The 72,089-nt window shown below is 38.4% G+C and overlaps 2 protein-coding genes across 2 annotated transcripts in view; one reads left to right on the top strand and one right to left on the bottom strand.

Annotated features, from left to right (window-relative positions):
- The first annotated feature begins 14,217 nt into the window (after positions 1-14,217).
- Positions 14,218-45,469, top strand: ERP44 (endoplasmic reticulum protein 44). Its single transcript, XM_054381673.1, has 10 exons — positions 14,218-14,257; positions 17,415-17,530; positions 27,352-27,536; positions 28,012-28,127; positions 33,786-33,843; positions 35,157-35,273; positions 38,539-38,650; positions 39,103-39,244; positions 42,205-42,307; positions 45,311-45,469. Exons 2-10 carry the CDS (start codon positions 17,431-17,433, stop codon positions 45,410-45,412), a joined length of 1,035 nt encoding a protein of 344 aa, XP_054237648.1. The 5' UTR covers positions 14,218-14,257; positions 17,415-17,430; the 3' UTR covers positions 45,413-45,469.
- Positions 45,470-50,860: 5,391 nt separating this feature from the next.
- STX17 (syntaxin 17) overlaps positions 50,861-72,089 on the bottom strand; it is a 23,618-nt gene continuing 2,389 nt past the window's right edge. Inside the window, exons 2-7 of the mRNA XM_054381841.1 lie at positions 67,024-67,089; positions 59,639-59,858; positions 54,123-54,241; positions 53,987-54,037; positions 52,022-52,108; positions 50,861-51,334 (exon numbers count right to left, since the gene is read on the bottom strand). Coding sequence (XP_054237816.1) covers positions 51,095-51,334; positions 52,022-52,108; positions 53,987-54,037; positions 54,123-54,241; positions 59,639-59,858; positions 67,024-67,089 — 783 coding nt within the window. The 3' untranslated portion in view covers positions 50,861-51,094. The remainder of the gene's footprint in view (positions 51,335-52,021; positions 52,109-53,986; positions 54,038-54,122; positions 54,242-59,638; positions 59,859-67,023; positions 67,090-72,089) is intronic.

The following is a 72,089-nucleotide window of genomic DNA, read 5'->3' as shown; positions in this document are numbered from 1 at the left end:
TTCTAACTAGGTCCTTTACTCATATGGGTAATGCTTCTCTTCCCTGATACTCTACTACTAGGCTCAGACCTCATCAGTAGAAAATGAAACAATTGACATGTCCTTTGTCACTAACCTGAGCAGCAGGCCTGCAATTCACAATTTCCTTACTTTTGTTGGCAACATACCTTTAGAAACTAGTTTCAACTCCACGTGAGATTGGGGTTTTCTAGTTTCATCCTGCCTGTTTAAGCAATGTTTCAGTACTCCTACCAAGTGTTTACTTTCTTACTCTACCTTCTGTACTCCCTGTCTTTTTTTCCCTTTTTTTTTTTTAATTAAAACATCCAGAAATTCTATGTTAACCCATGTAAGTCTTCTGCCATACCTACTTTCTGTGCAGTGGCATGGGTTGGTTTTGTGCTTTGAAAATGTTGCCCATAAGGTCAACAGGCTTTTACAGACCCTTTTGGTTTTCAGAGGCATGTTCTGTGAATGTACTGCATTGTTTTTAAGACCTGACTGTCTTCAGTTGTTGTCTTCACTTTTTGTCAAGGTTCTCTAAGCTACATTTTTCTATTAAAAATAAATATTGTAGTAGATAATAGATGGGAATTACTGTGAGACTGTGCCTTTAGTGAGCTGTATCTGAAAGTTTCAACAGCAGTGATGATCAATTGAAACACTGGAGATCCCAATGGTGTGTTTCCCAGAAGATGTAGATTACATTTTATGCAGTGGAGTCTCCCAGCAGCTTCTCTTTGGGACCAAAACCAAGGATATGCTAACCCACAGGGAGATTTCTGATAAAAGTTTGCGGCATTCAGTTTCAGATTAAGGTAACTTCTCTGTGGCATTGACTTTAATCACTGAAACTTTGCATCTTACGTGGCGTTCATGAAACAGGAACGTGAGCAGAAGGTAGAGTCCTAGAAATAGAATGAATTATCTGGTTCCTTTGCATACCTTTTGCAGCCAGCATGTCTTCTGTCTTGCCTGGCATCAGTGATTCTTGTCTGGTTTCTATGTGTTTCATTGAGGTGCGTTTCAGATAGGGGGGAAAAAAAAGTCAGGTTTTCTTTTTTTGTTTTGTTTTATTTTTATAGATCTGTGGAAAGAAATGATGAAAAGCAATCTAATCACTGTTGTAAGATAACTGGCAGTAAAGCTTAGGTTTTGTTTCCAAGTGGATTTGTGTGGCAATTGGGTGTAAACATGGTAAGAACTTGTTCATTAGGAGCTCTGCAAGGAAGTATTTTGAAAGGCAAGGAATAGGTGCCTGTTCCAATGGTCTCAAGAAGGAAAACAACAGCTGTGATAGTGTTTTGCTGTTTCCCATAGCTGTCATGATTATGAAGTGATGATATAATTAACTTTCTCAAAAGCTTCACAAAGGGAAAGCTTTTTAGTGATGTATCCACATTTGTAATCCCAAGAAGAGCTTTTTGTTCCTTTAGTCACTGTCTATCACTTCTGCTTCTTACAGTTTATTGAAATCCCCTTTCTTAAATCTTGCTGAAAACAATCTCTTGCCCCTGAATTCCTTGGCAGTCATAAAAATTGTGGATGTTCGTAAATGCATGTATGCTAATTTTTTTTTTTTTTTTTTTTTTTTTTTTTTTTTTGCTTCTCTCTGTTGAGTCAATTCCCTTGGGATTTTGGACTGAATGACAAAATTGGTTGCTTCACAAAGGTAATTAAGGCAGTATGTGGTGCAGGGGGTGAACAGTTAGGGGTTCTTTCCTACTAATGATCCGTTAATTAGTGGAGGGAGCTCAGCAAGTGTAGGGGCCTCTCAGGAATTAACTTTGAATGACATTTAAAACTGCTTTGGTTCAGAAGGTATCATTGCAGGGGGGAGAAGCTTTTTTCTCTTTTTTTTTAACTTTTTAAAAAGTATTTTTGCTATCAACATAGACCAGCAGAATGTGCTAAACTAGTGCAAGTGTGTACAAATTAGTGTTATATAGTATTAAACATTATTGTAAAATAAGTCAGTACTCAGCTGTGATATTTTGCCGAGGATTTTGGTAACAATTTTGGTTGCAACAGTCTTCAGTGTTGAGCACAGTAAGCTCGCTGCATGGAGCCGGTAAACTGCAGAGCCAGCACGTCTGATACTTGGTACCAATTCAAGCACTGCACCATGTGAATGTTTAATTATTTTTAGGACCAGTCTGGAATACTTGCTTGAATATTTTTGTAAGAGTCAGCCTGAAGCTGGTAAGGTTAATATTCCTTGGGGGAGGTAAACCAGCAATGAGGTACCTCTGTATCATGTTCTTTTATGCATTTCAAAATATTTGTGGCATGTGTCCTGTCTTCTCCAGAGTTATTCAGGATAAATTGACTGCATATGTGCAGGCCCTTAGCAGCTGTTTGGAGTAGAAAGAAAATAACTCTTATGCAGTCTGAAATTAACCACTCATTTTTCAAGCTACATGCAGCTGTGGTCCCAAAGGTGAATTTTTCTCTTCAGATTCAGGCAGCGTTGCTTTAATCAATGTTATTCTATAGAAGATAGCTGCTGGATTAATTATTAAATGTATTTTTCTATTTTTTCCACATTTAAATTGGGAGATTTTCCAGTGCCAACATGTCAATTAGAATGCAGCTGTGGAGTAATATTTCTGTTATTGCTTATTTGGAAAGATCTTATCCCTCATCCTCTCTTGTGTCATTTTAAAGTAGCAAATAATTAATGCTAACCTAAAAATTGAAGCAAAGCATTTGTTAGAGACAAGCTAATGGATTGCCAATGAGCTGTAATATACTGTGATTGGTAGTTTGCATGTGTAGAATGGAAGTTTGTTGAGTGTACATCACAAATTTGCCTGTAATGAATAAAAGAAAATAATCGATGTGACATAAATTTAGATGATGTTTAAATTGATTTATTATGAAGTTCAGAGTTCTGATATTAAGGGAATTAGAAGGCAAAGCAACAAAACTCATTGTGTTTTAGAAAGTTTGTAATTTTGAAGTTCTAAGGTGTTCTCATTTTGATTCCTCACAATAAGAGGGAGGAGCAGCAGCAAGCTTGTTTAGTTTTAATTATTGCCTTCAGCATCAAATAAGGATGAGCCAGATGAAGAGTTTAGTGCTTCCTGCTTTCAAACTGATTTTGTTACACAAATAGGCAGCAGCACTAGCAGGGATTGTACATTTGAAGAGGTGTTACCACAGACTGATTTGTCTGCTTGTTTTATGTTGTTGTCTTTGAAGTGGCAGTTAAACCACTATGTTTGGCTTACCTTTAGGTGGACTTAATGAGGAGAATGACCCTAGCTGTATTTTTCTTTTTAGTGTTTTGTTTGTCTAATTGTTACTTTTACTGTGGGTTTGGTTGGGTTTTTTAAACCAATGCCTCAGCTGCTGGAGCCTGCACCTCTGGAGCCACAGCACAGAATTGTGGTACTTCATCTTCAATTGCACATAAGAATATTTGAAGTGCAGATTTTATTCAAGGCTGTACTTTGTATTTTATCTAAACTACTTGTTAGGTATTTCTATCATGGAGAACTAGTTTATACATATTTATGATGGCCCTTATTTTTTCATTTGAGCAGTTGTTTTTTGTAATCCATACCTGCTTTTAAAACAAGTTCCAGCTTGAAAGGTAAAACTGAACAGGCTTGTTTCTGCTTAAAGTTCCTGCCTTTGATACCACAGAGAGAAATTTTGGAACAGAAAAGCAAAAATATATTCGGTATTGCAAATAGATTATATAGCTAATAAAAAGATAAGCAGCTAAAGGTGAGTAGGTATTGAAGCTGAGCATTTCGCTTGAAATAGGTTGATTTTTGACTTATTGAACAGTCATCTCAATATTGTATTAAAATCTACCAAAACAGAAATTGTGTGCTATTTTTGAAGTAGTAGAATGTATGTGGGCAGCATGTATGGAAAATTCATTTGTCACTACGGTTATAAATTGTGAATTTTTTTGTTGCTTGTTTTCAGTGTTTTCATTGACAAAAAGTTCTTCCATATTAATGTATGTATCTACACAAAGTATTCCTGTTGGACATTTAAAGTGGGGGTAGATGACAGGATATATAGAGGGAAAAGAATTGAGCAACATCTTTTGAATGCAGTGGTCTGTTGTAGCACTGTTTGGCTAAATCATTATAAACTGAACTATCAAAGCTAAAGAAATTAGTTTTGCAATATATGTGTATATATATGTATATAGTCTATATTACACCTTAATTAGATTTTATCTCTGATCTGAAGTTTTCTATTTTCCATAACTTCCTTTGAGAGTTTTAACTTTCCCTGATTGAATTTTAAGATACAGCTCTCGAGAAGAAAATAAAAGGAAAAGAATTTTTTAGTACCAATTTAAAATCTGCTCTGAAAACTTAAATATAGCTCAGAAGCGATTATTAATTAGTGTTTTGAACCAACGGTTTTGTTTCATAGTCTTACAATGAAAGTAGCTTACATTACTAATAAATTACCCTGCTTAATTAACAGAGATGGCAGTAGTTAGTATAAATGATGAGAATGTTCAACACAGTCTGGAATCAAGTGGTGGCAATTAAAAGCTCTGATCTGCTCTAACTGAGGGGATAAATTATGTTCTTTTTCTTACTTTTCCCCACTATTCTCTATTTATTATTATCTCTCTCTGCTCTGTACTTTGTGGTTCATTATAGGGCTTCTGGGAATGCTGCCAGTGAGATTGATGGTTCTGAGGCCAAACCACCTGATTGATGGTTCTGAGGCTAAACTTCAGGGGTGCTTTCAGTGTCTGTCAGCTTTGGCATTGCTGTGTCCCGGGGTTGCTTTCAGTTTGCACCATCTTACAGCAGGCTGTAAACCCGTCTGCTTCCTGGTGGACAGGAGTTTAATGCAGACCTCTGAGCAGCAGCAGATTAGTGGCATGCATAAAGTAAAAGGTACTTGGGGACTGAAAGCCATCCACAGAGTCGTGTGGGGCTAGGACTTCAGGTAGTAACTTCAGTATGTCAGTCTGGATTAGATGTGGACTTGAGCTGGTTGCCAAACATAAAATGGTGTTGTGGTAGAGGAGAAAGATGGTTTAGTCCTGTGCCTTTAGGATTTCCCATCAGGAGGAAAAGGTAAATGGAAAGTTTAGCAAGTGAAAATGAAGGCACTTCTTGGTGACTGCTTTGCAGGTGTAATACTAATTAGAAATCATAATGCTCCAAGAATAGATTTTCTGTATTCTTAAAGAATCCTAAGATAGTTTCAGTTGGAAAAGACCTTTAAGATCAGCAAGTCTAACCATTATCTGACTCTTTAGCCCCTCAGCACCACAGATTGCTTTGGAAAGGAGGACCTCTGTTTCACTATGTGAATTAAAAAATAAAGATGTGAAGAAGTAAACCATTTTGTTGGTGGTGTTTTTGTTTTGTGTTGTTTTTTTTCTTTGTAGTTTTAAAATTATGGACAGTTAAACTGTTAAATGATATGTGAAGTATGATAAACTTGGAAAAGAAATAGCACCGAATCATAGGCCTCTATCTTCCAGTTAGCAATTAAAGAACTAACAGCACTAACTGTAAGAGTAAAATGTTGATAAAAGCTTGACCTAAAGTCTCTGAATAATCAGTAGACTTCATTAACTAGATATGTGAAGTGGCCACTGAAAAGTAACCCTGTCAACAGGAGATGAGTTGAAATTGGGTGTGTTTTATTTCTCCTTTGGAAAAGTGATATGAAGTCTGGCAGAGGTCTGCTGTTGGGTGTGAATGGAATGGGTTTTCTTGAAGGCATTGTGCTTTGCATAAGGCTGCTTGTGTAGCCTTGTGCCACTTGTTAAGAGGAGAATGCTGTCTTTTGGACAGTGCTTTCAGATTTTTCATTATAAAATATGAGAGTTAATTTGCAGTTAGTCTTCAGAAGTGACTAGTACTAGCTCCTAGGAGGTGGCTACATCATTTGCTAGCTTCAAGTGAGGATTCCAACTGCATCAGAAGTACTAGGATTTTTGTACTAATAAAGCTTCCCAGTAAATACGTGAGCAGTGTTATTTTCAGAAAATTCCAGGAAGCTGAGTTGATATGTTCCTGCTTCATTTGACAGAGTTTCTGAGGACCAGAAGAGTAAAAATACATCTGCCATCTCCTTGTCTTCCCTTCCCACCATGGGAGCTAAATTTTCTCCATGAATTACCCTCATTTAGGTTTTTTTTCCTCCCCCTCAACAATACATTTGTATGTCTGTATTTCTGCATTTGTTTCAGTCATTTTTCTATAGTGTTAAATGATCATGAATAGATTATAAACATGCTTAACTAGTGCAGCTTCACACTAAACTATTTATTATTTTCGATATCTTTATTTTTTATTAATTGCAGAACTATGTAATAAATTTATATCAGATTTTAGTAATTTAATCACTTAAATACAAATATTAAAATATGGCTAATTTTATCCTATATAAAGGCAGCAACATGAGTTGTTTTCAGGTGAACTTACATAGCCAGTTTTCCTTTTCAATTATTTTTGCAAGTTGCTTTCTTCAGTGAGCTTGTAGCTGTCTTGTGAGGTCAGTTGGAAAATTTTTTTCTTCTCCAGTTATGAATATAAACAGTCATCCATGTGTCCTTATGATGTAGGCTGGTAGAATAGTTTATATTTAAAGGTAAAAAATTCTGAAGGCTTTTTTTTTAATTTTTAGCCAGTATGTTTTTCAGAAATATGTTCAATATGTTCTATGAAGTGACATTCAAAAAGTTATTTTCTCAAAAAAATGCTTTATTTTCTGCCCATGGGTATCAAATACAAACCTTATCAAAGATCAGGAAACATACTTTTAAAAGTCCAGCTTCTTAGCAATTAAAATAAGAGTTCATATTCCTTTATGCTAAACTTTAATAGTAATGTTATAACCCCTCTTGCATCTCATAGGACAGCAAGATTATTGGGTCAAAAGGATGTTTTGATCCTTACAGGCATTATATCTCAATGAAAGCTTCAGGTGAAGTAAGTCTTGCATATTTATCAACAGTTCTTCAAAGAATATTTTTTGTTGGTTTTTTTGGGTGTTTTTTACCCCCTAGGTGTTATCTACTTACTAGAAAGGTCTTGGCACCTGCAGCCATTTAGTAATATAAAATGTTTAAGAACATGATTTTGAGTATATTTTGATAAAATAGAAATCTTTGTGCTTCTAGAGGAAAAATTACTTCAGTTGTCTCAGGTTTTGGGTAAGTTTTTGGGGAAAGATGTTTTTAGTCTCAGTATTTTTCTACTACTGCTTAATATAAAGGGTCAGTAGGATATACAGCTTAAATTCATTTTAACTAGCAATATATGCAATATTTGGGGGTTTGTTTCAGTACATACAGCTTGTACCACATTGTTCCACAATAGAAGTTATGAAAGCAATCAAAAAACTTACTGATGCTGTAAAGAAGTATTCGTTACAATTTGCATTTTCTGCACATAGCACAATCTAGTACAGAATTTTGCTGATAAGCTCTGAGCTTTGATCTTGCAGTTAAATATTTGCATTTCAAGTTAAGGTGTATTCCAACAATCTACAAATGCAAGTGCAGTTCCTGATCTATTTTAAGTATATCTGCTGAATAGTGTAGACTATTTCCCAATTGCAAATGCTGTGCTTATCTATGTTATGTTTAATTTATGTGTAATACCACCTATTAGATAAGATTTGTGTTGCTTCTGTAAAATTGTATTTGAAAAAGCCATACATACCCATTCAGTATGTTTAAACAATACAATCTGCTGAGCTCCTGTGAAATGAGTTTCACCAGGAGCTACTGTGGAAATTCGGAGTATGACTGCAAAGCTGTATGCACCAGCTAGCAAATTCCTGCTTTGTAGAGGATTGTGTGGATTTTCTGTGTGAACAACCATTGTCCAAGATTATTTTTGACTACCTTGATCTCCTTCTATGACAAAGTGACCCACTTAGTGGATGAGAGGAAATCTGTGACTGTTGTCTACCTGGGTTTTAGTAGAGGCTTTGACATCGTATCTCACAATATTCTCCTGGAGAAACTGGCTGCTTATGGCTTTGCTGGATAAAAAACTGTGGCTGGACGACTGGGCCAAAAAAATGTTGTGAATGGATTTAAATCCAGTTGGTGGCCTGTCACAAGTGTTATTTCTCAGGGCCAGTTCTGCTTAGTATCTTTATCAACAGTTGAGACAAGGGAATTGAGTGCACCCTCTTAAGTTTGTGGATGACACCAAGCTGGGTGGTAGTGTTGGTCTGCTTGAGGATAGGAAGACTCTACAGAGGGACCTGTACAGGCTGGATCAATGGGCCAAGGCCAACCATATGAGTTAACAAGATTTAATGTTGGGTGCTGCACTTGGGTCACAACAGCCCCATGCAGCACTCAAGATCTGGGGCAGAGTGGCTGGAATGCTGCCTGGTGGAAAAGGACCTGGAGGTGTAGCTTGACAGACAGCTGAACATGAGCCAGCAGTGTGCTCGGGTGGCCAAGAATACTGATGGCATCCCAGCATATGTCAGAAGGACCAGTGAAGTGATTGTCCACCTGTAGTCAGCACTGGTGAGACCATATCTCAAATACTGTGTCTCATTTTGGGCCTGTCACTACAAGACAGACATTGAATTGCTGGAGCATGTCCAGAGAAGGGCACCAAAGCTGGTGAAGGGTGTAGAGATTAAGTCTTATGAGGAATGGCTGAGGGGAACTGTGTTGTTTAGTCTGGAGAAAAGGAGGCTGAGGGGGGACCTATTGCTCTGCAATTACCTGAAAGGAGGTTGTAATGAGGTGGGTGTTGGTCCGTTCTCATAAATACCAAGTGACAGAGCTAGAGGAAGTGGCATTAAGTTGCACCAGGGGACGTTTAGATTAGACATTAGGAAAAATTCCTTCACTGAGAGGGTTGTTAAGCATTGAAACAGGCTTCTCCAGAAAGACTTTGAGTCATCATCCCTGGAGGTATTTAAGACATGTTGACATGGTGCTTAGGAACATGATTTAGCAGCATACTTGGTAATGTTAGATTTATGGTTGGACCTGATGATTGTAAAGGTCTTTTCCAGCCTAAATTCTTAGATGATTATAAACCAATAACTTTGTGGTCCTCCAGTGGTACGACAGAGATTCTTGAGATGTTGCAGGGCGCAAGGAGCGTTGGAACTTTGATCAGTTTGTGAAGTCATCTGTGGTAGGGTTGGATGATGGCCAATCAAATTGATGTTGTTACACTGTCCTTTATTGCCTAGAGCAATATTCACTTGTATTGTTAATTATAGCTATTACTTCAGTTGTACACAAATTGTCTAACCTAATGCTTGCAATAAAACAGCATGTGCATACAAACAAAAACTCTGCCAGCTCATTCGTACACCCAACTGCTCATTCATACACAACAACTGCTGACCTATGACTACAAGCATTAACTACTACTACCAGTACCTCCTGATAGCAACAACATGGAAGTCATGTCATACCACCCACAGGGTGATGGGGAGATGTCTGTACTGATGGTTGCCATCAGTTGTCATGTATGTGAGAGCAATCTGACTGATGTGGGCTGGGGTCCATATATGTAGCTTCCCTCTGGAAAAACAGAAAGCAGAGTTCTCCCTTCTTGCTGCTGTCAGCAGGACCAGCATCTTCAAAGGGACTTCCTTGATACTGGACTACTGCAACTTGTGGGTTGCATAGCTTACTTTATCAGATATTCTTTGGCAGACCATGTCATTATGCTGTTAGTTTCTAAGTGTGGACATTACAGCTTAACTGCTAGTTTCATTTCCCTACAGTCTCCTTAAAGCCACAGCTCTGTGTCTGTGGGGTAGTTTCAGTGCCACAGGAAGGCTGGGCAAACCCTACTGACCTTGGACTTGCATACAAGGTTAAAGTCTTGTTGAATTACCCAGTGAGGAGTGCTGGTACATATTTTGTATCACAACAGCTGGTGTGGTTTTTCACCTGTAGCGTAAAATGGAGTGTATATGCTACCCAGCAGCCTCTCTTTGGGAAATGTGAAAGGATCAGTGTCTTCACTGAGAAGGAATTGAAAGTGATTGCTGCAAATCTCACTGGTGTGTCATTTACAGGGATTGGTTAAGAGCTATTTACAGAGTCTTGCTGCAGAAGTCTTCCACGGTTTTTGAAGCTGATCTTAATGAAAGCAACCATCCAGTTTGGCTATTTTTTTAATGCCAATATTTGATAACACTTGCAACAAATATTAGAAAACTTGATGTTTGACATGGAATTAATTTTTTGCTAAATTGTAAATGATGTCAAAGGCAAATGCATCCTGGAGGTTTGCTAGTTGTAGTCATGTGTCTAGCGTAAGTCTCAGGCCCTTCCATAAATACAGAGATCCTTGTGTTAACTACTTTTTGTGGCATTATTTGGATTCTCTTCATGCTTCCATCCAAGGTTTCACTTGGTGTCTTTTGTCAGCTCTCTCTAGCTATAAGCAGATTTCTCTGCAGCTGAAAGAATAAACATGGTCTCCAAGAACATTGATAGTCTGTATGCCATATGCCTCCGCATCTCAGTGTGAAGATCAGTTCTTCAGGTATGATTGTGAATGCTGGGTTTCTGCCTGGCTCCCTGACCTGTGTGTTACTGTCAGTTCTCTATGGAAAATCTTCTGTTTCCTTTCCTGCTATTTCTACCAGCCAAGTAACAATAGACTAATTGAAAACATGAGGTGGGAAGGCATCTCAGTAAAGGCATCATTCTGAGCTCTGGCCCTCTGTAGAGAAGTGCTGACCTTCTGACCAGGTTGCTTAGGATGGAAATGCTCACTAACTAGACCAGAATCTGTATTGTCCCTCTCAAATATCCATGCTAATCTCTTTCAAAGAAAAGCCAAGTTGTAACTCACCGATACCTCTCTCACCTCTGACAGAGCAGCAACTTTTTCCCCTGCCACATTTTGAGAATAAGGAACTGGGCCTCTTGTAGTGGATATGAGAAACTGCTTACTGCTGTGATGGTTTCATTAAGACTAATACAAGTGTTGCTTTGTAGTTCAGTGATCTGGCTGAAGTGGTGTCTTAGTTTTTATGGTCAGAAAAGCCAACTGCATCTGGAACTGAAGCAGTGTCAAAAAAAATGCAGGAGGTAAAAGATTGTAGCTACTTGCCTTAGATATACTGAACCTGTTTCCTGAAGCAGCGCTAAAACCTGAGGCAATGGCAAACTTTACCTAATGAGAAACTTCTTAGCCAGCTAAAGCCTGCAACTGACAGAATTGCCTGCCTCTTGGTAAAACCTCTGTGCCTACATGCTTGTGGGCTGTGTAAAATTGTTAGGTGGCTGAAACAGCATTTCATTTCTTTCTTCAGAGTGAAGTTATGAATATAAGTTATTCTCAAAGGTACAAAATTTGCTTGTAACGTTTCTGCCAACATTACAGTGAATCAATAATATGAAGAAATAGCCAATTTTGTTTTACATGTGAAAGTACATTATAGAAATGGTGTTTATTTGTCTGCTTTAGTACTGCTGTCATCTGAAATTACAGTTCTTTTTCTGTTCTTCTCTAGCTTTGGAACTACATTTAAAATCATAGATATGTTGCTACTCTATTGCGGCAACTTAACATACCTTACTGGTTTGCATTCTCTTTTTAGGTGTCTTGGCTTTTTAATCCAACAAGAAGTGAAATAACAAGTCTAGATAGTGGGAATATAGATGACATTTTAAGTGAGTACTTTGAATATTGTTTTTTTTCTTTGGATGTCTGCAGTCATCTGTGTGAATCTTGCAATGTTACTAAATGAACATGCATACTCTAGCTTTGAATATATGAATTGCAATCAGCATAGAAGTACTAAATGCCTATGATCAAAACTAGCAGTCTGAACTGATGTATCACCCAACATACTAAATTACTTAGCTGTAATCTCAGTAAGGATTTGAAGTGTCTTAAGAAAAATACTTGGTATCCTTTTTGCAGATGGGAATGCTTGATTATATAACCAAAACCTGTCAAAAGATCATTTTAAAAGTTCAAGGAAAAATAGCAGCATTTGAAACCCATGGTGATGGGTCTTAAGTATCTTGCTTGTTCATCATGGTCCTGATTCTGGTGGCTCGTAGAAAGGAGACACAAAATTAAACAGATGTTTATTCCTTGTCTGAAATATTTTCTTCTGAAAATTATGCAATACAATTTGCCTGTATATGCTTGGTTTTAGAAGAAAAAAGTTATTACATTGTTTAAAACAAATTGAGAAAAAAAATCTTTATACATCCAGAGGGACCTGGACAGGCTGGAGAGGTGAACTGAGAAGACTCTTACGGGGTTCAATAAGCCAAAGTGTAAGGTCCTGCACCTAGGTCAAGGCAATCCTGGGTATCCATACAGGCTGGGGGATGATCAAACTGAGAGCAGTCCTGCAGAAAAGGACTCAGGAGTGCTGGTGCATGAGAAGCTGGACATAAGCCAGCAGTGTGCACTTGCAGCCCAGAAGGTCAATCACATCCTGGGCTTCATAACAAAAGCATGGCCAGCAGATTGAGAGAGGTCATTCTGCCATTTTGCTCTGCTCTGGTAAGACCTCACCTGGAGTCTTACATCCAGCTCTGGAGCCCTCAACACAGGAAGGATATGGGCCTAATGGAGTGTGTCCAGAGGAGGGCCTCAAAAATGATCAGTGGGCTGGAGCACCTCTTTTGTGAGGACAGGCTGAGGGAGCTGGGGGTGTTCAGCCTGGGGAAGGGAAGGCTCTGGAGAGACCTGATAGCAACCTTCCAGTACCTGAAGGGGGCCTACAAGTAGACTGGAGGGGGGTTGCTTACAGCAGCCTTTAGTGATAGGATGAGGGGCAATGGTTTGAAATTAGTGAAGAGTAGGTTAAATTGGATGTTAGGAACAAGTTCTTTACCATGAGGGTAGTGGAACACTGGAGCACGTTGCCCAGAGAGGTAGTTGAGGCCCCATCCCTGGAGATATTCAAGGTCAGGCTCAATACGGCTCTGAGCAACTTTACCTAGTGGATGATGTCCCTGCTCACTGCAGGGGGTTGGACTAGATCTTTGAAGGTCCCTTTCAACCCAATCCATTTTATGATTTTTAAGTCTGTATTAGAATGTTCCTGCTACTGTAGGATTGCTTTGTGTAGTAAATGTATGATTAGCTGATAAGAGATCTCTTTATTTAAAAAAATCTCTTATACAGTAGAAATTATAAAATTCTTCAGTAAAATGTATTCATGAAAGGGAATATATGCCAAGTATAAGTACTTCTTAAATTTATCTGATTGTTTTCAATAAATATTTTATGCTTTGTAGGTTACCCTAAATTTCTCTGTGCTTGTTAATTTCCTGTTCACCACTTGTGTTCCTTGTTGATAATGAAAATCTTAACACCATAATTGTAATCATAACTGCAGATTTTCCCTTCTCAATAGCTGCCTTTCCAAGGTTTCCAATATCTTAATGTTCACTTATAACTGCTTTGTAACTTTGTCAGTATTGCAGACTTATCTATCAACATTTATGCTTTATAATACTGGGGCTGATGTTCTGTAGCTCCAGTATTACCTCAACTTTTTTTTCTTTTTATTAATCTAGTATGCTATTACTAATAAAAATAAATCTATAGCATGGTTGGTTTATGGTGTAAAGATAACACTATTTTTAGCAGGAAATTTATCCTTCCAATTATGTTCTTTTTTTTTTTTCTTTTTAATATCCCTATAGTATTGTATTTTTTCCAAGTGTTCCATAGCATTTTTCTTTTGGGGGACTAAAGATTTCTCTGCTAACTTTTGCCGTAGTATCCAGCTTTGTAGTAACTAAGGCAGATAAAGACTGACCAGAACAAGCTGCACAGGCAGGCTCCATTTTAGTCATTCTTCTAATCCAAGCAGTAGACATTTCAGCCTTTAGCTGTTTTTTAACACTTACAAATAATCTAGATAATGCTTCAAAGATATGCTAAAGTACAACTTCTGGCTTTGAGTGCTTTAATTTTAAATCCAGAATTACTTTGTTTTATGTCTCACTTAACTACTTTTGGTGTCTTAATACCTTAAGTACTGACATTTTAAATGCTGAATGTATGAAAAAAGTCAGTAAAATATTGAACTGAGGACCTCTTTCTCATTTGATATAGATTCTATTTCAGGTAGAATTTATCCTAGCAGTTTTCTAGCAATCAGACTAATCTGTACGATGAATAATCCAAATGTTTGCTTCTATAGTTTTTGTGCATATTTGTATAATCTCAGATAAAAGCACTAAGAAGTTCACCTCACAGTGTGACTTTCTTTTTGTTTTTCTTTCAGACAATGCAGATGTTGCTTTAGTTAATTTTTATGCTGATTGGTAAGTTATACAAGTTTGGGATTTTTTTTCTCTGTTTAAACTTCTATGTTTTGAAAGCTGTCGTGTTTGGCTATTGGATTCTAGTTGAAAATATTTGTGGTATTTTGCTTTCCTGTTTGGTTGTTTGTTGGTATTTGGGTTTTTTAATGTCCTAATTACTTCCCATTCTGCCATCTTTTGTTTCATTCAGGCCTTCTATCAGGACAAATTCTTCTATAGTTATATGGAATAACATGGAAGACAGAGTTTATTAACATTTTGTTCGTTAATGTAGGAGAGTCCAAAGTACTCCTTTTTTCAGGGTTTTGGGGGGTTTGTTGTGTTGGTCCCATGTGTGTGTGCTAGAAAGAAAAAGACTTAAAATTACACTAAAAATCAATTCCTTCTCTAATCTGGAAGGCCTTCCAAGTGGAGAAACGAAGAAATAATAATTGAGGCATGAAATCTGAGCCAAGGGAAAATAAAAGAAATTGGGGCTGGATTGGATAGGCATTGTGAAAGACATACATGGATGAAACTATTTGCTTGACATTATAATTTACAGGGAACAAGAAGTCTTGCATACAAAATTATTGTTAGAATTAATTTAGACACCATAACCCTTTTGGAAATAATTTTAAATATTCTCTTCTGCTCCACTGTTAATATTTTTCAGAGAATCCTTAGTGAGGAAGAAACCAGACAAGTACTCAGAGAAAGTAAAATTTAACATCCAAAGTAATATAGGAAATAAGGGTAGAAAAATAAATAGTTTTCTGTCTTCCTTGATTGAAGTAATCTTGGATGTAAATAATGTAAAAGAATATATAAACTGGAGTACAAAAAAACTTTTATGTATTCCTCCCTGCTGCTTTGCATTGTGAGCAGAAAACATTGGCTATCAGAATCAAAAGTTGTGGAGGTGATTAGACTTCTGATGCCTTTCACATCTCACTGCATGCCTCAGTCTGTAGGTTTATATGGCCTAAAAATAGCAAGCACACAGAGCTTGTACATGAAAAATTTACACTTTGCCTTTACTGATTATTCATTCAGATAGTGTCAGGCTGATTTTAATTGTTGTTTTGTTGGGTTTTTTCCAAAAGTGATTTTGAAAAATTCATATCTCGTCTTTTAATACAGAGTGAAGCTCTTAATAAAGATGTTTTTCATGCCTTGCTTAAACTTTGCATAAAGATAGACATAGCAGTCTAAATCAGTTTAATAGCCTTTGTATGTACCTCTGTCAGTTTGTAGACAATTTTTATGTTCAGGTAGCTTGCATCTGTTCATTTGCTATTAGAGATTAAATAGATTCTAGGCAATTTAAACCAACAGAATTTTTCTTGAGAGATTGCTCAAGTAAGTTGTTTGTTTGAAATGTCTGTCTGTATGACAGTACAACTAAATAACTAGTTAAGAAACTAGGTCTACTCTATTTCCTGTTCTGTATGGGCAATTATGCTGTAAGGGTTGTCTTTTAAAATAAGTGAATAAATGATGCTTTTGAGAGGTCCCTTTTAGTTAGTGATATGCAGATACCTGTTGGATCACAGACTACTTCTAAAGATTTTGTTTAAGATAACCAAGGAAGGCAGATCTATGGAGAGTAAATTTAATACATTGACATTTGGGGTCTGTGGTGCCATTGAACAATCTGGTTTGGGATTTTACGAAGGACAAACTACAGGAGGCTGAAAATCCTTGTTCTAATACTTCTGTGATAAAGAGAAGATGCTTACTTGATACAGCAAGCTAACAAGCTTTTATGAACAGAACTTGTTTACTAGCACAGCTCTTTCTGCAAATGCCCATTGTTAATCAAATCCTCTGTAGAATAGATTTGCTTTGAATTTTAAAGTTTGCCGTATGCTTGCAAGTTGATTCACATTATAGTAGGCCATAATTTTAAAGCATTACAGCCTTAATTATGATCATTACATGCAGGCACTCAGTAATAACCCCTCAACGTAACATACTGCAAGCCTATGATTCATGTGATCATCATATGATGATTAATAAGAACAGACCGGTTTCACTGATGTAGATCCTCTGCTGTAAGGGTGGAGAAGAATGAGGTACAAGGAAGCCATATGTAAGATACACATGCTACATAAATGTGTAGCATACAATTGTGCTGCCCAGAGTCAGGTTTGGGTTTGCTTTTTTTTGTTGTTGTTGTTTTTTTCCAGAAAATGGCCTTAAGCCCTGTTTTGAGAGCAAAACCTGCCTCTTCACTTGAATATTTGCTGTTGTAGACATAAGAGCATCCTCAGGCTATCACTGTTAAGATTAAGCAGGGCTGGTTTGTTTCAAGTCTGCTCTACGAAGTTGTTTTTTTTTCTGGCAACTTCTACACTGTCCTTATCTGTCTTCAATTTAAACTTCTGCCATATATTTAGAAGAACAGAATGTAAAATAATTTTACTGACACAGTAATAATGGGCTCGTGCACTAGTGTTAACCTAAACTCCCTGAAGTCACCAAAGTCTCTTTACCATCATACAGCCTTTTCTGTGGTCAGGAAGAGAAAGTTAACTTAAGAATCTGATGTGACTGGATGAAGGGACACAGGGGAATCTTAGTTTGCAGTGCTGTAATAGCAGTCTGTTCAAATTGTACCAAATGAGTAATAATTCTAGAATCATAGGATGTACTGGTTGGAAGGGGGGGTCCAATCCCCCTGCAGTAAACAGGGACAATAATACAGTAAGCAATACTTACGACTTCTATTGTTGACCCTTATAAAGTTATCTCTGTGATATTTCTTGAAGTTGTCAGTGAACATTTGAATCTCAACAAATGCAAATAACTTATTCTAGCATGTTTTTAAAATTACTTACTCAGAGATAATTCAGGTAGGAAAAAATGAGGAACAGACTTTCTGAATAGAATCTTTCCTAAAGGCTTGTAATTGGTGGTGTTTCTTAAGCAGATAAAGCGGGAGGAGCACAACTTGAACTACATATCCTTTTAGTGTGATTTTTTTTTTTTTCCCCACCTGAATTATTGAAGTTACTTGCACCTATTTTTATTCAGTCAGTTACTGAGATAATTGTAAACATATATGCTTTTCTAATAGTCTTTTTTTCCCCTAAGATTGAAACATTCCCTAATTCATCAGTTAAAATATTTCAAATTAATATTTTGAAGTTTTGCTTTTGTGCTCTATCCACAGGTGTCGCTTCAGTCAAATGCTGCATCCTATATTTGAGGAAGCTTCTAATGTGATTAAGGAGGAATATCCAGATAAGAACCAAGTGGTGTTTGCTAGAGTAGACTGTGATCAGCATTGTAAGTAAATCTTGACTTAAGCTTCTCTGTGCTATCCTGTCAGTAAGTTACTCATTGTATTAAAGAATATGCTTGACAGCTGTACCTGCCCCATCATTTAGCTCAGAGCTGCTTGCATGCGTCACTGAACCTCTTCCAATGGTTGCCTATTTAGGTTTTCCCCATACCTGACAATACATGAAAATGATATGCCAAAATTTTTAACTTACTTTATGCTGATATTGATTTCTAAAGTTGCTTTTTAATCCCAGAACAAGTAAAATATAAGGCGTATCTGCTGCACATTGAAAGACAGATAGAACTGAGTTTTTTATTATGGTGCTTTTTATAGTATAGGGTCATCTATATTGTTTTATGCTTCTGAAAGAACAGTATTTGCAGGCATAATTTCTTTACAGTAGCTTGTGATTTCCAAAGAGTATTCACAGCAAAAAGTCAGTTCCAGTCAGTATTTATTAAAATACTTGGGCTTTACTGTTAATTTGTTAGAAGAATCAGAGCTGGAAATGTGAGGAATCACTGTACGGAGTTACTAGTTTATATCTGCAGCATATTCCAGAGACTTATTGCTGATCTAATACTTGTGGCTTAGTGCTCTGTTAAAAAAAAATTCCTGACAGGGAAAGAAAGAGTCAATGCATACCTATGAAAAGTCAGTGATTTAATTCTTTCCCATTTTGGCAATCTATCTTTTCTGATGTTAGAGATGATTTTTTTTTTTCCCTATAATGAGAATTCATGACTTGAAATGTCTTGACTCTTACTTGCAGCTTTAAAAGTCAGTCCACTTGAGTATCTTCCACTGGTGTCATTTTGTGCTCTATTTAGCATGCATGCACATAGTTGCCCGACAAGAAGGGCATCTTGCAGTCTTGAGATAGTAAGCATTAAAAGCACACCAACTTTAAAGGGAGCAAATAATATCAACTCCATATCTGAAATGTAAAATAAGCTGATTCTTCAAAATATCAGGAGTGGCCAAGGAGAGATTCTCTTTTATCCCTTCCCAAAGATAAGTAAGACCAATTCATGACTACAGGAAACTTAAATGTCTCTAGGATTGAATCTGTGAATCATCAGGATATAGGATGCCTTGAGGCATGGCTATACTTAATGTGCTGCACACATATGCCCTAATCTCTGATTTGTAAGTTACATGGTATTTTATTTTCCTCACAACACTGTCTCTTAAGTGAATGTTTTCCTACCTCCTTCATGAACAGCATTTCCCCTGCAGTCATAGATTTGGGGGATCAGTGGGGAATTTTTTGTTTTGGGGAGGAGTTTAGTTTGGGGGTTAGTGGTTTTGTTGTTTTTTTTTCCGACCTGGAGTACTTTTCCAGATCTTAACTACATTTTCAGCTTCTTTCTTTTCCACACATGGTGTTCTTTTCTGCTTCTAGTGATCCATCTATATGATGTGTGCTTGGGAGTTCTTAACCAAAACCTTAGCATTAAGTATTTAAATTTGCTATTGCTAAAAGTCAGTTTTCAAGTAAGGCAATAAAGTCATTTGGAGGAGTATACTGAAGGTGAAGCCTGACAAGCAGTCTTTGCTGAAGTTTTCTTTCTGAGTTTTTTATCTTTCACTGTTCTGAGATTTTATGCAGGATCTACATAAATACACCACCCCTGACCTTTGCAATTATAGAAAATAAATGCAGTTGTAGCAAGCATTCTGACTGGCTTTCTATCAACTTATTAAATCAGTCACCCAACATACTTAAAATTACTTCTGCATATAGTTTGTTTACTCAATTTTGTGGCTGTCCTTAATAAATAGGACTTAGCTCAGTGTTTAATGGTCTGATTTCCTCATTGAGTCAAGATATTGACAATGACACTTTCTATAAAGTTCTCACAAAAATTGTAGTAAAATCATCCTGTAGTGTTGAGTTATGTTGTTAAATCTTTATGTTAACAACTAAAGACCATATTTTGTTTGTTGCAGCTTTAGTTGCTTGGGTAAATCAGAGAGTCTTTGGGCTACTGGATGTCTGGTTTTTAGCCATGAGATGGTCTTGTCTTAGTGGTTAAATGCCTAAGAAAACTTTTTTTAACCTCCCCAAGCATCTAAGCCATTAGAAACCTGCTGTTTAATCTTCTCATCATACGCTCATTGACTTGAGCTCATCAGATCTTGTTATGGAGAGTTAAATCCTCGATGGAGGAGGAGCTGCTACAGCAGATTGCCTTCCTTCCCCTGGGAGTAGGTGTAGTGAGCTAAGTAGTATGAGGCAGCCAGAAGTTTTAGTCTTTCTTTTTATTACTGGAATATATGAGTTCTCTGTATTTATTCTTTGTATCCTTAATTTAAGAAGTAGAAGAGCATAACTTACGCTGCAGAAGACACAAAATGTGAAAATTAAACATAAAATCTTGTAATGACAGACCAAGTCCTTTTCCCCAATTTGCTTTGTCTTTTTGAATTAAAATACTAAGTCTGTATGTGTCATTCCTGGTTTCTAGTGTTTATTTGCTGGATTGTAGGCAATGGTACGTTTTGTGGCACACAGTTACTGGGTATGTCCTAGAGTGTTAACTTCGATTTTAATGTATGTAATATCAGCTTTTTAGCAAGAGGTTGAATGTTACTGTATTATTCAGCTTGGGCCTACTGTAGTAACTTACTAAATGTTGGATTCAATATTCTTATTGTCTTTTTCCCCCTTTTTTATATTTTTGTATGGGTTTACCTATTTTAGCAATGCCAGAAGGCTTATGCCTGTGGATTTCATACGACTAGTAGTTCACTATTAGGATGATGTTCTAGAGATGGTGGATTATTTGCATTACAAATAATCTGTTTCTTTTTGAAGCCAAGGCTCTGTAGGGAATCCAAATAGCTGATTTCAGGCCACTCAAAAACAGCTTTCAGGATGGTTAGCCAGGCATAGATACTTTCCATTTAATGCACCATTATTGAAGCACACTGCAGGGCCCAGCAGCTCACACCAGCTTCTGAGGGTAAAGCAAATTACAGAGAATTATTGATGCACTGCCAAATGTTTGATGCTTAATGACAAAACCATCATTCTGTCTGCTCTTATAGCCAATATAAAAATGTCTTTCTGGAAAGTGTTCGGCTTCAGCGTGATTAAATACAAAATCTAAATATTAACAGTATATTAAGCCTCTGTGTGTGTAATGTTTTATAGCAGTTTATAATACAGTGAAAGATAATTAAAACTGAAATGTGTAAGTTAAGTCATCAGGCTGTTTTTAAGCTGGTGTGGGATGAAGCAAGTACTCCTTCATTTTCCAAGACATCCTTTTACAACTTAGAAATATCTAAGTTCTATTACATTGCTCCCTTTTGAAAGAGTCTTTGGGTGTGGTGTGTTCAATTTAGTCATTCACTTACCTTTCAAATTATGCACCTTCATTCTAAGTGTAATACCGAGTAAAAATGACCTTCCATATAAAATGATAGAAGAGCTTTCTGCATAGACACTATTGGGAAGGTTTTGTTTTGGTGGTGTCAGGTTTTTTTGTTTGTGGGACTTTTTGGTATGTTTTGGATTTTTTTTTTTTTTTTTTTGTTTGGTTGGGTGGTTTGGTTTTGTTGTTTGTGTGGTTTGGGGTTTTGGTTTGGTTTTTTTGCTTGTGGGTTTTCTTGTAGATTTTTACCCTGTGTTAAGCAGCAATGATGTAAACTCACTTGGTATGATGGATGCCATGAATTTCCTTTGTTTCTGATCTCCATGAGTGAATATTGCGATACAGAAGAACTCAGGTTTCTGAAGGAGAGTTTATTTTGAACAGTTTCTATGAATTCAATGTTAGGAGTTGTGTTACAGCATTATTATAAATTAAAAGTATATATTGGAGTTTTAACCCTACTGCACCCTTATTTCCTTTGGTTTCTGAGTTAAAACTCTAAAAAGTAGTAGCTGTTTTGAATCATCTTTGTGCTTCTGAGCAGGAAATAACTTCTCACCAGTGTGGTGTTGAGAGGTGTCTTGCTAGACAGACTGTTTAGGGAACTACTTTCTTTCAAAATATCCATGAACTCTTATTCACTGCTGAGAGCTGCTGATCTTTCTGCACCTGGCCACTCCTGTAGTGTGTGCTGATGTTCTTCTTTAGAGCATTACTTAGATTGTATTGCTACTGTGCCTTTGGTATAGCAAAAAACTAAGTAAGTAACAAATCTGGAGGTTCGTGATTTAAATATCAATGAAACTGTAAACAACTACGAGTATTTAATTGCATTTCTTCCACTTTACCTGGGAAAAAATACTGGTCTGAAAAAATTATCTTTGGATAAAATAAAATGTGGAAGAAGTGATTTGGAGACATTGTTGATGTCTCTCCTCAGGAGAGCCTTTTTGTTAGTCTGTCAGAAAAGGTTATGGGGATGCTGCCTACTGACAAGACCCTGCTAAGAGCAGGCATGACTCTTGTGAATGCTCCTTTGCAGCAGAAGGTGGTCTAGATTTGCTGTTATCCAGCTTCTTAGTAGCTGAGCTTGATGTAGAATATTGATTGCTTTTCTTCAAATCAGGAACAAGTTACCAATATCACAATCTTTGGGGTGGGATGCCTAGTTTAGATGGTCTTCCAGAGTTCATTTCTAATCTGCTTCCTATAAATATTCCTCGGTCTTACGATTGTGTGCAAGTGTCACGAGAGTAGTTTAACTGGGGAGAATTAATGCTGTGTTATGAAATACTTGACAATAAGGTGAATGTAGTGCAGTATGTAGGAAAGTAGTGGGCAAAAAGACCTTTATGTGTGAACTTGAGAGAAAAAAGCTTGCAGAATAATAAGTTAAAAGATACTTATCAAATACATTTTTTTTTTTTTTATCTGTAGTGTGCCCTGCTGGGTAGCCCAAGAGATTTCCAAAATATGTGATTGATCTCAAGTGAACAAGCAGAATACTCATTTGGTAATCCTGGCTTCAAATATGTGACTGAAGGCATTTGGTACTATTGAGATGGAGGATGAGGAAGAGTTAAAATAACGATCGGTATTATTCAGATTCTGTTGGACACCTTTTTTTTGTCATCCAAGACTTAAAATCTAAATATTTAATGGTATGAATTATGACCCTGGAAGTTAATGGTGGGATGATACCCTGACCATTTTAGATATTGCTGGCCCTTCAGTGGGAAGGACCTTCTACTACTACAATACAGTGTGTCTTGGTACAGGTTTTCAACGTCTTCTTCATAGTACATTTAATTCAGTGACAATGGACTTGAGATTCTTGGTGACATAATTTAATGTACTAGCTGAAATACTTGGACAGTGTGTTGTGGTGCTATCCTAGAACAATGAAGTCTGACACATTCTGGGAATCAAGTCACAGACTGTGTGCTTGCTTAAAGCTGTAGTTGGGGTAATGTGTGTACACACCGTGTGAAAAGCCTGACACCACCCCAAAAGATGGGGTTTGGCATTCCTTTGAGTAGAGGAACACACAATGCTCAGACAATAGAGAAATGGCTGGCAATGCGAGAGAGAAAAATTCGGATTAGAAATGGTAGTTGACAAAGCACGTTATCCTGGAGGACCTTGCAAAGAAGACGATGTGGGAGACCCTCGTAGAGAACATGGTGTAAATGTCAGGCTTCATATAAAAGTTTCTCTGAAAACAACAACAAAAGCTTCTGTCTCATCCCTGTTGTAAGAAGCAGCTTTGCTTTCTCGTTGGTAATTTGGGAGAAGTACCAATACAGTGCATCTGTGAAGAGGCATTCCTGTTGGAGCCTGTAGAAAGAACAGCAGAAAGTAGTCTAGACAGTTTAGAAATGGTTGTATGCCAACAGGCACACATAAAAAACAGGGAGGAGAGAAATATCTGAATTCAACAGTCTATAGTCTCCTTGAAATTTCTGATTTGTAGAACACAAGGAGATCAAGTATGTCAGTAGCTTCCTATCATAACTGTCGTGAAACTGTTCTGATATCATAAGCACTAGGCTTGTGATTTAATGATTAATTGGGCAAAATACAAAGTTCATTCCTTTATAGGTACCTTAGTACCCGAAGAAAATGTAAAGTCATAGCTGGGAGACCTTTTTTTTTTTTTTTTTTTTTTTTTTTTTTTTTTGCCCCTTTAGGTAGGTTACCCTTCTTTGTTTGAAATGCCTCTTTTTATCAGAAAATGGGTAGTGAGAATGTCTGGAAATATTTTAAAATTTAATTTAGGTTTTACTATAACTAATGTGATCTGTGAATGAGTTCAAACAATATTCCATGTATTTGCATTGCATATTTCCAATTTTAAAAGGAATATAATTTTGTAGTTGCTCTGCTTATGCTAACTCTACTGGTATCAAATGCCAGGGCTTAATGAAGCATTTAAGGTTTACTCTATTTGACTTTTGAATGAATTCAAACAATTTTTCATGTACTTGCATTTTATATTTTACAAAAAGATGCTTTTCAAATACTTACTTGTGTAGGACTGTCATCTCTCTCTGTGTTAGTTCAAATACCAGTATTCATGGAATCTCAATGTAATTTGTAAAGAGCATGCAAATTCTGACTTAGGAAATAATGTTTGAATCCAGTCTTCACAGTGGGCATTTTCTTACCATTAATTTTTTTACACAAATTCAGCGTTTGATGAAGATCCTCATCCCTAGGGACTGCAGTCTCCATCTTGGAGAATCTTCAAGACCCTCTGAATGCCCATTGTGCAACCTATGCATCCTATTGTAACTGTGGAAATAACCAGAAGGAAAAGTCCCAAGTTATGAGACAAAGTGTGGGTTTGGTGTTCTCTTGCTATGGTAAAAGTCTTTTGATCTCAAAGTGTTTCTGTGAAGCCTTGATATATAGTGTTTCTTGTCTCTTATCAGACCCTAGTCAAGTTTTGATAGATGATGTACTGTCAGACCAAAGGTCCCTTCTATCACCCAGAGAGAGGGACAGCAGATGCTTGGTTTGCTTGATGCTGTTTGTATTCCACTGAGCAAATACCAAGTGATTCCTCCCCTGCCATACTTGTCACCTTCTTGCCAGTAGCTCTGAGGTACTGTAACTAAAATATGATTGAATTTAAAGGAAGAAAACAGAATTGATCTCATACTTGTTAATGTTGAATACATTGGTATCTTCCCTTGGGAAATTTGTATTAATGTGAAATAAAAGTACACTGCATTGAGGATATAAAATGTCTTACCCTTAACTGGAACTGTAATTAGTGCATTAAGAAACTCTTCAGGATAATTAGGAAGCAGGTTAAGTCCTTTCTTAGTCAAAATTGATAGAATTTTGTGATATTTTACAGTGATGCAGGGTTTGTTAGGAACTGGGCTTAGCTGGTGAAGATTTGAAGCTTACTGGTTTGAGAGATGTTAACATTTTTGTGAAGTAGATTTAGTTCTTATTCCTTTGCTGTGTGTGTTTTGTTTTCACTTCTCAGACTCATAAATTGTGCAGCTGGTACAAAGTCTGTTTGCAGTAACTAAAGCTGCAAGAGATAAGTATTTTAACAGCAATTAAAACTACTGATGGTTTCACTGAGAGTTATCCAGGCAGCAGGGAATTAAAATCTTTTGGGTATCTCTTGGATGACCGAAAGAGGTGGAGAGCTTTATGTGCTGGAGGACAGTAAGAGGCACAGTACCACTGGGACATGGCTTATTCTTAGTTGCACAGGGGTTTAAATTTGGTTTGCAGGTGAGAGGTGTATGTTAGCTGTCCAATTACCAGCAGTTTGCTCAGGACAGCTGCCTCTAAATAAATAGTTTACCCAGGATTTCTGTCTCTGTGCTTCTCAAAAAAATCCTAAGTGTAAGATAAAAAGCAAATCTGCTTCATGGTAAATCTGTAATTGGGAAGAAAGGAAATTCTTGTGAGAAAGGATTAGTTATTATGTCATTCAGTGCTGTGCCAGATATGCTGATGGTTCCTTATTTGGTTGCCTTCCTGCTGGGGGCCAGTCCAGGTCACCTGAAGTATACTCTTTGACTTCTAAGGAGTCAGTGAAAAGTAACAGGACATGCATTCAGCTCACAATTTCAATGCCTTCCTCTCTCTATTGACTGAATAAAACTTTCCTGTCTCCAAAGAATAAATTGACCTGTTGAAGTTCGCTGCCTTATCTTGAGAGAGACAAGGAAGTGGGGTGGATGCGGTTGACTGGAATGAATCACCTCAAAAGATTAAACAGTTCTGGGAAGTGGGCAAAATTCTTGTATTTTGGGATTTAGTTGGATTTAGATACAAACATTATTGAAGGTTAGGGGAACTGCATCTCACTCTGCAGTAGAGGGCACTTGGTTTTCATAGGAGCTGTGAGTTTTGAGGGGGTTTTGTTTGGTTTCTTTCTAGATACATTTCCAGGAGAGGAGTCATCATGAGGGCATAATTAAAGCAAAAGCTTCACCTTATGTGCTTTGGCTCTATTGTTTGGATTTAGTCTCTTTTGGTTTTTTTCTGAAGAATCCAAGATGTAACTGTTTACCTTGTTTCTCCAGTCATTCCTCACAAAAGCTCCTTCAGGCTTTTTGCTCAACCTCAACCACAACTGAAGGAAGACCATTCAAATCTGTTAAGTACTTAAAAATTTGATTAAAGCAATTACTGGATATCGGAGATGCACAAAGCCAGTTTCTGCACTGTGGCAAAGGCTGCTGTGAAAACTCGAGGCTTGATGGACCCTGCTTCGTGTGCCGCTTGGTGATTGTGTATAAGTTTCCCCATCATGATGTAACTGGGAACTAGCTGCAACAACTCTTGCAACTTCCTGTGTCCCAGTGATTAAGCAAAACGGAAGAGGCACAAAGGGACACTTGAAATATTTAGGCATAGTGAAGAACTGGATTATTGGTAGCAGTTGAAGATAAGGAGCTCAGGACGTGTATTCATGGGAAACTGGGCTTTATTGCTACTGCTTAGCTTTCTTCGTCTCTAATTTTACTGTAATGCCTCTTTCCACTTTTTATCGTTCTTTTACATTTGTAAGTCTCATGAACTTGGTGTTAATAACTGACCTATTACATAAAGGTGAAAGTAGCTAGTGGTTTTATACTAGATGAACACAAATACATGAGGTGTTTAAGGCCAGGCTGCATGAGGCTCTGGCCAGCCTGATCTAGTGTGAGGTGTCCCTGCCTCTGGCAGGGGGGTTGGAACTAGATGATCCTTGTGGTCCCTTCCAACCCTGACTGATTCTATGATACTTTGCTGTTTGAAGCTCTGCATGGTCTAAGCCTAGAAGAAAGCTGGGCAGCATGTGTAGAGATGGATGAAGAACTGCCTTGAAGAGAATGCTGACAGTGGTTGATCAGACAGGTGTTTGTCTTAATTTAGAAAATGGAAATTTTGTGTTCATTCAAAACCTGAACAGCTCAGAACTGTAGCAGCAATCTTCTAGCCTTCATAGGCTTCAAGAAATATTTTATACAGACTTCATATTCTCTAAAATGTAAGGCATGACAGTTATATTTCCAGCACTGTAATTGAGATAAAAATCATAGTGAGTTTAAAGAAATATTAATTAAAAATTTCTTACGTGGATTAAGTGGGATTTGGCAAGCATTTAAGGTTCTCATGATCTTGTTAGGCTCTTAAATTGGCCTTCCTAGTAGTTCATAGGAAATACCCTAACTAAATGAGCATAGCTGACCAAGCTGAGTCTTTACTTACCCACATTAATGAAGATGTGAGAAATACTGTAGCTGCTATCTGTTCTCTCTTTTTTGCGGTGTTTAAGGTTTGTTTTTTTAGTTTGTTCTTGTTTAAAGATGTGTAACTCCTGGTTCAGAGATTCCACTGATGTGTAAATACATACGTGTAAGACACAGTCTTCAGTGTATTTCTGTATTTGCAGCATTTTGGTTTTATTAATCTCTTTTTAGCGGATATAGCTCAGAGATACAGGATAAGCAAATACCCAACTCTGAAACTCTTCCGGAATGGGATGATGATGAAGAGAGAATACAGGGGCCAGAGATCTGTGACAGCAATAGCAGATTACATCAGGCAGCAGAAGAGTAACCCTATTCGGGAGGTCCAGGATTTGGAAGAAATTAGTTCTCTTGATGTAAGTCTTTCACATTTATTCCTTCTAAATATTTATTTGTTTGTTTGTTTGTTGAATGTTGAACTGGTGAAACAATGTGTTTGAAGTACATATTTACTTCTTGGTTTTTTTTCCATTCAGAAACGTTGAGTGCTGTTTCTAAAACTGAGTGGGAAACTGCAGTGTTTCCAGTATTACAAATTATTCAAATATAGTCACTGTCAACTGTGTTCATTTTGTTACAGTAACTCCACTACCAAATTACTTATTTTATGTTTAATTTTAAAAGAATCATGTGTTGTATTTTGTCAAATATTCCTTGTTAGCAAAATAGTCCTAAGGATGTTTCTGAGCATTGAAAAAGTAGAAAAGAAAGAACTTGTGTACAGTTTGTGGCTGTTGAAAGAATAGCACCTCTGTTTTTAGTATCTTTAGGGAGTAGTGATTAGTTTCTGATAAATTGAGGTAAGTTATAATTTAACCTTTGTTTTTACAGCGCAGCAGAAGAAATATTGTTGGATACTTTGAGCAAAAGGACTCTGACAATTACAGAACCTTTGAAAGAGTAGCAAATATATTGCATGATGATTGTGTGTTCCTGTCTGCCTTTGGGTAAGTTTTAAAATTTGGGTTTTTTGCATGACTTCATTATTGAAATTATGTTAATGTGTTGTATTTAATTTCATTGAATGGACTTCTTTAGTATTTCCATTGCGGCATAACTGAAGAGACTAGACATTAACAGACAAATACACTGAGAGAAAGATAGAAAAATAAACTTCTCCTAGCCTTAATGTTTGCTGTAAAATAAGATTTTCATTTTTTGCATCCTTCTGGTTTTCTTTCTTTGTCAGTATAGTTTAATTGCAACTGGGGAGATTTTAGGGGTGATGCTAGGCAGTTGCGTCCTGCAATCCTGTGTCTTTGAAACGAGAAAGGAAAATGAAGGGAAGAGTTTGAAATATTTTTATGGGGGGAAAAAAGTCATCTTTGCAGACTGAACAACTCTTTTTTTTTTTTAATGTATTTCTTTAAAATACGACCTTTTTTTTTTTTTGTTAGGAGTTTCCTTCTTTTTGTGTGAGTTTGGGTGTTTTGGTTTGGGTTTTTTGTCTTCCTTTTTTTCTTGCAAGGAATAATTCAGTAGTTGCCTGCTCATTTTTTCTTAATGTCAGGGGAGAGGACCTTGTTCCAAAATGCTTCATTTCTGTATTTGGGTCTGTTTCATGTGAGTTCTGTGTCATGTGAGTTTAGAAACACATTTGCACTGATAAGCTACGTAGGTTGTTCTAGACTTACACTACAGAAATTCAAATTTCTCCTTGTAATACAGATTTACAGCAATATTTTAAAATATTAAAAGATCTTAATAACACAACAGTGATTCCTTTTTCATAATAAAATGCAATTATAGATTCTTTTACAGTGTTAAATTGGGTAGTGCTGGCACATTAGAAGTAAATAATGTGAACGCAGTGGTTTACAATCTACCTACAGCTGCAAGATCAGGAATTTGCATGGCTTACACTAGTAGCTTTTATACTGCATGCAGTTGCTCTTGGAGAGACTGAGAGGATATATCAAGGTAGAAAATCTTTTCTCTGTTTGAACAAGGTTTGTTGTCAGTCACTGATGCTTCTTCCAATATATTTTCAAAATAAAGTCTGGTGATGGGGAAGAGTCTTTGCAATGTGGCTCTCCTTCCGTTGCCACTTAGATACCCAATTAGGTATTCTGTGACTGTAAGTAAGCAGCCTTGGCTATAAGAAATAATCAAATCTTGTAAATTTCAGATCTGTAGGTGTATCCGTCTTATTCCCAAAGAATAGCCATTATCTCACATGCTTTCTGATGCTTCCATCCCTGTTTTTTCTCATATCAACCAGTCTGAATTTTAAATTATTTTTTGACCCCTCATGACTTTTCATTCTTTTCAAGAATGCAGTTTTAAAAAAATCCTTAGTAAGATAAACAGTACTTTCCAGATTCTCTCTCCTGTTGTTTGAGTCTGTTCATCTTTAGTGTCCTATTTGCCAGCTTCATGTAATGACAGATCATCTCCCACCACTCAGTGTTATCCTTTGCTTGTTGGAGATTCTTGAAGTAGTTACTATTGGGTTTTGGTTTTATTTCTTCAGATATAAGCAATACGCAGTCTAATTGGAACAGATTACAATTTAATTATTTCTGACTCATAGATACAGATTGCAGGGCAGGCTTTTCATTATTCTCCTCTCCACACTCCTATTCCCTGTCTAGTTTGGAGCTGTTAGTGTTTTAAAACTGCAACAATCTTGGAAACAGGGTTGTGTTTTTTTTTTTTGGTCTCTAACTAGCTGTGGCTCTCAAGCTTCTCAGGGAGATACTGGCTATATAACTGTTTCCTGTTCAGATTACATTTAGCAAAATGTTTAATGGGGTGTTGGCTCTGATCAGTTGAACTCTTCTGACCGAGCATCCTAACAGCTTCTGGGAAGGATTTTTGGTTTTGCTATGGAGAGTTCAGCAGTTACACAGTTTGGGAGGTATGTGGTAATGTGATCTGTCATGTTAAAACTTCTAGAAAGCTAAAATAAGCTTAAAACAATTTGATAGGAAAACTGGGCAAAACTCTTTTCTACTATTGAAAAATTATTCTGGCTTTAGGTAGTTGTAATAGCTTATTTTTTTTGAACTATTAATGATACTTTATGGCATTAATGGCAGATCATCTTGATGCTTAAAACTATTCTTAAATCAGCTGATCCTTACAGAAAGCAAAATCAGTGATAGAAGACTTGTAAGCAGAAGGAGATAGGAAAGATATTTATGAAGAGGTATTAGAGGTAGGTTTTAGAAGTAGAATTAGAGAGGGGTAAATCTGAAATGTTTGTAGGCATGGATGAGAATGGTTTTGTGCCACTGAGCATAGGAAGCCAAACGCAGAAAACCAAAACAAGCAGCCAAGAAATACTTTTTTCTTAAAAGGCTATGATGAACTGTAGGTAACTCATGGGAGAGTGGCAAATTTAGAAACTGTTTTATGTTAGCAAGCAAATATGTGGGGTGTGTGTGGTTCCAAGAGGTTCACCTTCTATGTTACTGCTTTGAGAAAAGACAAAATGCAAATTGAAGTGTTTCCATTTTTGGTAGTTGCTTTTAAAAGGTACATCTTCAGGCATTTGGGATTTTCAGATCGTGTCCCCACTTTGAGTTATCTGAAACATCAGTCGAAAACTGCAGCTACTGCAGTAGTAAGGTACCAAAGAGGACCTTTTGGGTTCCACCCCAGGCTTACCCTAGAGCATGTATTTCGTTGTAGATGATTATCATCTTACCAAGCAGTGATTGGGCAGCTGGCTTCTATGTCTTCACTTCCTTCTTACTCAGTGAAGGATTGTCTGAGATGTGAGTCGTCTACCTCTGTGATGACAGTCACAAAGAAGCTTCATTTCACATTATGGGAGCAGTCCTAGTGTCTAGAACACAAAGATGCTTTTTAAAATACATGTTTCTGAAATGGGAGCATACTGTGGAAGGTGTGTTTTCTATGTGTTAAGAAAAAAAAATTAATAAAGAGTAGGTACTTTGAGTTAGGCTTTATGATGGCTTGGTTTTTTCTTTGCCTTCTAAATTTTTCAGATCCCTGGAAGATTTTACCTTGTCTTGCAGTGATATATATATAGAGAGAGAGAGAGAGAGAGAGAGAGAGAGAGAGTGAGAGAGTTTTACTTCTCCCCCCCTCTCCTTTACATCTCTTAATCATAGAATGGCTTGAGTTGGATGAGTCCTTAAGAATCATCTAGTTCCAACACCCCTGCCCTGGGCAGGGACCCTTCCCACTAGATTAAATTGCTTGAAGCCTCATCCAGCCCGATCTTAAACGCTTTCAAGAATGAGTCCACAACTTCTCTGGGAAACCTGTTCTCACCACCCTCATAGTAAAGAACTTTTTCCTAATGTCCAATATAAATCTACCCTGCTTCAGTTTAAAACCAGTGCCCCTTTTCCTGTCACCACAAGCCTTTATAAATAGTCCCTCTCCAGCCTTCCTGTAGGCCCTCCTCAGATACTGAAAGGCTGCTATAAGGTCTACCGAGAGCCTTCTCTTCCACAGACCCAACTCCCTGAGCCTTTCCTTGTAGGAGAGGTGCTCCAGCCCTCTGATTGTCTTGTCGCCCTCTCCAACAGATCCGTGGCCACCTTGTGTTGGGGGCTTCAGAGCTGGACACAGTACTCCAGGTGGGGTCTGACAAGAGCAGAGCATAGGAGCAGAATCACTTCCCTTGGCCACACATCTTTTGAGGCAGTCCAGGATACAGTTGGCTTTTTGGGCTGCTGGTCCCTCTGGATGACATCCCCTCCCTCCAACGTGTTGGCTGCACCACACAGTTTGGTGTCATCAGCAAACTTGCTGAGGGTGCACTTGATCCCACTGTGGATTACTTACGGATTGCTCATAGATCCAGCTATCTCTTTTCCCACCTCCTTGATGCTGCACAGCCTTTTCACTGCCTCCTGCAGCTCAGACGCCTCCTGCAGGAGGTCCTCCATCTGGGCATACCTCATGAAAGAAGATTCACCATCTATCCCTGCCCCAAGGGAAATGCGCTTCCCACAACCTGTGCTCCACATAGCAGCCTCTCCCCTCAGCATCTCTGTGGAGGTGTGGGTGGAGGCATTGATCACCACCAGACAGGATGGTGCAGACGCCTCCCCAGCCAGAGGTGCAGCCTTTATTCTCTGAAGACTGCCCACTATTCTGCCTCAGGCGCTAGGTAGGATGTGCACTCTGGCCTTGTGCAGACAGGCACCTTCACCTGGTGCTCACAGGTGACACTCTGGGTGATGCCCACTCACCACTTGTTCGCTCCCAAGGGGCTTCTTTTATGAGGTGAGGGTGGTCTTGACGGTGACTGTTGGCACATCGACATCTTCTTTAGCTCTGCTGGCATGATGCTGGATCTGCTCCCAGTGCCTCAGCAGCCTGCCAACAAGTCACTGGCTGCCACCACAGGCGAGCCACTTTCCCAGCTTTAAAAAGCCCCCAGAGGAGCTCCATGTTAGCCCTTTGCACTGCTGATGCCATAAAATTTGGCTATCTAAGGAAACCCTCTAAGACTCCAGTTTTAAGTTTTAGAAGGCAAGCAATCTTTATTACAAGTTTTGGTGCAAGCAGACTTGTGTCCCAGATCTTCACCAATGCTTATACTGAGTTCACAGAAAAGAGATACCAGAACTGGAGAAGCTGCAACGCTTAGCTAATGTTTCCCAGAGGCCAACATGCTTTCTTTTTAGCTTTTGCTAAAAGGAAAAGAAACAGGTGGTTTGTTTGTTACGTGCAGCTAGTCAGTTCTGTCTGCCAGCATGAGTTACAATGGAACATCGAGGCTTGGGAGGGGAGAGGAGGCCTCTTTCGATGTCTGGAAGTGATGAAAGGGTTTTTTTGTTGGGTTTTGGTTGTTTGGTTTTTTTTTTTTTTGTTGTTGTTGTTTTTTTTGTTATTGTTGTTGAGATCTTACTTTCTTTTTTTCTGTTTCCTGTGTTGGATTCCCTTTGGTTGAATAAAATGTTACAATTTTGGGCGTACAGACTAGGAACTTTCAGGGGATTCAGGAACAAAACATTCCAGTAAGGTGATAGAGTAAGCTGAATACCAGGCAGTAACCACATGCATTCTCCAGATACACGCATATACATACCATATCATCAGTGGTCAGAAGCTGCATGCTGTGTCTTGTGCTCTAGATCTGTTTTGAGGGTAAAATGGACAGCATGTGCTTATTTGCTGTCCTTTTTCTCATTGCCTGTGCTTGTAGATCACCTCAAAGCCCTTCTTTATCAGAGTAGATAAGGTGTAGATTTCTAGTGTAAACAATGGAATAGGAAGAGTGAATGCAAACAAGAATCTACCTTTCTTTCCTGTTCTTCCTTGAGAATAGGTATTTATATTTATTAATTTATATGATTATATTAATTCATTATAATTTTTCTCTGGTGGTCTCTTATGCAAAATTGTACTAGCATTCAGCACTTCTACCTCAGTTCTGATAGACCAATCTTAGGGACCCATCTTACTGACTCCTTTAATGCCCTCTTATCTAGCCAAGACAAGTTTCAGCAGGCATCATTTTACAGTTTGCTGTGAAGATCAAGGATTTTAATTCTCAAGTTTTGAAGGGGGAAAAAAAGAAGTAGTAAAGAAGGATAACAAATTAAAATACATTTTTTGGTATCTCAGTTATTTTATTTGTCTGTACCAAGGCATGCTTACTGGTTGGTTTGTTGTAGGGCTATTTCAAAAGCAGAGAGATTTAGCGGAGACAATGTAATCTACAAGCCACCAGGGGTAAGTGTAACTATGCATTTTATTCTGCTTGTTGTCATTAAATGTGAATATGAACTAATGGAGACTCTACTCAGATCATTCAGTATGTTAGTGCATCCTGCATCTTAATTTTATTTCATTGCTAACTATTGCGAGAAAGAGGGTCATAGGAACCCATGTTTCTGTGTCAGTGAAAGAGATTCTGGTCTCATTTGTTGCCAATTAAGTGCACAAAATCTATGTCTGTCACCTTAAATGTCACTGTCCTGAAAGTTTTGCGTTTTTTTTTTGTTAGAAACACAGTCAGCTCATGTGTATAGATACTTTGTGTTCTGTAGAAGTCTTTAAAGTCCCTCAAGTTCAGCAGCTGGTGCACTGCATGTGTTTCAAAGCAAGTGACAATTACTAATTATTTTTCTGGCTGCTACTTGCCTGTCTTAATCCCACAAGGGCTAAGAACCATTCTCTACATTGAAAAAAAAACCTAGGAATCATTAAAATTACTTATGCTAACAAACTCGCATAAACACAGTTTTACTAGAGGAAAAATCAGTACAGAGGGAAATCTGCAAGAATAGCTTTTTATAACCATAATATCTGAAAATCTGCTGCTCTTGCAAATTTATTGTATGAAAAGAGTTGCTTATAAAAGAGAAATAAAAGAAGACCTAAGAGGGGAGGGAGTTTCAAAGTTTTTTTCTGCAAAACCAGAATTTGTTAGATTACCTAATTTATTTGGCATTTTTTAATTAAAGCATTCTTAATCGTGGCCACCATTTGCAAAGTCATGCTTCACTTCATGTAACCAAAACTGTAATTGCATTAAAAGATGACAGCACTGCATTCTGAGTTAGAACTACTGGCAAATAAAGGAAAAATATTTATTCATCGCTCTTCGGCAAAGCAAATGTAAAATACCAGTTTTGAGTCCTGTAGGACACTGGGAGGGATTTTTTTTGAGTGTCTTTTTAACTGCCAGCATGAAGACCCTTGATACCTGCTCTTAGTTTATGTCTAAATGGGGGGGGGTTAGGTATGAAGATAGTATTTCTCAGTCTGACAGGAGTCTAAATAGCTTCTGTTTGAAGCATCCCTAGTTTGGAACTTTAAAAAAGGATCTGGCTGTGTAAATGATCATATATAATAGTTCTTTTCCTGTTGTACTTTTGTGACATAGTTAATAGAAATGTTGCATGCACAAGGATTGAACGTTGATTATACAACTGGGTTTCAGTACTTACAAGGATATTGTTACTTTTATGTTGATAATCTTCTTTGCACATGGCAACATAATTTTCATTGCTTCTTAACTAGTGTATTTTTCTTTTCAACAGGAAAATGCTCCAGATATGGTGTATTTGGGCTCGCTAACCAATTTTGATTTGATTTATGCATGGACACAAGACAAATGTGTGCCACTAGTCCGAGAAATTACATTTGAAAATGGGGAGGTAAGAACTTCTTCTACCATTCTGCTTTTAGTGTTTCTTTCTCAAAACCAAAATGGCTCTTTCAAAGTCTCTAATCCATGCTGTAGAACTTTCTGCATTCTTTGCTTTGGGCAGAAAATAAGTTATGTGATGTCTTTTCATTCTTTTGGAGCTTTTTTGGTGAGACTGGAAATTCACTGTAGGCAGATTTGTAGTAGTTTCATACACTACCTAAGTGAGAGATTATAATTGTGCATATGGATCAGATAAGAAGTGTCTGCTGGTTTGTGGGGTGTGGATGCTTGGATGCGAAGAATGTGCATGTGTTAGAGTGAGTGTAAGTACATATGGGTGTGTAACACCTTTGGTAAGTTGTATTACATATCTGAAGTAATGATGTGTTGTTTATGCTGATGTTATGACTAAATGTTGATCTAAGATCCAGACATAAATGTTATTTAAGTGCTGTTTGCACCTATTATGACCTCAAAAAAAATGCTTCAGTCAGAGTAGAAAATACCTGTGGTAGCATGTCCATGACAGTCTGAAAGAGTAGAATAGCTGTGAACTCTCTCTTAACTATATATAATCATCAGTAGAAAAGTGTGACTGTTTTAACCACTTCTAGAGCATTATCTAATAAATAAACACATTAAATGATACATGACCACCTACAGAACTGCCAGCCCTCTGGGAATTGTGATGTGATTATTACTATTTTAATTTATTTGTGTGTGTGAGTCTGTGTTTAACCACTGGTTCCTTCTTAATCTATTTAGCTTCATATGTTTTTTCCCTTTGGGTTTCTTCTTGTAGCTGCAATTCCCAAGATGAAATTTAGGGGTCTGCTTTTAAACATCTCTTTTCCTCTTGCTCTCCTTATTTTCTTGCAATGCTTTTCTGTTTTCTTTAGTAACTCACTCCTCTTTCATCTGTTTCCAACTCCATATTATAATTCTTTTTTTACGACTTATTTTACATTAAGTTTATTATTTTTAACTTATTTTACAATTATTCCACTTATTTTTAACTTATTTTACAATTAGCAGCAGGAAAAAATCTTTGGAAAATCAGCAGGCTTACAGTATCTCAAAAGGAGTATTTGTACATAGCCACAAAACTGGCAGGGTTTGTAACAAATTGCAGTACATAGTCCACAATGGATTAGAAACCAACAAATCGGTCATAGGATTTGTTCTCAGTTGACACAACTTTTTTAGCCTGAATCTGCAGTACATGTAGCAGTTCTGTTCTCGGCATGCACAACACATTGGGTTGCATGACAGAGGGACAGGGCAGAATGCACGAAATTATTTGAGTACAGTCTTCCAGTCAACCCCACCAACGTCTATTGGGAAGTTGTTAGTCAAAATTTAATTCTTTGTTTACAATTCAATATTTCAAACTTCCCAGGTATTAAAACATTTGGAAGTGTGTGGTAGATTTCTGGGGTGCTTTTCCCATGGTGAAATAGGATTCTGAGCCTTTTAAGCCAAGGCTCATCATGGTCAGCTTGTACCACCTTGTCATGGTTTTTCTGGCTGTACTCTCAATCCTCAGTTCCTGTTTACTTAGGCAGATATTTACAATTCCAATGTGACATTTTGCCTAGCAACATTTGTTTAAAATTTTCAGTGCTGCCAGTACCCAAACAAATTCAAACATGCCAAAATTGAGATAGTTCTGCCTGCTGAGATCGTACAGTATTTAAATGGGCTCTAAATGCATACTGCACAATATTACAGGGTGAAAATATGAAGTGCTGTGACTGTTAAGCTGTGTTTATGGTACTAGAACACTGCATAAATAGACAAAAAAAATTCTACTACAGGTTTTATAGTCAATTTTAGAAATAGAAATTAGCTTCTTTAAAGTGCTGGTAGGTTGTTCTCTCACTTTCTTTCTTAATGTTTTCATTATCAGATAAAGTGCCATGGTCAGGCTAGTCAGGAAGATATCCTGACAGAGATCATCACTGTGGTTTTAGACAACACAGTCACTGAACTCTGAAGCAAGGTCTTCTGCTTGAGAAGGCTGTCCATTTGAGAGAGAGTCCCTGTACCTCACACGAAAAGGCTCTTGGGATCAGTCATATCATTCAGAATAAATCACCATTTAACCTGTAATCAGTCTGTTTAGTTTTACATTGTATGAATACAACAAACCATATGGTCAAATGATGGTGCTGAACTGTAAAAGGCAAAAAGTTTCTGTAAGGCATGCAGAAGTAATCTGGGAAGCTTAGATCTACTGGCAAAACTGCTATGTTCAGTGCCAAATGAGACTGTAGCTTTTGAGGGAGCAGTCCAAATAAACGAAACAGCTATTCCACTTGCCTCATTGTGATCAGTAAGACATGCTACGAAAGCTGGAATAGAAAAGCAAACAAAAGAAGGTACTTCATAGAAACCAGTTAGGGCCAAAATTAGCAAGACTTTCAAACCAGCTGTTCCAACTACCTGCTTGAAGATGAATTGATCTTGAGAATACCTCTCACTGAGGTGGTCCTTTTAGCTGTTGGCAAGGAAGAACAGAGCTTAGAGCTTGAATACCAATCTCTGTTTGGGAGTTCTCCCTCTGGAAGTATACCTGCTAAAGTGAGTGAGGAAATAATCACAGTGGTATATAACACTTTTTCCCATCCTATAACAGGAGAGGGAGATGCCCTTGATCACTTTCAGTTATGTATTAGCCTGTGGATACAATAATGGTGTTATACAAATGATCAGTCAGAGGACACTGGCAAACAAGTAGAACTTGACTGTGTCTGATCTACTGATCTAGCTATGCCACTAGCTTCTTTTCAGTTCTTTTTTTTTATATTTTATTAAGGTGGAGTTATTTAAATATATTCATTGTGTTACAGTAAAACCCTGCCAAATGACTACATGAACCAAGCTATGATTAGGTCTAGAAAACACTCTCAACTTTTTGTAGTATTTAATACTGTGCTGTGCAGTCTTTATTGCTGTTTCTATGAAGATGTTGAATTTTCTCAGTATTAGAATATATGGGCAAATATTCCTGTACAAGTGTATACCTTCCCAAAACACTGATAATGAAATACCTTCATCCTTTGCCTTCTGTATGTCATAGAGTAAGGAAACATGGGTAACTGTATCACTTAGGTATCTTAGATGAATGGTCAACAGTTAACATCTTTAGTCCTGTTCTTTCGGGTGGTTTTAAAGTAGAAATCTCACTGAATTTGAAAATTGCTGGAAACACTTAAATAAGTGCCCTTAAGAAATGGAAAAATTAGATTTGTCATTTGTTTTCTGTGCAGGAACTGACAGAAGAAGGCCTTCCTTTTCTCATACTTTTCCACATGAAAGATGACTTGGAGAGTTTAGAGAAATTCCAGCAGGAGGTTGCACGACAGTTAATAAGTGAAAAAGGTTTGTAGCAACTCCTACTGCTTCTTGGGTTTACTGGTATCATTTTTTTCAGGCAAACTCAGAGTGGAAGGAGAAGCCAAACAGAATCTTAGCTTTAAAGCTCTTGAGACCCAAGTGATTTATGCACTTTTGACACCGAGAACCAATTCCTCTGGAAAAGCTTAAAGTAGATACAAATTTATTAGTAATTAACTACTCCAGAAATCCTTCTTTTCTAAATGCCTTAATGCAGCTTAAGAGGGCATTGCAGAAAACTTCAGTTTATATCATGGCCAAAAAACACTTGAAGAAAATCCCTTGTTTTGGTGATGCTAGTTATTTAAATCTATTTTCAAGTTTTGTGTGTTCTCTCTATCTGGTATCTCTACCTTTTGTTACAGTTATGACAGTGGTTAGGGTTTCAAGATAAAATAATCCTAATGTGGATTTTTTTGTTTGCTCACAATTTTAAGGCACAATAAACTTCCTCCATGCTGACTGTGATAAATTCAGGCACCCACTCCTCCACATTCAGAAGACTCCAGCAGACTGCCCTGTTATTGCCATTGACAGCTTTAGGCACATGTATGTCTTCCCAGACTTCAGTGACTTGTCGTAAGTATTTTTCTTTGTGCATTTTAAATTGAGAGGACCAAGAGAAAAGACGTGCTCATATTTTAATCAGTACTATGGTAGGGTGGGGAATAAATCTGGGACAGGTAAAGCTGCCTATGTATGATTCAGTGTCAGAGCCTTAAAGCAATGTGAACTGGCCTGAAACCATTGTTTAAATGGAGTTGCATTCCTTTATGCAAGAAGAGAAGCTCAAATTTTAAGGTGCTGCTCTTTTATTTCAAAGTTTTATTATTTTTCCATAGTATTTAGGCATTTGGTGCCTGGCATGGTATTTTCAGTGGTGATCCAGATACATTGATCTACTTTTAAAGGTTTAAAATCCTATTTGGAATGTTTAAGTGCTGTGTTATGTGATGATTATTGTAAAATGAACCCTGTAAGAATTCAAAACATGCTGGTTTGGGTTTTTGCTGCCATGTAATTCCAGCCTTCCTGCATTAATCTAAACCTGGAAAGCTGGCAGAGAAATCCTTGTTCTGTTGGTTTGAAATTTTCCACATGCAGCTTGGAAAATGCTGTTCACTGGCATGTTATCTGGATAAAATACGTGAGAGAGAAGTATCAGGGTGCATAGGTGAAATATCCACTTTGCATCAGCCCATCTCTGCATGTTGTACTGCCCTGGAAGCAGATGTTCTGTCTTCCATGGCTTAGTTGAAGAGTGAAGATGCATTAAGTGTTATCTTCAGGGGCTTTCAGCACAAGAGAAGTGCTCTGTCTTTGTCTTCAGGTTGTGCAGTAAACTTTAGTTTCTGTCTCAAAGGAAGTCTCTCATGCACAGCTTGCTAGGTCTTGGTTAGATGCCTAAGATTTGAGGCTTGAATTTTTGCCCCTTTATACTTTTAAAAATGCAGGGTATTTAATTTTTGTCAAAGCCAAGGATTGAAAGCTCAGACATAGCTTCCAGTGTGAACATAACCTCATTGCAGGAGGCAATGCTGATATTTGGAAAGGAGGGTTCAAATTTAGTTTCTCCCCACAATTCTCCCAGGCTTATTATTATGATGTAGTCTCCATTTGATGTATCTCAAATAGTGCTTTTCAAACATCTAAAGCTGTGTATGATGATGAGACAGAGAGTGACTATTTTTCTCGCTGTATTCTGTTTCTTTGGAAGATGATATTCACCACACATGTCAGTGCTTTTAAAAGAAAACAAAAGGGATATTTGCATTGCACTGTTTTTATTGTCACTTTCTAAAATGAATTAATCTCTCTTTAGGAGAGATAGTTTAGGCTTTCAGATTGTGTGTTACACGTTCTGTTTCTGAGTAATAACAGCTACTTGCTTGTTTGTATACCAGTTGTTACATACAAATGAAGATGAGAGAAAGATGTCAGGATTGTAGACAATTCCTAAATGATAAATAATTATTCAACCTTATTCTAGGAGATTTAGCTGATATTTAGAAATACCTAACAAAGAGAAACAAGGAGAGGTTGAAGCTCATGAGGTGGCACTCTTGTGTGTGTATGGCTTGGGTTTTTGTTTCAGTTATGTTCTTGTTTTGCGGCTTGGTTTTGTTTTGTTTTTTAATATTAGGTAAAATTTTAATTCTGAAACTTTCATATGCCTGCAAGGTTTTCTGCCACCTTAAAACATTTTCTGTGCTCTTTTACAAATCGGCCCCAACTGCCTCTTTTAATCTCAGGGCTGCCACCAACCAACAGGATGTGATGCTTTCAGAACTGTCCCACTGAAAGATTTCCTCTTTCTTTGGGGAGCTGCCTTTTTGGAGAACGGCAACTTCATACACAAATTAGAGCCCTGCGCAGTATTTATTCCTCATACTTTGGCCACCTGGCCCTATTCAACCTGCTGTTCCAAATCAGAAGGGATAGCTTGGGGTGTTCAACAGATCAGTTGTAGCTTCTGGGCAAGAACTAGCTAGGCTACAAGAGGCTGTAGGTACTAAATGCCCTCACTGCTTCAGGAGAGGAGAGGAGGTTGGAGGGGAATGGCTTCAGCAGTGTGCCTGACCTAGGACAGGACAGGAGATCAAGGTAAAGCAGGGAGTAGTGATTCTACTGTCCTTACAATCAGGCTGGAATGAGCCCCTTTTCGCTATCACTACTAATTCTTGATGTTATCTAGGAAGGGAAGAGATCCCTCAAAGTACCACTGCAATACTGATTAGTTACAGACATTGCTGTAGTGATACTCTCTGATAAATATACTACATTTTATCTGCAGAGTTTTCTGGTGATCTGAAATACTTGTGATAGCCTGTCTGACTGCTTTGTGCCTCTTCTCAAATGCAATAATTGCTCTGATGAAAGACTCTCTACAGAACCTGTCTCCATTGCCACATAACGTCTTGACTGTGTGCCTAGTGCTCGCAGCATCGTTTCATATCTCATCTTTAACACTTAGGAGATCAAGTCTTTGTTTTAAGCTTTTTAGTGTCTTTGACATTTCACAAATAAAATTGGATGCTGTAGTTTAGCACATTTACTGTGGGTGACAGTAGATGATCTCAGATTAGATTTACATTGATATCCTCTTAGTGCTTATCTCCAGTGTATATGCAGTTGCTCAGATGCTAGAGAGCCTTTCAAAGATGTTTTGTCAATACGGCTACCCAACTGTCATTTGTATCCGTAAGCTGTGCATTTGGAGCCTGCTGTTGCCTCTTACATTATGGTTAGTGGGGAGCTGCAGTGAGTATACAATGAAGTTATTGGCTAGCACAACTCTGTGGGAGTTATTGAAAAGATGAAATACTTGCTGTGTTCTCAAGAGACAGTGAAAAGAAAAAGAAGCTGGTAGGATACCTTAACAAACCATTTGGCTTCCTGTCCTCTATTAATCACCTAAAAGCTGACATAGTGTGCTAGATAAACAAAAGTTGGCTTTTCTAAACAATGCACTTTTAATTCTTCTGGGTTTGGACTTAACTTGTGATAAATCATGGATATTTCTGTTGGATCTGTTCCAGAGTTCCAGGTAAGCTGAAGCAATTTGTACTAGACTTGCATTCTGGAAAACTGCATAGAGAGTTTCATCATGGCCCTGATCCAACTGATGTAGCACCTGGACAGGTAAGGCTACAACAAACGTGTAATTTTGCCATTTAAAAAAAACATTTTCCTACTCCTTGTCAGAACTGTGCTTCTGAATATGTGTGTACCTGTAACTTCAGTCCCCTGAAAGAGAAATCTGTTTGTAGAAGAATAATATTGCTGCTTATGCTTGACTCTGCCTTTAACTTTCTTTGAGTAAAGGCAGGGGAAGCGTTAGGAGGAAGTATGGTATCTGTTTGCCTTGAATAAAGGAGTATAAAGACATATTTTTCTCCACTGAAATGGGTATTTCTCCACTTGACCTAGGTGACTGTTCTGAGCTCATCGAGCTGCTCTTATGTTCTGATGTGATTTCATTTCAGAAACTGATGAGGCATCATAGATGCATTATCTCCCACAAGGCACTCTGAGAGGGTGCTTCTAAGGGGAAACATGAACTGACTGAAGGATTTCTATATTTACTTATGGTCACCAATACAAGCAGGAGGTAGATTATTAGAGAATGAACAAAAAGCTGATAAGTGGTAATAGGGCTTATTGCTTTTATTAATGTAGTGAACATGTGGCATTAATCGTGGTCACAGGCTGCACCTGTCAGTTTGGATTCCACATTGTTCTGCTCACGTGTTGTCATGCTGTATAATTACGTGCCTGGAAGTTACTCTCAGGATCTCCTCAGGAGCACAATTACGAGATCCTTCTCCAGACAAAACCTCTCCAGACAACATAGAATCCTAGAATGGTTTGGATTGGAAAGGACCACCAAAGGTCATCTAGTCCCAACCCCCGCTGTAGTGAGCAGGGATATCCTCCACTACATGAAGTTGCCCAGATCCTTGTCAAGCCTGACCTTGAATATCTCCAAGGATGGGGCCTCAACCACCTCCATGGGCAACCTGTTCCAGTGTTCCACCACCCTCATGGTGAAGAACTTGTTCCTAACATCCAATCTAAATCTCTAATTTCAAACCGTTGCCCTTTGTCCTATCACTGCAGGCCTTTGTAAACAGTCACCCTCCAGCTTCTTGTAGGCCCCCTTCAGGTACTGGAAGGCCATTATTAGGTGTCCCCAGAGCCTTCTCTTCTCCAGGCTGAACAACCCCAGCTCCCTCAGATTGTCCTCATAGGAGAGTTGCTCCAACCCCCTCATCATTTTCATGGCTCCACTCCAAACTTGATCCAACGGGTCCATGCACTTCCTGTCTTGAGTGCTCCAGACCTGGATGCAGTACTGCAGGTGAGGTCTCACCAGAGCAGAGCAAAGGGGCAGAATGACCTCTTTCAATCTGCTGGCCATGCTATTGTGATGCAGCCCAGGATGTGATTGGCCTTCTGGGCTGCAAGCACATGCAGTCTGCTCATGCTCAGCTTCTTATCCACCAGAACTCCCAAGTCTTTTTCCACAGGGCTGCTTTTATCACCTCATCCCCTAGACTGTACTGATAAAGAAGATTGTCCTTACCCAGGTGCAGGATGCTGCACTTGCTCTTTTTGAACCTCATGAGGTTCACCTGGACCCACTCTCCAGCTTGTCCAGATCCTTCTGCGTGACGTTCTGTTACTCTAGCATATCAGCAGCACCATTCAGCTTGGTGTCATCTGCGTACTTGCTGATGGTGCACTCGATCCCACTGTCTGTATCACTGATAAAAACATTAAACAGCACTGGTCCCAGAATGAACCCTTGAAGGGCACCACTTGTCACTGATCTCCATCCGGGTTTCTAGCCATTGAGCACTACCCTCTGGATGCCACCATCCAGCCAATTTCATATCCACTGAACAGTCCACCCATCAAATCCATGTGTCTCCAACTTGGTAAGTAGGATTTTGTGGAGGACAGTGTCAAAGGCCTTGCAGAAGTCAAGACAGATCACATCCAGAGGTTATCTTTTGCCCACTGATTTAGTTACTCTGTTACTTTAATACAAGAGGCAGAAAAGAAAATACATTACCAGCCACAAGTCCATCTACTCAGATGAGTCTTGTGTGTCTTGATCAGCCCTGTGTATGGTGTCATGCTGAAAAGTGCAAATGTAGCAGCCTGTCAGGCAACCTTTTCATTACCTCAGATACTCTAGAAAAATAACTAATTTTAAACAATTCTCTGAAGTTGTATGTTGTGTTGTTGAGAGATCAAAGAGCCACACTGGTCCCTGCGGAGACTTGATGCCTTTTTGTTGAGGTGCCTAAAGCTATTCCAGAACCCTTAAGTGAGGGACATGCTGGCTGAACTGTAATTCCCTGGGTTTCTCAGGAATTCATTGAGCAGCCAGAATTTGAGGTCACCAAGGAGGAGATGTAGTAAATACAGATGGAGACTGAAGATGGAGACTGAGGCATAGGTCAGGCAATTGGTCAACTTGGAACTCGACAGGCATGTGTATGGAAGAGACTCTGAGGCAACTGCCATGTATAGGAGGCCTTGACAGGTGCACAGGAAGCCTGGGCTGTTTCCTTCCTCCTCTCTGTACAGCACCCTGCCATCTGGTGGAAGATGCCTGTGCACGTGCCATGGAAACGCTGGCCCGACTGAGCTGGAGGCTGTTCCTAGGCCATGTGTCTCTTGAGCTGTGTCTCTGGCTTGTGGGGGATATTTTTTTTCATTTCCGTAGAAAATAAACTAAAAAACATTTTGGTAGCAACATGGCTTTTCTCTGGTGTATCTGAAAACCAAACACACAAACTAGAATGCCTCCAAAGCAAGTGGTAGACTCAAATATACAGTGAGGTGCATTTGAAATACATTCAAGTCAAGTGTAATGGCCTCTACCTTTGAGATGTTCCAGCAAAAGCAATATCCATAACTGATGGTCTTTAATTAACGTGTGTGTGTGTGTGTGTATTCCACCTACCTGGGACTCAGAATGTGCCTTGCAAAAAAACCCCAACCAACCAGTGCCAGTTTGTGAGCATGCTGGCCTTTTGTGTATTCCCATAATTAATGTTAGAAGCTCATTTAGTAGATGTGATTATTAAATGAGTCTTAACAACCAATTTTACTGTTTGTTCTGTTTTTCAGCCAATTCAGGATTTAGCAAGCAGCCCACCAGAGAGCTCATTCCAGAAACTGGCACCCAGTGAACATAGGTACACCTTATTGAGGGAAAAAGATGAACTTTAAAAACTTGAAATAATCTTGCAAGCCTTTCAGACAGCAGCATTGACTTCTGTGTGGTGGAAATAGTAAACCTATATTTTCATAATTCTATGTGTATTTTTATTTTGAATAAACTGAAAAAATGTTTTGGTTTTTTTTTTCTTTTTTCCCCAGGCTTGTAAATACATTTGTTTGGTGGGTCATTCTGTACAGCATCTTTCAAACAGTATGTTCCTAATGCTCTAGTGAAATATCAGAGACCCATCCAGACTCCTGATCTAACTCTGTTCTGTAAAACTTTTATAATCCAAATGAAGGTATCCTTGCCAGAGACATGCTGTTAACTTGCACTATCCCATTAAATAGGACTTTGGGGTTGTTTTCTGTGTAACCTTGGTAGTATGTGCTTTTTTCTCCTTCTTCATGTGAACAGCTATCCTGGTAATCTATTTCTCTGTCACATTTTTCTCCAACTTAAGAGGGTCTTCTATTCTGGATACTTGGGAGGGGAATAAATTAAAGTTTTACAGAATCTCGTGTGGTGCTTTACTGGATGTAAAAGTGTAAGTGATTAAATGTTAAAACCAAGGAAAGGAAACATTTTAATGACAATGGCTCTACTTTGAATGAAAGGGCTGTGTTGACTTGCTCTGATTCCCTGAAACTAAGATTGTTCTATTATCCACACAGTTGTGTTAAAAGACCATCAATATTGGAAACCCATCCAAGTAGGAGAGGACTGGGGTGGACTGCATCTTAGTTTTGTTAGTCTCAAATTAATCTCTGTAGGTATGAGTTAAAATTAGACCTTTATATTTTTAGTTTGTGGGTCCCTGCCTTGCTGGCAAACATTTACTTTGTGAACAACCATTGCAAACTTTCTGTTACTCTTTTTTTTAAAGTCTGGCTTGTGCCTTATTTATTGCATATTCTTGGAATTTTGCTTCGAAGAAGGAATTACTGCTTTCCCTCTCAACTTTTCTGTTGTGTGCAATACCAGGGCATGGACTTTTATCAATGGATTCTTCAGGCCACTGGAGGAGATAATCTGTTAATTTATGATGCATTGCTGGAGACAAATTAATTCAGTATTTGTACAGTACACTTGCTATGGAGTATCTAGGTCCAGGACTTGGGCAGCCAAGGTTTAGTGTCCTTGGAAGAAGCTTATTTTTGGTTAGGTGGATTACTGGCCTCCTGTTACTTCAGTGAGTGACTCAGCTTATGCAGGTCAAAGCGCAGGATGCCTTTTTGCTTTCTTGGGTTGATTCCGCCTACTCAAGTTATTAGCAGAAGACTGGCATGGTCCTGGGCAGTTGATCCTGAGACAGCCCACAGAATCAGGCCCCTGCAGCAACAGGCACGAGTTTTTTAGGTGATTCTGAGGAGAGAGTTGCTAGTACCAACCAGCACTGAGCAATAGCTGACTGAGCAGATGCAAAACACGTATCTGAAAAGATAGGGCAAGATTTTGTTCTCAGGTGTACATTTTGTTGGTTTTCTGAAGTGTACATGAAACACTTGAAAGCCAGGTCTTCTCCTGCCCTATTCTGTCTCTCATGCCAAATCAAGCATTTTGGCAACTGAGTCATACCACTTTCCAGCTGGGATCTAAAGAAGTGAACAGGATATGGTTATAAGGCTGCCACTTGTTACCTGCAGGTGGTGCCACAGAACTTCACGAGTTGTTCAAGCACCCGAAATTTTAGTCAATTCCTGCATGGTGCCTGCAAGTACTCATCATATTCCTCTGAGGTTCTTACTTTTCCTTGAGATTCTTATTTATAAATGCTCTTTGGTAGATGTCTAAACCTCTCTTTCTGGAGGGGAGATGCTACCTCATCATACACCCAGCAGGCTCATGCTTTCAACTAGAGAGATTAACCTCCTGTGCCAGTCCTTAGTCCAGGTTTGCTTTTCTGAGTAAGGACTTGCTCCCAGAGCTTTGGTATTCCCAGCACTGGGTGGACAATTGGATGTAAGAGTTTCATGACAGTTATGCACTCGTTTCATTGTGTATTCACTGGTGTTGGACCGTATTCTCTTGGGTTCTTGATGAGCATTGACCTGGCTGCACCAGCTTTCACCATTTTCTGTTTGCCAGTAGAAGGCTGAACAGCTAAAGTCATGGTGTGCTTGCCTAACATGGTGCTGAGTATCACTTGAGCTCTTAAGTGATGCTATGGAGAATTTGCCTAGAGAGCAAGTGCTGGACAGAATGGGAGATGTTTCAAACTGAGTTCTTCAACTCATCTACATCAATGGTTTTAACCATTTGGTGCTCAGCTAACCACTCCCTTCAACACTTCTGGAGGCTTTATGGGAAGCTGTCAGGCAGTATTAGTGTTATTCCCATATGGGGGAAAAACCAAACAAACAAACAAAAAAAAAAACCACCAAACAAAAAACCATTACAAATGCTCCTTTTGAGATTAAGTGTGTTTCTGAGCTAGATGAAGTACTAGTGTATGCAACATTTTGGAAACTTCATTTCAGTCAATGTAAATATTCCAATAGCTGAAGCATGTTTAATAACTCACTACAGCATTGTTGATTCTTTGTAATGTAATTATTATAACAATATAAAATTTGTGAAGGATGAATTTTTTTAGACACTGAAAGGAAACGAAACCCCTATGTTCTCAGTAAATGCTACAACCAGTCTCAGAGGTGAAAACTTTTATTTGGTCTGAAATAATTATTAATATCTTGCATTTTTTCTAACATGCGTAGCAAGTTAAATGCTAGTTTGCTTACTCAGCTGCCTGTGTTTTTCACATAGATAAATAACCCACCTATTTAAAAAAAAAAAAGCTTAAATAATAGTCTTAAGGCTAGTGTTTACACAATGTTTTGAAATTGCTTCCTTAAAGATACAAGGAGGAAGAACAGTTTTTGTACTAGACCCTTCAAAAAAAGAGTGCATACCAAACAATTTGAATAAGCTGTGATAGAAATTCAGCTTTATGAATTTAGATTGTCCTGGCATTACTCTCAACTTGGGGGGAGAGGGTAGAGTCCCCACTATCTCTGATGTGATGTCACAACCCAATGACTGAGCCAGCCTGGGTAGCATGGGGGATTGTGCTAGAACTGAAAATTCCCTCTGAGTAAATGAAGTGAACCACCACCAGACGGCTGGTGAGTTACTGCACTCAGGGAGCCATTTCTGATAGCTTTTGGTCTCTTGTGCCGTAAGGATGAAACACTTCGTAGAAAGGAGAGGGAAAACAGAGAAAAGAGGAAGCAAGTGAGATCTAGTTTGTAAGACCAGAAGAAAGGAGAGGGAAAAGAGAGGGAGATCACCACATTCCAGCGATGTCTGGCAGGACTGGTGCAGAATTCTTCCATGGTGGGTGCAGATCCCGCGATGTCTTCCGTGGTGGATGCACACTGACTGATATGCTATTATCCTTTTTATACACTGGGAAGGTGAAGAAATTAACTTAGAAGACACCTGTCCCACTTTCACAGAACATTTTCCATTGTTAACTTCCTTAACGAGCAGGTCCTGCCTCAGTCTAGGGGAGAGCAGGGCTTTGCCACACCCTGGGTTCCAATGTCATCACCACACAAGGTTTGAGTCTACGGAATGTGGGACTCTTAGGTGTGGTCAGTAGGACACAGTAGAGAAGGAGAGAGTGCCTTTTTGAATCACAGAGAAGGAGCAGGGTCTGAGTAAGAACACTTTTTCTTAGTTTCTTCCTTTAACCAAAGAAATTACATCTCATAGGAACGAACACTCAGAATGAAGTCCTTCCAAGCTCATTTTATGTGCTTACATCTGAAGTAGGTGCAGTTAAAGAAAAGTGGGTTTTGCCTGACAGGAGCAAATGAGCTGAATTACTTGGGTCATGTTTTCCACTCCAGCTGATGTCTTACAGATGTAGGCACCATGGCTTTAACAGATGCAGTTTTGACAACATTCACAAGTACTTGTGAAAACAATTCTTGCACACATTGCTTCCCTGAGCCGCAGACCTACTTAAAATAGACACAGTGCTCTGGCTGATAGCAATTTCAGTCAAATTTAAAAAGTAATAAGAACTGTTCAGAAAAAGATATTTGTGCTGTAACTAACAGTTGCTTACAGAGTCTCTAGGCACCAGAGCCTTTTGTCTGTCATTTGCAGACAGTTATTTCCAATGACGGTATCAAAGTACTGGCTAAGAAAGAGAAGCTCTATCTATAGTACGCTTCCTCAGTGTTCCCTGCTAGGGAGCCCTATCACTAAACACTGACTTCAGTGTTCACAACTCATAAAACTGGACTCTAGCAGAGCTCAGGATGAATTGAACAACATATTAAAAAAGTAAAATTTAAAAAGCAGCTTCCCAACCTCAGTTTCTGTTTCCCCAAACAGTAGCAGCAATAGTGTGGGAACTGTCCTGGAAGGATGGAGGTTAGGACCATATGCTGCACAGTTAGATTATGTGACATTTGCACAGTTAGGTGACAAAATGTATTACATTTAACAGTGAGTGTTTCAGAGGCAAAAGGCTTCTTGAGCAGCAAAATCAGGCTGGTAACAGACATCCACTATGAAACCCTAGCAAAAACAGCAACAGCATTTTACCCCATACAGGCTCCACAGCACAGAATCTTGAAAAGGCTGAGAAGCTGTGTGACTGGAAGGAGCAGTTTCATGACAGAACAGCATGCAGGAGGTGTGCTGCTGACCCAAACAAGCACAGTTTACTTATTGTAGACCCTATCACATTGATGTTTTTGAAACAGTCCCATTGGTTGGGGCTCAGCTGATGCTGGCACCATTTAGAGGGCCTCACTGCTTCACCATGTCACCCTTCCATAAAGACTGTTGAGGGAGTGGGCCTGCCTGTGGCACTGCCTCCCAGGGAAGCTGTTTGGCACTCAGAGGGCTGCTGGTGACAGAGGAAAAGCAAGGGCAACATCTAACAGTAAGTGCTGCTGAGGCTTCAGGCTCAGAATGTCAAAGCTTGGCACTTCATCCAGTATTGTGTTCTCAGCAAGCTAAGGAGTGGAACAGCCATGGAGAATTATCATTCTCCAGAAGCAGTCCTGCAGGGTTGTTGCTTAGACTGTTTAACTCTTAACAACACTTTGAAAAGGATGAGGACTTTACACTTCCTTATTTTTAAAAATACCTGGGAAAAAAGAAGCTGCTCGTAATGCTGATCTGATTTGACAGAGGCAGATGTGGGATATACAAAAGGGCTTTTTCCACATTACTCACTCAACATTTTCACCTTTCCTTCTGGCAGCTAACACTTCCCTTTGTGTTACTGAATAGGCATTGCCTGTCTTATCCTGGGAATATGCACAGGAGAAGGTTGGGAATTCAGATAAATAATAGAAAGACGAAAGAGTGATGGAGCTTATTTCCTTTAATAAAAGCAGTATCATAAAAGCTCCAGCTTCATGGCAAAGCACTGGGGTTTTCCAGATCCCCCTCTTTGTAGTGTCTGTAAGACACTTTGCGTAAATTTGGCATGAAACACCTGTCACCCATCATTACAGCTGTGCATACAGCTCACCAAAAAGTTTTCTAATTAAAAGTTATCCATCTAATTTTCTACATACAGTGACATCAGTCCTTTGAAAGAAATTCTGCCATTACTGTTTCATCCTTCACACAACTCAGCCTTTTATTTAAAGCGTAAGGTTGAAAGTCTGTCATTAGCGTGGCTACTACACCTTTGTTCCTAGTCATAATGAATCTCTACTTCAGCTGGATTTTTTGGCACTTTGGCAAGAAAGCTCTGGACAGCTGGAAGAGACCTGCTCAATCATTTTTTGTTTTCTTTTTTGTATCAGTTTTCCACCTGTGAAACCCAAAATCCCACCACCAAGTGCAGCTGCAATTCCTGCCACTTTGAAGCCTGCAAGGAGACCAATAGGACCCCCCACCACTCCTCCAATGACTGCACCTGCCACAGGCAGAGCTGCCAGCTTGTATTTTGCAGCCTGTAAAGGGGAGAGGGAAAAAAAAAAAAAAGAGTTAGAATACTTGCCTGTGGTGATGTGCATTTTCCCCTCATTGCTCTTGGCAAGGAGTTGAATGTTCAGTGATAGATAAACTTTACAAATTAGTATTTTAAAAGAGATGATCTGCCCTCCCACATGTACAACAGGACACACTAAAGCCAATTCAGAGCTGAGCTATCTCATGTACACAGTTGTGAAGCAGGTCCTGTTAGATGGTTCTGGCTGACTGCATAAGCTATTTGTTACCTGGTCACCATCATTAAATCAAATGGCAAACTTCAGAAAATGCCCAGGTTTTACAGCAGCACACCAGAATCCATGTTTGTGGCCTATTAGCATAGCCAGAACAGGACTGAAATTGCACACCATTACCAGCCTGGTGTTCTGTGGTTATTTGGTTCTTGTGAGCCAGTTGTTGAATGCACTTGTCTTTGCAGGTAAACCAAAGCAGCAGCAGAATAGTGTAAAAAAAAGCCCCTCCAAAATTTTATTTCCTAGTAGCCTGGATATGATAGAGATTTCTTTTCCCCTTTTTCCTCTTATTTCTTCCTTATTTCCTTAATTGCTGGCTCCCTCAGCATTAAAGATGGTAGATCAATCGGGTTAATACAGAGGACTGCTGGGAGGCAGAGTACCATTGATTCACCAGCAGGAGCAGATCCCTACCTTCCCCAAGTTTTTGGTTCCCTCTTCAACATTCACAGCAGCAGTGTTGACATGGTCTTCAATCCTGTCAATCTTCTCCTGCTGAGACTAGATGCAAAGGAATTATGAGTGAGGTAACCTGCTGGGAAGCAGCAGTGAGCCAATACACACCATTTTAATGCCTGTAATCAGGGCCCCACAGCCTCTTTCATCTGCCACACACTGCAGCCGTGCAGCCTTAATGGTGGTTCATTAATAGCATCTGATAAACTGTGCTGGAACTACAAACTTAAGAGTTTTTTAAATTAACTATTAAGTAATAATATGCTTTGGGAATTATACAATGTGTTGTTGCAGTTAAGAGAAAACAGCCCAAAACCATGATTTCTAAGTCTTTTCTGTGAACAGATGAACTTACATTCCAAAGGGAAAAATAACCCTAACTGGTCTACTTCCTGCTGAGTTTCATGTTCAAAAAAATTCTATGAACAGCATTTCTAAGATGAGGACTAACCCCAATATACAAAGCTGCACCAAGAAATCTAAAGAGAAGTGTTTAGACATTGTAAAACTCTGGCTTAGCTTTACACATAGAGCAGTGACAGCACAGAAAATATACTTGGTTTTGCCCTGCATTTTGCTGTTTGATTTTGTGAAAACACTCCACCCTTTCTCCAAATGCAGTCAGATTCCCATGCAGTCTCTCTCAGAGAACATGTGAGCAGAAGATAGAAGTAGGATTAGGAACAATTACCAGCACCAGTACTGAAACAGAAGACTATTGCCTCCTCAAAAAAATTATCTTGACAGAGCCCAAGTCAACAAGGAGAGCCACAAAGACACTAATGGCATCACTAATAGCATCACTAATACATCACTAATACATCACTGATGTAGGCAAGGAAGAGCTCTTAAGCTTTCTAACCAGAATGGGCAGCTGAGTAAAGTCATGTCTTGGAATATTCCTCTTCTGTTGGCACTTGCAAATCTGAAGCAAAACTTTCACCTTACTGCTAGACAATTTGATATAAGCATATGCATCACCTGTGACTACGGAAGTATTCACAGATTGCATCAGGTTGGAAGGGATCCTCAAAGGTCATCTTTTCCAACCCCACCACAGTGAGCACAGACACCTCACAGACCAGGCTGCCCAGGAACACATCAAGGCTGATCATGAATGTCCCCAGGGGCAGGGCTTCAACCACATCCCTGGGCAGCCTGTTCCATTATTTTACCATTGTCATTGTAAAGAACTTCCTCCTTATGTCCAACCTAAACCTACCCTGCTCCAGTTTAAAACCATTGCCCCCTCTCCTATTCCTACAAGCCCCATAGCTGGACACAGTGCTCCAGGTGAGGTCTCACCAGAGCACAGTGGCAGAATCACCTCTCTTGATCTGCTGGCCGTGCTTCTTTTGAGACAGCCCAGGATGCTGTAGGCCCTCTGGACTGCAAGTGCACATTGTTGGCTCATGTCTGGTTTCTAGTCCACTAGCACTCCCAAGTCCTTTTCTGCAGGGCTGCTCTCAATTTCATCATCCCTCAGCCTGTACTGATATGTAGGATTGGCCCAACCGAGGTGCAGGACCTTGCAGTTTGCCTTATTGAACGTCATGGGTATTTAACATACTGGCTTTGAAACTAAAGGTGTATTCACCATAGGTCCCAAATAGCAAAGACAGCAGCTTTGTGAAGGTTTCTCAGCTCAGTGTGGGAAACTGCTCTGCCTCTACTGGCATTTTCCTGAGGATCCTGACAGTGACTAGGACTTTGTCATCTTGATTACCAGACAGATTAAATTTAGTTGATGTTACTCTGCTATTCTATCACTTTGATCAAGTGATATGAGCTCAGTCTGAGTTCAGATTGTGGGCAGAACTATTGCTCATCTTTCCCCCCCCCAGCCCCACCTAGGAGATACCCATTTGCCTTTTTTTTTTTTGTAGAAGACCATCTAGGATAGAAAACAGAATTAGTACTTACACTGACTAAGAGAGAAAAGTCAGTCACCAACTGGCTAAGCTCAACCAAGTCCTACAAATAAAAAACAAATGTTATTTTGTCATAGTTGCTAACAGTGACAGCACCACAATATGGCAGTAAGGGAGTTCCAACATACCCCTTCTAAAGTTTCCCAGGACTCAGCTGCGTTTTCTTCCTGAGGTATTTCGGGAAGGCGGGAGGAGATCTGGATTAGACTTTGGGAGCCGTCCTTCACTTCTGTGTTATATAAAGTTTCTGAATGAGAAACATGATGGTTATAAATAAATGCCTTGAGTCAGAATGTGCTAAGCTTCTCGCTCTTAATGCTACTCAAGGGTAAATTGATATTTAGCCTAATTCAAGACAAGCAACAGCCCTGAAAAGTATCATATAGGGAAAAGTCTTACAGCACTAGACAGTTTCTTAAAAGGAAATTATTGCCACAGAAAAGGATTCATTTTTATCAGCAAACTTTCACAACCAGTTCTGAGAATTAAAATATAATCCTGAACTCAAAATCAGTTCATTAATTTTGTATAAGTCAAGCTAAGAAAACTCAGCTTGAGGCAAAAACTTTTCATTTACATACAACACACAAAAACAGGCAGTTCAGTTATTCATTTTACGATTATTATGCTGCCAGTTTGTTTTTCAGCCATTCAGGATTAAAAGAAGGTGGAAGAAAAAGCTTTCAAGGTAAAAGCAGTAAAAAACAAGTAACATGCTGCCCAGCATTCAGTGGTGGACCTAGCTGGGCAACAGTACTGTGAGGATGACAAACATTTGCAGCACAGGGGTGTAAAGCATAATTCTCAACTATCTTCCTTTCTAAGTCACCTGGAACGGATGCAGAAAACATCAGGACAAAGAACAGTGGAAAAACTGGGGAATGAGAGACAGCTGGGGGGTAAGGGGGAGAGCAGATCTAATGAAGAGACACACATATGCCTCTTCCTCTCAAAGAGCCCACTCTTGAGCCACTACAGATGTAACAGACATGACCTAGACAAGTAATTAATCAGAAATGAAGAATAATAACAAGTTTGGCTTGTCACAGCAAGGCTTAAAGGATAGCTTGAGAGTATGAAGAGCATATGTACGTAAACACAGTGCAATGATCACATTTACTTAGACAACTTCCATTTCTGAAGGAAGATAACTACTTTAGTTGGACACTGATGTTTCCTTCTTTGGGAGGGTAGTATCAAGAGAAAGCTTAATATGGGGAAGACTGGTTAGATATGTCTAACAATACTAAAGTGTAAATACTGTATCAAAATCTTCTTTAAAAACAGTAAGTGTGCCAAGGTACTATTGTAATGTTATGTAACTGTTACTACAACAGACAGGAACAATGGAAAACAAATTAAAATATTCATAGTAAGTCCATAATAGTGCATGCTTATTCATGGAATTAATTTAATGCAAAATAAAAATTATATGTTTTCATAACATTTGTCCACTTCTTAACATTTTTATCCCAGTAGTTCAAAATACATTAAGGACCTGATCTTCCTACTCTCAGATCAACAGAAGTCAAACATTGATGAAGCTGATACTCAGCCATAGCTGTAATTCTTAAGTAAGCAGAGTAGCAGGGCAACAACAATGGAGTAAGCAATTTGGGGTTCTGGTTTTAGCTTCATTTTCTTTCTAGTTATTTATTCCCCTTTTCCTGTGAGAATCCAGACATGGAAGGCACTTCACCTTCTATAGTCATCACATATTCTTCCAGAATGTATTTTTTATTTATATAATCAGATTAATTAATGTTACATAACTCAGTTCTAAAATACTGCTTTTCCCTTTTCACACTGGGATGCATGAGTATACATAATACATCCAAATGTGTGCATCTCAGAGAAACCAATTCCACTACATATTCTGACATTCAACCTTGGTTTTGAGCATTTTATTCCATTTTAAGCCTTCACAATCCTATTTCAAAATCAAGTTTCTTCTGCCAAGAAAAGCATACTCTTCCCTAATCAGCCACATGTTGACTTGGTTCAGAGCTAAGTTGGTTGAAATTAAAGTATTCATAATTCAGAAGCTAAAAAAAAAAAATCATCTCACTAAGCAAAATTACCTCCCTTCTCATAAATTGTGTTCCCTACTCTGGTCCTGAACAATCTATGCAATCTATGCTGACCTATTGTAGAAAAGCACATCCTCTGAAGTACCCAAATGCTACTCAAGCTTTGCATGACATACATTCAAAACAACTCAATATTTTAAGTAGATTTACACTGTAACCATATTCTAATAAAAAATAATGGGGGGTGGAAGGGGCAGAATTCTTCAAGAAAATTCCTTACTCCAAAAAGTTAAGGTAAAAAAACCAAGATGTGTAAGAGAAGGTGAAGTCAAATTTGGGCTGGAAGTATGAGTAAGAAATTTATATCCACTATTTCATTTCTTATCAAGTCTAACCAATTTTAATAGAACAGAGAATGAAAGTGGCCCCACCAGTTCACTTACAACACCTCCACAGAAGTGAAGTAATACAAAACACCTCTGCAGATTTCATAGAGCAGCTTCACATCTCATTACACAAAAGATAAAAATCTAATGCTCTGGGAGATTCAATATGTTGCTTAAAAGATTTTAGTAATTTTACGAGTGGAGTCTCACCTTTTGTTAGTATTTCTTTATAATACAATTAAATCCCATTTCTATTGGACCTCAGCTGAGGATGGTGAAAGGGGAAAGGGACTACATCAGATCGCTGACATGCCTTCTAAAATGGGTGATTTGAATTTGTAAACTCCTTCCTTCTCTACCAGATGGGAAGCAACATGCTACAAAGAACAGGCACACTGAAGCTCCTTTGATTAAGATCAGCAGCCAAGATTTGCTTTCAGGCTTGCAGCCTCTAAGCACAAAAGAATAGGCAATATATTGCATCTGTGCTAGCAATTCAACAGAGCTGCTTTCACAGGCAGGCAAAGTTGAAAAAAATACCTGTTTAATTGTATTTAGTTGTCTGCCTGTCTGTATGTTTCACTTTAAATGAGGTGAATTACTTCCATATTCTTGAGCAGACTTGCAGGAACGTGTCATTTCAGCAGTATGTTTCTGCTCTCATCCCAACTTTTCTGATCAATTTCTTGTCTTTCTCAAGTGCTGCTATGCTCAAGGTCCTCCACATGTTAAAGATATTTCAGATTAAAAAAGCAATCCTGTTCCTTCAAATTAAACTCTAGTTCCCATTTACCACCTATGTAGCTGTTAGAAATGCAATAAGCTGAGACTAGACCTTCCCAGTATAACACCAGAATGTGTTGAGGACAACTGCAGAGAGTTACCAAAAGAAGAGAGATTTTAAATTGAGTTCTGATCCTAACGCAGAAGAGCTCACAAAGAGCCTGAAAGCAACATCCAGCATGGATGAAGGGGATCACTGAGTATCTGAGTTCATTATTTAAAACTCAAAGACTGAAGACAGTGAGATACCAACAAAGTCATCAAACTGATTATTAAAAACTACGGGGAAAACGTTCCTAAAATACAACAGACTGTAGAAGAGCTGTGTAAAGCAGCTTTATACAAACAGGTAGCTGTAATCAGGTATTTTATGCAATTAAAAGAAAAAGAAAAAAGATAAGCTGCAACATGAAGAGAACAGGACTTCAAGGATCATCTAGTCCAACCTTTCAGGGTAAGAATATGAACAAGATGTCCCAGCACCCTGTCAAGCTGAGCCTTGAAACTGTCTAATGTAGGGAATCCACCACTTCCTTTGGCAGTTTATTCCAATGTTTAATAGTTCAAATGGTGAACATACTTTTTCTTGCATCCAGTTGGAATCTCCCCAGTGGCAACTTGTCCCCATTACCTCTTGTCTTTACCATGTGACTCCTTGTAAAGAGGGAGTCTCCCTCCTCTTGATAGCTGCCCTTTATGTTCTTGTACATGGGTATGAGGTCTCCTCTAAGCCTTCTCTTCACAAGGCTGAACAAACTCATTTCTCTCAAGCCTTCCTTCATATGACAGGTCTTCCAGTCCTCTCACCATTTTTGTGGGCTTCTCTGGACCCTTTCCAGCTTGTCTGCATCCTTCTTGTTTAGCGGGGACCAAAACTGTCCACAGCACTCAAGGTGCAGCCTGACCAGTGCTGAGCGGGAGAATGACATCTTTATCTCCCTGCTTGTGATACCCTTATTAATGCAACTCAGTTGACAACGCCCCATCTCTGGAAATATTCCAAGTCAAGTTGGATGGGATTCTGAGCAACCTGATCTAGTTAAAGATGTCCCTGATCACTGCAAGGTAGTTGGGTTATATGATCTCCAAAGGCTCCTTCCAATTTAAACTGTTCTGTGGTTCTATATTTGACCTACCTTGAGACTCATAAGGCTTTCAGATACTACTATATATGACATTTTCAAAAGCAAGGCTAGTCTTTAGTCCCTGTTCAACCATCAGGCTCACTAGCTTTTAATCACACTTGAAAGAGTTCTTTTAGTTCTTTATGTAGTGACAAGAAAAGTCATGGAACTGAATTTGAGGGCAGGTTATTCTACAACATCACTGACTGAGAATACTTTCAAATTTAAGACACATTACATTTTCACATAATTTTTAAAAATACTGGTATTGCAGCAATCAAAGTAATTACTGTGGAAGGATTTAATCCTGATGTAACCAACTTTTTTACAGAGCACCAGCAGACAACACTAGCCAGTAGCAGGGCACACGAAAGGCTTCCCCTGAAGACACAAAGGTAGAATGAGGAATGGAAGACATTTTGTACAGGAAGGATCAAAACCCAACAAACAGGTCTCACTTGTAGCATGTGTAAGGTGGATCTGTACTGTTTTCTGCTTTCTTGTCAGACACCAAGTTAAAACGCAGTAGGCATCTCTTCTCACAAGTAGCTATTACAGATGAGAGGGAATGGCCTCAAGTTGCACCACGGGAGGTTTAGAAAAAAATATTTTCACACAAAGGGTTGTCAGGCACTGGAACAGGCTGCCCAGGGAGGTGCTTGAATTGCCATCCCTGGACATGTTTAAAAGCCACACAGATCTGGTGCTTGGGGACACAGTGTAGTGACAGGCTTGATGGAGTGGGCGAAATGGCTGGACTTGATGATCTCAGAGGTCCTTTCTAGCCTGGATGATTTTATGATTCTAGAGGAAGAGATGTTGTCCTTTATACAAATCCCTGCACCCCTCTTTTTCACATATTCCAGCAGTGGTGTATTATAGTGCCTATCATGTAAAAACTGATGTTGCAAGTACTAATTCCATGAAAATGGCCTAAATGATTACACGCATATGCCCAAGTGATTTGCAGGTAGAAAAAGGAAAGAGAAGTCAAGCTACTGTGTAACATGACTGTACATATTCCACTTCGTAGGAACAGGGTTCTACTTAAAGATCCAGGGCTATGGGATCACTCTCATGGAAGGCCTATTTAATTTCTTAAGCTATTTAATTTCTTAAGATACTTAATTAGAGCATTCTTCACTTAGAAATCAGTCACAGATTATGAGAAAAGTGTAGCATAGGCAAAGACATCCACTTCTTGATTAACAATTATTATTCAACTCAAATCTTCTGTGTTTACTTCATTTATATCTGGTCAGAGAAACTGCAGGCTGGATACGACACAAACAAAACAGATACAGAAATTAAATTCTAGTACCTCCTCCTACAGTTGCAGATCTGGTTAAAGAGGTATCCTCCTGTCCTTCACGTTGCCTTTTAAGTTCTTCTGCAGATTCAGAATGGAGCTGCAGGAAGTCTTTTATGGCAAATGAAGCTTCCTCTTTAACAGGATTTATCATTCTCTGCAGAACTGGGATGTCTTCCTGTCGGACTCGCAAACAGAGCTTCTCCATTTCTCTCATATTGGCACGGAGTTGCTGAAACAGTTTTAAGAGCTATTTTTGAGTTTGCTATGTAAGAGGACCACACACCTCTCATAGGTAAGAAGCAACTATCAGCCTGATTATCATTAAATCATTATTAAAAGTGCCATTTCTGAGTTTTAATAAACTAAGTCCAAAAAAACTTCCAAAGTCCCAAGTTCCAAGCAATCTCTATGTTCTAGGTTACCTCTCCTCTACATCCATTTTCTTTTCCAGACTGCATTGACTGCAGCCTGTCGAAGACGCCTCCAGCTGCTACAAAAGCCTCTAATAATGCAGTGAATCCTCCTCTTGAACCCATTGTGAGTCTCCCAGACTCTGTTATTTTGTGACCCAGCACTACTCCCTGGCCTTTTAGAATGCTCCTGCAGAAGTCACCGCATAAAAAATACAGAGCTTTGGAGAGAAGGGGCTTGTTCACCTGAAGATGATCCCTTCTGAGGAAATGACCCACCTCCTACACTTCCCAAGGCAAATGACAGGCCTGTAGCCAGCAGTGATACTAGAGGAACATACTGATTAAGTCACCTCCACCAGAGCTCAACACTGTCCATAGGCATCTGTACATCCAAGTGTTTCTTACTTGGAGGTCCCATAACCAGCTTGTGAAGTTTGTTGTATTTTTGGTATTTGCTTTTGCTTCTGAGTTCACCCAGTTTTCCATCTACAAAGAAAATAAATGGGGGTGGCAAGTCCCAATGCAGCAGTCCCTGAATGCAGCAGTGAAGCTTCGCTGGGACATATTGCTGAGTCTTTTTGGACATGACCTGCTTTACATAAGGAGGCTACACTGTCTGCCCAGAAGAGTAAGAACCAAAGATCAAGGACGAGATGGTACCTATCATCTTCTCAGCAGAACAAGGAGAAATACTTCTTAAGCCATCTCCACCAACATTTTTATTATTCTTGCTGTCAGTTTTATATTTTAACCACTTCTCCAAATAAAGAAGTTAGTTTGGTTTACTTTGGGTTTCAATTAAAGTTAATTAATTAATTCAATCTTTAATTAATGAAATAATTTCAGTGTCTGTGAACAATTTAGGCGTTTGCCAAAGTATTTACACAAGTTGCAACAAGCTGAAACAGCATCCAAAGAAAGCAAGTGATTGCTTCTCAAAATGTGGGGGTTTTTTGGTAATGAGTGACTGTGGTGACTATAGCACTACAGGCTACAACAATTCACAACCTCCAACTATCTCAAAATTTTCATTTTCTTTTAGTAAAGAACACTTTAGGGACAAAGAAGAAGGATTACCTTTTTTTTTTTCCCCTCAATATTTATTTTCTTTATTTTTTTTCCTAAAGGAAAGACAGCTATATTTAATTGGAATATCAAATCTAATAAAATACAGAAATATTTCTTTAGTCACAAGATGTTCGAGAAGATATAAAGTAGCTACCACAAACAAGAAGAGTCTGCATGCAGATATCTCTGTGAGACAAATTTCTCTCTACAGCTAAAACAGAGGGTTTTTTATTGCCTAGGCTTTTGACATCTAAAAATGCACATAACTTTTTTTTTTTTCTTCAAATGAAAAGAAGAAGTTTATAGTTTAAATTGCACCACTTACTGGTTTAGGATAAAGTTTTTATCTAATTATTGAAAAAAATAAGACTAATAAAAATAGTATTAATTGCATTACAAGGTGGTAAAATAAGTTGTATTATTTATTATGCTACTTAGCATTATTCTATTGCTAATATTTTAATATTATTCTCAGAGCAGAACAAGAGAATACTCATGAAAAGAGAAAGGTTTCCTTTACTAATACAAACCAAGTACATGTAGTGCCTTAGAAAGGCAGGACTGCTTACCTGGAAAAGCAGGAAGTAGATGGAACTTATTTTATTTATAGCAGAATTAAATTTTTTTAACATGTATTAAAAAAAAAGTAGAAATATAATTATAGAAGAAAGAAATTAATTTAACCACAAATTGAAGTAGCACTTCATAATCCATAGAAGGCAACCGAGGACTTGTAAAAATAATTTGTCAAATTACTAAGAGTGTATTATGCTGTATGCTTAAATTAAGAGTACTACTAGCCAATTTAGCCTGCATTATTTAAGGCTAACTCCAAGTAAAATCACTGATTAATAACAATAAAAGAGATAAAAAAAAATAACTCTGTAAGACTCTGAGTTGAATTAGAAACATGGTACCCTATACTTTTCTTCAAGTATTTCCCATCTTAATCTACCTTGCTCTTCCTGTTGTCTTCCTTACAAGGTCTGCCCATCAGTACTAAAGAAGAGGGAAGGTCCTCACCATAACAGCTGGCCAGATGCCAAGATTCTCACTTTATAAAATCTTGGACATTCATTTACAAGACAAAATGGGACTACATAGACACAACATTTAATTATCTATTTTGTGAGAATTATAGGTAGTGGCCCAAAAGAAGTTGATCCTGCTGTTCTGTTGCAGGAAACAAAATTATTATTACCCTGGTTTTGGCCATAATGGAGAGAAAAATTGACATGCCAGACAAAAAAACGTGTTGTGAAACTGTGTTGACAGTGAATTTAGGAGGAGCTAATAATGCTTCCAAAGCAGTTTCCTTTTTTAAAAAGGAAAATTTCCCAGCTGAAATTGAGTTAAAACATAGCTCTGCTGGGGATTCCTGCCACTGCAGCTGGGGCAAGTTACCAGTCTAGCCAATGCACGAATGTATTGAAGACAGTTACTGAGCAGTGACTAGCACAGCCACCAACTTACTGATGGAGCTCTCAAAAGCCTGGCAGAAGCTTTCAGAGATACAAACTACTCACTGTAAGTATTGGCTAAATCAGGTCCCCACTTTCACACTTGTTATTACCTTGCTGATCAATTTAATACTTGTGAGAAAGAAGATGGATGATGATGATGATGATGATTTGCCTGTTTGATTAAATTTAATTTTAATACCTCTGTCTTTGTGGTTTTGGAGGGAGGACTCTTGTTCTGTTTACTAACAATGAAACAGAAGCTAAACAGATTCAGCCTAGCAAGAAAGCTAAGCTCTGCTATGAACAGATATATCTTGTAACTTGATGAAAAAGAGATGCTGTGTTTCCATAGGCTTACTGCAGGCCACCTTAAAATATCATCACCTCATACTCAGATATGTAACAGTCATGGACACCACCAGCCATGTTACCCCAGCAACACCTGTCTTCTGCCCACTACCAATTTCATGGCAACAGAAAACAAAGTACCAGATGGCAACACTGATGTTCCCATATTATGGGTTTAAGAACCACAGAGGTTCTTAGATCCTCCAGAAGGACCAGAGAGTCCAGGAAGTGGACACCAGAAAGTGTAATCTGTGTTATTTCATTCCTGTCCTGCACCCCCTTTATAAATGGGAATTACTGTCTGTTCTGCCCTTTTCTCCTTCTCTCTGTTCCCAGCACAGACCCTTATCTCTTGGGTTGCAGGGAAGGTTTGTGGCTTTCTGTGGCCTTGGCAAAGCTGATTTTTAGCTATACAATTCAGGCCTAGGGATGGGGGGGAAGCAGGGAGGTATGGGGGAGGGCATTGAGGCTTGGTGTTTGGCCTGGTTGGGGGGAAAGGTTTTGGAAGGTGTTGGCCTACTGAAGTGAGGCTTTGGTAAGCCCAGGTTGGAGAACTGGGCCAAGGCTGAATATGAATTTGTTTATTTCTTATTTTTGTATATACTTGTGAATGGTATTTCCATTTAAATTTCCAACTCTCTCCATTTTTGTGGAGTGCTTTTATTTTACTCCTTCAGGGAGGGGTAATATATCTTCCTGTCTGCTCAACCCAAGACATCCCAGAATGCTCACAAACTCCAGCAGTTCACTTACTCTATCCCTATCAGCCCATACTGCTCCCAATGCTACCAGCTAACTGAATCATGGTCCTCATGCCATTACCACACTCCATCTCTGCCACCATCATTCTCTTTTTCTTCTTCTCAATCATATTATCATTAAATATGACTTCATACACATTTCCCAACAGTTTAAACTCTTTATGCTGAAATAGGATGTGGATGACATAGGATGTGTCATGTCCAACAAATCAGTCCCTTTTTTCTTCATCTCCTGTCTTCCATGTGTTAATCACTGTCAACTCTCCCTCCATTCTTCACGTTGTTTTAAATGAAGAAGTAAATAGGCCTCCACACAAACCCATCATCTTAAACCCTCTCAAGCAAAAATATGATTTTTAAGTATGTATTGCAGTAGCTTAGATGTGCAAATGTCATGTTGCCTTCACTTATCTTCTCGGGACTTTGTTCAGAGTAGTGTAATAACAACTATGTATTACAAATGTCTTGGCATATCTAGTTTAGGGATGTATTTCCTAATATGGCCTATATATATATTTCCTATAAATGGCCACAGGCTGCAATGGTGAGCTGATTTTACATGACCCTTCATTGATACCATAAACAATTTCCTGCAGCAATAAACTCATCTACCCTACTACTCATGCTCTCCCAGTATATTTGAACAGCATTGCAGAAAGATAATTAATTTGAAGACTGCGCAGTTTTAAAGATAGTACAGAAGACATGAGCACACATGAGCCGTAACAACTAAGCTTTGAAGATCTATGCAAAAGAGAGATGACTGAAAACCATTTTTTACTTGTAAACCATTTTCAGTTGAAATAGAAACCATAAAAGTGAACAAGGAGAAAAAAAAAAAAGAAGAAAAAAATTAACATTTTTCAAATAGCTCTCTCCATGCTTGAACACAGCAGAGAGGCTAAGTCTGCCCAGGCATGTTTTGCAGAACAGAGTCTCCTTTTGTGGGCTAAACATAGATTAAAGCTGAATCATTCATCCACAGTATTTTTCCTTCATTTTTGTTCAATGCCTCATATCCTCTCTAGTACCTGCAGCATTTTTCTTCCTCTCACTACAAATATAATCAAGACAGTCCTTAGGGGGTACAACAAAATACTGCCATTTGAAATTAGCTTAAATCTTGCAATAATTAACTAATAGTGTGGTACAGTCAGCATGTATGTGGGCAAACCTGGCAAAACTGTGTATTTATTTAAAGCCTAACATTTTCAGAAGTCCACAGACCATTCCTAAAAATGAAAATCTGCAAGATCACATTTATGAAAACTAATCCATGCTACACAAGAGCTATTTTCTCAGCATTTTTGAGATTGTGTCACCATGCCCAGTTTCATTGCTTTCCTTTTTAGAAGCTTTTAACATGGCATTCAGTCACCAGGAAGAACAGATATACATTTATGCTCATCTATACCTCTAGTAGAACTTTGGCCATCATCTAAAGTACAACAGAAGTAATTATTCTGGGTAAACTGAAAATTCAGAAAAATGGCTAATTATGTGCACATGGATTAAACGTAGAGTGGCTGTGCATATATTTGTCTAAAACCTGTGGCGGATGCCTTGGGTCAATATTGACTTAGGGATTCCTAATGTGTTTTTACAACATCTAATTTTGAGAGCAAAGTGTGTGCTTCAGAGAACATTTGGTATCACAATAATTAATGTGATTTCTTTGCAAACAAACAGATCACAAGTCCATTGGTAAACATTTAAACAGCTTACAGCAAACACATTCTACATGTCATACAATTTATTATCAAGTACTCCGGACTGATAACTATTTAATTAAAACAAAGAGCTAGTCTACTCTTCTTGCATGGACTCAGATACTTATTCTGCTCTTTGGGTATCAGAATGTGAACCACTGTAATGCAAAATGCAAAACTTGTCTCCAGATCTAAAAGCAATAGGCATTATATAAAATGTGAAAGAACTTATTTTGGCTGAAGGTGGAAATGGTAACTAGAGACAAATATAAGATTTTATCACTAAAGCACTTACTGTATTTGAAACATCACCTTCAATATGTTTACTTTTTCTCTAATTATTGTTAGATTTTTTGTCTTGCTAAATAAATTATACTGATGAAGAGTTCCAAGAGAAGGCTTTCTTACCCCTCAAATGTGAAAACAGATTAGGGCACAAACATAAGGAAACACATGCTGACTACACCACACCTGTTAGAATGCATTGTTCTAATAGGACTTCCACCTTTGGAAGACTTGCAATGTTAGGAACAAACTTATATTTAAATTTCAAAAATACTTGATGAAAAACCAAAATAAGTATTCAAACATCCAAGTAACAGGACTTCACACACGATCTGTTGTTTATACTAAAAAAAAAAGGTCTCTAACACCTTCCACTCCTCAAAAAAGAGCCTTAACTCCAGTTCTACCTACTGTCTAATACTGTAATTCAATCATGGTTGAGTTCTTTCCCCCCCCCCCCCCCCCATTTTCAGTCTGGTCTAATTTCCCCAGGAAACTAGTGAATAAGGCACACTGCAACAAACATGTGAATTTACAGTACTAGAATTATGAAATACTACGCCTGCCAGCAAAACCTGCTTGTCTAGATGCAGCATAGGTCACAAAAGGTTTGTTCTAGTAAGAGGCACATTCCTCCTCTAAGCAACAGCTATGAGAGCAACACAAAGTACCTGTCCTGCTGGTAAAGACACTGCTGTCCCCAGATGTTTGTCCATACAGCACATTATAACCACTTGCTGCTACTTATGTCAGCAAACTTTGCAGTGCAGATCTGCTCTTTGTGTTCTTCTGTACCACTAATCTTCTCAGTCTGTGTTGCTAGTGAGCAGGGTGAAGGTTGATGTTTGACATTAGCTTCTGCATCATTATTTTCATCAAGAAATGCACTTGGTTTCTTTAGAAACAAACTTGAGATTTCCCACGTGCCGAGTTCTGAGTGATTATGCATGAAGTCACTGACAAATGTGTCTGGTACTTCCTCCTTTGATTTGAGATTTGCACATCAAACTAGTAGTCCAGGTGTTCTGTGTTTGGTTTAACCTTGCTTTAAAATTAACAGTGCCCCTCATCGTAATTCTTGTAATTTAGTAATGTTAAGAGAATAGCTTGCAAAAGACCAGAGTCTCCAAACTTCGGTTTCTTCAAGAATCTTGACATTTCTGACAGCATTCACCTCAAAGGACACACTTAGGAAACACCTATATTCTAAACAAAGTAAAACACCACCATGTACTTGTCAAACCCACCTGCCAAATACAGGTCTCTGTGAAGATCCATCCTGGAGCTAACCAGTACTATGTCTGCAATTTAATTCCATTAAGATCCCAGGTATTTTAGTATCCTTACCTGAACTGTTCGTCCTGCGTTAATGTGCTCTTCATGCAATCTGTCCCAGAGCCTGCACCTCTGGTACTAAAATAAAGGAAAAATACTCCATATAATTGCTATTTTTACCAACTGGCTATGCAGGGAAAAAAAAAGAACCTTCAGTAAATAATCACTTTAGTTTTCAAAAACTGACAGAGAAGAAGCTGAATCATAGGCATTTCCACTACAAAATTAGAGGCAAATGGCAACGTATTTTGACAGTAATTTTGTGTGATGTATTTTACCAAACTGCAGCTAACCAGGGATTCAGCAACAGGTTTTCACAACAAAGAGGTACTGCAGCATCCTGATACTCTAGTGGCATAAATCACTTGGTGGTCAGGAAAACAAAGGGCAGACGGAGGAAAAAGGAATGGAACAAGGGATGAGCAGCGCCAGTCATACAGGACAAGGTATCTGGCATGATTTACAAAGAAACCTGCATTCCATACACAACACTACTGTCTGCATTTACACTTACCATTTCTATAAGGTTGCAAACAGTTATGAGAGCCACCAGGGCAGATCTGGCACCTGCATGAGGCTCCACTAACCTGTGGGGAACTATCCACACAGCACTTTCCACGGGACAGAGCCCAGAGGAATTACTCCATTAGCAGGGAGCAAGCTTTGCAAAAGAATTGCATGTCAAATCATACAAACCTTTCCATCATTAAAATAAATCAATCTCTGCTACCAGCAGTTGACATAAATACTATTTAGATATAATCAGTAAAATAATAGAAGCCATGATTCCTGGAATATGTGCTGAAACCATCAAAGAATGCATTCACAATACTAGAACATTTTTCTAATTGTTCAAATATCAATTTTGAGGTAAAGTTTAATTCTTCAATTCCTTAATATGCTGTTACCAGGGAAAAAAAAAAAACAAAACAAAAAAACCCATCCAAACAAAAAAAAACCCACAACCTTTGCAGCCTACATGTTTCCTAAACTCTTTTCATAATTTTGAAGCCCACACAACTAAGGATCACAAGTTACTCACTTTCCTGCAATACAATGAGAAATCTGATTTACTTCTTATTTTCAGAGAAAAGAGTTCTTTTGTACTAGGATTTTGTAATTCTATGTAAAAGAAAAGGTTTAGCGTTCAATTAAGTCAGACTGAAGTGATTTTTCCAGGAAACTGGCAACTTCTGCATAAATTAGTATTCCATTAGAATTACTGCCATTGTTCTTTAAAAGAAAATCGACCCCAAAATTTTACTAATAGTAGATCTTCTGATAGAGTCATCCCTGAAAGAGTACTGAAACAAAAATTTCTGAGGGTGGCACAGGGTATGTGGGGAAAAATTACCATTTCAATTTCAACCGTAATGTATTGTCCACATAGCAAATTAAAAAAAAAACAACTGTCTCCCTGTAAAGAGCAACAAGAAGAATTCCTCAAGAAACCTCTCCTGCTCTTTAAAATTTTTACTAGAAATGCTCAGCATATTTATCAACTTTATATATTTAGAAGTCTTATTACTTTACTTCAAAACTCCTACAATGCTAGTGATGACCTCAAAGTATCTAACAACCCAAAACAGTGACACTCATGTGGCCAGAGGACTCCTCCTCTTTGTCATCCAGCACAAAGCAGGCCATATTCCAGGGCAATGTTTATTCTGGAGGACTCAAAGATAGCAAAGAAGAAGAGATAGCACTGACATTATTTATTATTCACAAACACATGTATAACTGAAGGAGGTCCATGAACTGAAAAAACACCTATGGAATCCTAACTTGTTGGGAGAGGGTCCAAAGGAGGGCCATAAAAATGATCAAAGGGCCCAGATCACCCCTCCTGTGAAGCAAGGCTGAGTCAGTGTTGCTTAGCCTGGAGAAGAGAAGGCTTCACAGCCACCTGACTGCCAGCCTTTCAATAAATACAGAATACAGAAGAAAGACTTTTTACTAAGGCCTGTGAGAAAGGACAAGGGGCAACAGTTTTAAATAGAAAGAGGGTTAAGTTTAGATTGGATGTAAGAATGAAATACTTTAATGTGAGGGTGGTGAGGCACTGGAACAGGTTGCCCAGAGAGGCTGTGGATGTCTCATCCCTGGAAGTGTCAGGTTGGATGGCTCTTTGAGTAACCTGAAGGTGTCTCAGCCTATGGCAGGGGAGTTGGAACTCTTTAAAGGTCCCTTCCAACCAAACAACGCTGTGGTACCATGATTCTGTGATATTTAATCATAATTGTGCTATAGCCAAACAGTTTGTATTCCACATCAGAAATGTAAAACATAAGGTTACTCTTAGAGAAAGAATCTCTTTTCCTCTTTGTCCCATTCTAAGAGGTCTCTTTAGAAAGAAATCTTCATGCTTATGCTTTGGATCCCTTCCATTCCTCCTTGAAAGTATTCAGTGGACACAGAAAGAACTCAAAGCTCTTAATATCCTCTGTATTAATTTTTGTAGCAGGTATTGCTCACCAACATTACTAAAAGCTCTATAATAAATGTGTTACAGAACTGCAGTAAGACTCAGATGTCTTAATTTCTCATTTTGTGTCCCCTTTATGTAAGTAACTTCTCACCACAACAATGCTTCCCAGCAAAAGGTAAAAAGTGTTTTGTTCTTTGGCACAGTAACACGGGGAATGAAACTAGAACTGAGAGTAACAGAGAAAGTGATACCATGTTTTACAGCACTTTTTAAGATTTCTCCATAACACCAACACTCTTTTGGATAAGCATGTATTTTATTCCCTCTTTTGGAGCGAAAGACCATCTAAATCCATGGAATGTGCTTCTAGAAAACAAGAACTCTTTGGGGAAAACATGGAAATGAAAAAAAAAAACCCACCAACAACAACCACCAAGTACAGAATACTAATTTCTTAAGGATGCAATTTTTAAGGTCTTCAGAAACTGTCATATGGAAAGTTTCAAACAGTTGAGAAGGAATGACAATGGATTCATGATAGCCACTTCCTCTGAGAAGGTGTACTCAAGGAAAATTTCATTATATATTGATTTTATAGTTTCTTCAAACAGTGATTTAGTAGATTAATTGTTTGGACTAACTCTGGAACCTAAGGTTTAAATCAATATTCATGAAATGAGCTTAGAGATATTGGCTTCATTGTAAGTAAATAATGCTGCTGCTCTAAGCAATTTGACATAATTAGTGATTTTTTGCTTAAAAGTAGCCTGTAAAAAAACAAGATCAGATTTTACAAAATTATCCCTTTTACCTCTAGGGATGTTTGGTTTACATGCTGAAAGTTAATTTTGCAAAAAGTATTTTATAGAAAACCATTTAAAATGCTGATGCTGACAGATCATAAAAGTACTGTAAGACATTCATTATTGCTAAAATGTATATAAAAGGTATAAAATGCAAATTATCATGGAAGTGTTTCAACCAAACTATCACTGGTTGTCTGAGAATCTAAAACTATAGAGTGACAGATTTCAAATTCTGATTTGCCATAATTTTTATTCTCATCTTCTCATAAATCTATCAATAGAGTAACTTTGGAATATTTATAATTTCTACAGACAGAAAATTTGGGTGGTTTTTTTTATTTAAAAAAAAAAGAGAGAGAGAAATTTTCAAATTTTATGAACATTACACCAAATATGGACTTCTTAGACAATCTGCCACTTAGGGACCATTTTTACACTCTGCTGTGTTACTTCTCATAAATGTTTGTGTCTTGTATTTTTTGTCACCTCATGGAAATTCTAAAGTCTTCAGTACTGCTGAATACCTTTCGGTACAGTTAACAATTGTTCATTTAAAGGTTTTATCCATAGCTACTTGTTTCTAACAACTATATTAATTACTAATTCAAATATCAAATCTGCCAGGATTTATATTGCTTACGGGAGACACGAAGTTTTAGTAGTATTCTGAAATCAGAAAGACAAACCTATACTAAACATTGCTACCACTTCTTGTTTTCATAACAGCATTGTTCTAGAGAAAACACAGTTAACATTTTAATTTTAATAACTGCTTTTCCAGTTATTTAAGGCTTTTCCTGCTATGCACATTTTATGATGTTGATTGAACAGCTCACTCACACCAATATCCTCAACAACCGGAAAATACCAAGAAATGCCCAAAGCAGGCACCTTTACATTTTTACATTCAAAGTATAAAATTCAACTGTTCAATAAAGCACCCTGGCATTTCCATGTGGTCTCTGAATGCCATTACAGACACACTGCATTCTGTATGGCCTATAATTAAACTAGCTAAGCATGAGTTTCTCTGCCAATGCTTTGAACAGTGTGTTAGATCAGACCTACCATAAAGACTCATTTTATCTTGAGTGCTAATTAATTTCTGCGTCTGTCCTGACGACACAGAAAACTATTCTTGCAGCAACCCCCTTCTGTCTGCAAAACAGGCATGCTTGACGCAAATGAGTTGCTGGGCCAATAAAGACTTCAGTGACCATCACATAGATGAATTAAGAGGAATATGTTTTACCCCTTCCATGACACCATGGTAACACTATCTGGCTAGATACCATGTAATTATGCCTTGTTTAAATACATAAAAGATTTTCACCAGGATCAACCAGTAACTGGCTACCCCACCCCACTGATGGGGTTCCGCAGAACACAGCAGTTCCCAAGACTCTCTCTCACACTGCTAAGTTCTGCACAGGGTAACAACTGATTATGTCTCTCTCACTGCAGCACCCAGTGCCTTTTCAAGCTTCTCGATAGGGTCCTTAGATATCCTAAATGAGGAAGGTTTTATATACAGGCAATACTTAGCAAAAATTCTATTTAGCTGTACAAAGTAATAGTTTTCTGGAAAAAAAAAAAAGCCTATTGTTTCCATAAGCAGCTGAGCAACTTCTGGTTACATTAAAAAAGAAACAACTAGCTACCAAGACTGCATCTACTTGAACAAAACCAAAACAGCTTGCAAGAAAAAGCTATTACTACAATGCTCTCCTCTAGGCATCCCTGTCCTGTTCTGTATTATTATTCACCAGTTGCCCTTAGGCTCTATGGCCACTGCTAAGTGTGAGCCATGATCTTGGAGGCTGTAGACCGCTCCATGGCAATTC

The sequence above is a fragment of the Indicator indicator genome, chromosome 6, assembly GCF_027791375.1.
Source record: "Indicator indicator isolate 239-I01 chromosome 6, UM_Iind_1.1, whole genome shotgun sequence".
NCBI classification, from domain to species: Eukaryota; Metazoa; Chordata; class Aves; order Piciformes; family Indicatoridae; genus Indicator; species Indicator indicator.
This window is presented reverse-complemented; position numbering and strand designations above follow the sequence as displayed.

Bases quoted from the DNA above. Each gene is read 5' to 3' on its own strand.
- ERP44 (XM_054381673.1), top strand. From the start codon at position 17,431: ATGCTGCATCCTATATTTGAGGAAGCTTCTAATGTGATTAAGGAGGAA. The intron at 27,537-28,011 runs GTAAGTCTTTCA...TTGTTTTTACAG, and splicing joins AAGAAATTAGTTCTCTTGAT to CGCAGCAGAAGAAATATTGT. The intron at 28,128-33,785 runs GTAAGTTTTAAA...GGTTTGTTGTAG, and splicing joins GTGTTCCTGTCTGCCTTTGG to GGCTATTTCAAAAGCAGAGA.